At 52.5% G+C, this 71,252-nt stretch overlaps 1 protein-coding gene and 1 pseudogene across 1 annotated transcript in view; both read right to left on the reverse strand.

Annotated features, from left to right (window-relative positions):
* Positions 1-24,386: 24,386 nt before the first annotated feature.
* On the reverse strand, positions 24,387-43,821 carry LOC141974869 (ultra-long-chain fatty acid omega-hydroxylase-like; annotated as a pseudogene).
* A 23,151-nt stretch (positions 43,822-66,972) lies between these two features.
* Positions 66,973-71,252, reverse strand: part of LOC141975076 (C-type lectin domain family 4 member G-like) — an 11,244-nt gene continuing 6,964 nt past the window's right edge. The window contains exons 7-9 of the mRNA XM_074935243.1: positions 70,319-70,470; positions 68,638-68,744; positions 66,973-67,744 (exon numbers count right to left, since the gene is read on the reverse strand). Of these exons, the coding sequence (XP_074791344.1) occupies positions 67,606-67,744; positions 68,638-68,744; positions 70,319-70,470 (398 nt within the window). The 3' untranslated portion in view covers positions 66,973-67,605. The remainder of the gene's footprint in view (positions 67,745-68,637; positions 68,745-70,318; positions 70,471-71,252) is intronic.

Here is a 71,252-nt window from a genome sequence, read left to right on the forward strand (position 1 = left end):
ATCTAAAGTGATCACTCTCCTTACAATGTGCATGATAATCAAGGTGGGCCATTTCCAGCACAAATCCAGGTTTTCTCCCCCCTCCCCCCCCAAAAAAAGAAAAGAAAAACCCACTCTCCTGTTGGTAATAGCTTATCTAAAGTGATCACTTACATTGTAAGGAAACCTGGATTTGTGCTGGAAATGGTCCACCTTGGTTATCATACACATTGTAAGGAGAGTGATCACTTTAGATAAGCTATTACCAGCAGGAGAGTAGGGTGGGGGGGAGAGAAAACCTTTTGTAGTGATAAACACCCATTTTTCCATGGTTTGTGTGTACAAAAACATCTTCTGTATTTTCCACAGTATGCATCCGATGAAGTGAGCTGTAGCTCACGAAAGCTTATGCTCAAATAAATTGGTTAGTCTCTAAGGTGCCACAAGTACTCCTCTTCTTTTTGCAAATACAGACTAACACGGCTGTTACTCTGAAACCTGTCTTTAAAACACAGTTTGCAACAAAATACTTTTCAATAAACCCACATGCATTTAAAAGCCAATTGCAGAAAGTTACGCCCCCCCGCCCCGTGTGTGTTTGGGCCTTTGGATTAAAGAACAAGCAAAAATGTTAGTTAGTATTACCCCCAAATCCCTATCCAACCTGTGTAATACCTGAAGTTATTAAGCAAAACTACAGTTAAAATGGTTCTTACCTTGGCCCGGTGATGAAATGCAATTTAAAGTTACTGGTTCCATGCTAAACAGATCACTCTGCAATAAACATAGGCACCATTATTTACTAAGACAGCATGGCCAACGAGTGATATAATAGAATATATATTTTCAGAGTTAAAAACAGGGCGCATGGGACCCTTTGCAGATCTCAGTAAATGTCTTTGGGGCTTGTTTTTTTAAACATGTTTCTTTCATGCTTAAAGTTTGGGGTGGGGGGTTGAAATAAAATGGTTGTATCACAACCATAATAAGCACCCACAGCTTTTAAATGTTTGTTTGTCTTTCGAGCAAATGCTTGTTCTAAAGCATGGTGAAGGTTTGTGAACCCTTCAAACATTTCAGTTTTGGGTTAGACCCGTGTGTGTGTGTGTGTGTGTGTGGTGGGGTTTTTTGGTTGGGGTTTTTTGGTAAATATAGTATTTTAAACTTTTAATGGCTTTGAATTGCTAGAAAGAGTGACCCATAGCATTCAAACAACTCCTGGGTCATATTTAAACTGTCCAATAGAGTTCTGCCAGTTCCTGGGTCCTTTAAACTGTCCAGTAGTGCTCTACCAACTCCAGGGATTATATTTTAAACTGCCCAATAGCATCTGCGAATTCCTGAGGTTTTATTTCATTTCATATTAATCCGAACTCACCCACCCACCTCCCTTACTATGGGTGCACACCCATCAAATTTATCCCTATAGCAACAAGGGTAAGGAATCACAGTTACCTTCGCTATTCAGTGGGGGTGTGGTTAAAACCATTCAGTTCAACAGGATGAGTCAACTCTGTTGTACTCAAACACATGTCTGAACCATCCCTGTTTTGTTTTCGTGTTGTCAGCAGAGGCAGGATGAGCTCTACCCTGACATCTGGTGGTGAGTTGTGGAAAAGGACTTCAGGAGCTGATCTCGTTTGCACAGGCACACCCACCCCGCCTAGCATGAGCCCACAGGAGCCCAAATGCTCACTTTGGCTGCTGTGGGATCCCCAGTTTCTCTGTTATTGGGGCAGGAAGAATAAAGTGTCGTTATCCTGATTATGTGAATCAAGGACAGTGGAACTGTCCTTGGCCTTTTATGACGGAGGGACTCGCCATCAACTAAGTAGCACTCGCTAGGCAAGGGACAAGGTTTCCAAAACCCAGTGAATTGAGAGAGTTTGAGGATGGAGGTTTGTGCCTAATGGTGTGAGCCCCCTTCTGAGGGCCCCAAACACCAATTGCACTTTCTCTCCATTGTGTAATGTCAGAGATAATTTTGATTCTATTAAGAGTTTGGTTACAGACTGCAGAGCTGAATTCACTTTGGGTTCATGGTGCCCCAGCTCTGAGGCCCCATACTACTTAACACAGTATTCAGTGATTTCAACTTGTCATAGGGGAGCTTCAGTGCCCCACTGGTGGAGGCTTGACCTGGTTTTGCATTGTGTTACTGGAATGGAACTCCTAGATACTGAACCTAGCCCCTGTTGTTGCCAACTCTGGGCAGAAGGGTTACACTGTAAACACATTTTTAGGATTTGTTCCCCTCCCACTTCACAGCTTTTTGCTGTAAATGGGTCTCTTTTACACAAAGACACAAGACCTAGGTTCTCACAAACCATTTTTTTAATTTAAAAGTCATACAGCTTCTTGAAAACAAACCCAGATGCTCCATAAAAACTTTTAGCTCACTTAAGGGCCAGAGACCTTCTAACAGAAACACAGATAATCACAAAGCCCTTTTCATTCAATTTTTTTAAAATGTACAGTGACCAAGTTTTATATTGCATGTTTGTCCCCTCATCATTCTCTAAATTAATCCTTTTAGATTTCTTACAAATAGTCTTTTTCTTAAGCAGGGTTCTGTCACTTTTTGTGTGGACCAGACAGTCAATGTAACGCTGTAAGCAGGCATCTTCTGGTTTGGACATTTTCTTTAAAACACGGTCAGGGTCTCCACTGAATTGCACAGCATTTCTCAAGGTCACCCCTTGCGCTAAATGTTCTTGGGTTAGGCACAGACGTTGCATAACATAACCTATGGCAATAATAGTGTTCAATAAGCTTTCCAAACACAGCTCAGCACACAGGCCCCAGAGCTTGCAGTTTCTAGCCATTGAAGTCCAAGTCACAGTCATGGTGCCATTGGGCTGGGGCATCTATGACACAGACCTCACAATTTTCAAAAAGCTTTTCCCTAAGACAGTGATGAAGAACAGCATAAACAGCAACGCGTACAATAGTCCGCATAACATTTTTACGCTCGTGACGTGGCACTGGCTCAGCGAGTTCCATGCCAAGCCTTCTCCTAAACTCCTCATAGCCATCCCCCTCGGAGTCATCTTCAACAATTTCTAGCGGTGTTGAGCAAACACAAGGTGGGCCTGGTTCACCTTCGCTGCTTGATGCAACGCCATCCAGGGCCTCCGGGTCTTCTAGAAAGGCATCGTCAAGCTGTCGAGAGATTTTCAGACAAGAAACAAGTGTAAGTTCCCACTGTTTGTTTTTAGATTTACACAACCCCTGGTTCCTAACCCCATTACACCCAATCATCGACCGTCGCTTCTTAGTCATTCATTTACCTGAGGTACATCTTTTCCATTCACCTTGTCTGCCAGTGCCTCCCTCGAGCCATGATAGCCTTCCTCCTCCAGGGTGACAGATGACGAGAGGCCACCATGCTCATGGAGGTGTCTCATGAGCAGTTGGGCTTCAGGTTCGGATTCTGGCATATCCATCAATGGCTGGGCCAAAGGAATCCCCTTGGCTTCTCTCTCATCCTCTTCAGAACTGTCGCTGCTGTAGTGCTTTCTCCACACAACTCCAAAGGTCCTCAGGGCTAAAACAAAGTCCTAAGTTCTCACAGGGGTGGTAAAAGAGTCCACATTTCCTCTCAGCCTTTCCAAAATTTCTAAAACACGTCTTCTTGGTAAGAGATGGCCTCCTCTTCCCAGCGCTGGGACTTATGAGGTGATGGTGCTGCACTCTGATTGGCAGAGGGTGTTGGAAGGAGTCCTTAGAGGGGTCACACGCCCCTCTTCTGGGCGGTTGACCCCGTCCCAGAACCCACCCTATTTTGGTCGAATCTCCTTTCGGGGCTGTCCTCTGTGGCCAAAACCCATTGGGATTGGTAGAGGGTGGTGGGAGGAGTTCTTAGAGGGGTCACATGAGCCACTTCCTGACGGGTCACCCCACCCCAGAATTCCCCCCAATTGGACAAATCTCCTCTCGGGGTGGTCCCCAGCGGCTGAAACACCTCCTGATTGGTAGAGGGCAGTGGGAGGAGCTCTTAGAGGGGTCACACAAACCCCGGAACTCCCCCTGATTGGTCAAATCTTCTCTTGAGGTGTTCCTGACGGGGCAAAATCCATCCTGATCAGCAGAGGACAGTGGGAGGAGTTCTTACAGGGGTCACATGACACACCTTGCTTCCAGACATGTGTCCGCCTTGACCCCGGAAGTAATACTCCCATGAGGTGGGACTTCCAGTGACCCGTGTGCAGGGCTTACGGGGCCAAGGGGTGGGGTTAATGTTTGATTGATGGTAGGGCCCTTATACTACTCGCTCCCACTACCCAAAATTGGAACAAAAGAGACTATAATACTGGAGAGAAAGAAAGGAATGTTTTCAATGTTTTAAATTCTTGTACTGTGCTGTAAATTCTTTCCCCCAAATTAATTAAAAACATTAATTTGTATTTTTTATTTTTCTATTTTGTTGTTGTTGTTTTATAACACAATACAGCAACTATAATACTGGCCAGTATTATACTTTTTATAAATATAATACAACTGGCCCGTATTAGCCATTATCCTACTGCTCAGATGCTGTAAGGGAGAGAAGGATCAGGCCCTGTAAAGTAGGCTGGGTTGATTTTTTTTATGACTCAAAGTGTTTTTATTACACATCAGGACATCTAGTCATTCTGATGGACGTGCAGCCTCTGGACAAGCTCAGTGATAAGCATGTACATTACACTGCTTGCTCAGGGGTCATTACTATAGAAACAGCCAAGTACGGGCCCAGATCCTCAAATACACCCGCGCTTTAGACTCTGGGTTGTTCTAAATGATGCTGTCTTGTAACAGCCATTGCTGCACGGGAGATTGCTGTAGTACCGGGGTCGGCAACGTTTGGCACGCAGCCCCCCAGGGTAAGCCCCCTGGCGGGCCGGGCCAGTTTGTTTACCTGCCATGTCCGCAGGTTTGGCTGATCGCGGATCCCACTGGCCGCGGTTCCCCGCTGCAGGCCAATGGGGGCTGCAGAAAGCCGTGGCCAGCACATCCCTCACCCCCGCACCGCTTCCCACAGCCCCCATTGATTTAGGTGCCCTAATCAACACCACTGCAGGTGGCTATAATGGGTATTTAGGCATCTAACTGCAGATTTTAGTGCTTAACTTTAGTCAACCAAAGCCTTTGTATTTGTATTGCCCAATCCTATGAGTTGCTGAGTGTTCTCAAACTCCCACTGATGTTGTTGGGAGATAAGGATGCTCTGCCCTTCAGAGAAGGCACTCAGCAGATATAACTCATCCTCCCAAGTTAGCTACTGTGATCCTCCACCTCCATATAAAAAGGTCACTGAATGGTCAGGTTTCTAGTCTCCATCACCACCTCATTCTCCAGTTTACTGGCCCCCTGGGTTCAGGGCCTGTGAGGATTCCTCAGTTAGCAGAGGAGGGCGAAAGGCAGAGGGAGTCTGGGATGTTATTGCTTGCAGCTCTCAATGGGGAGACAATGTTCCTCTAACAGTTGGATATTGGAAGGAAATCAATAGAGACCCCTGTTGAATTGACACATTCTGCTCATTCAAAAGCCACAATATTAAGTAATATGGGTTCTCCTAATCTTGTAGTCTTTCCTGTTCTGGTGATTGCTTTCTATACCGTATCTAGCAGCTTATTCCCGGTCCATGTCATCATATTATTGTTCCCTAGTATTCTCCACTCTGTTTATGTGTAGTAAGGGGCACTCTACAAAAGACTGATGACTCTTCACATTTCTTTTTCAGGTGCTGGCCATGTATCTCACAAACAAGGTCAGATGTAAATAACCCAGCCCCAGACTTTGTATTTACTGTGCACACATTTCCTACGAAACTGTTTAAAGTATCTGCTTCAATTGCTCAGAGGCCTGATTTCTTCTTTCAGAGAAATTGGGGCTTCCTGCCTGTCCACTGTAACCATGATGTGCGGGCTTCTTCCCTTGCCCGTTCTCCACGGAGATGGAAGAAGACCTCAGTGCCTCTCTGGGGTCTCTAACCACTCTTTCGGGATCCTCACAAAGCTAGATCTAATCTCTATAGTTCGTGATCTGGGGTCTGGTTCTTAATCATATTCTCTTCTTTGTTTTTCTGGGAATTCAGTGTTGCTGATGAATTCTGGCTTGTAAGTGGCACGGACTGTGTTCTGGTGAGTTAGCCTCCCTCCTGTCTAGCCTATTTCTGGGTCAGAAGGCTATCTGTGAACTGCATCTGTTTACTTACAGACTTAGGATAGGTGCCTTTAATAGTGTGTGTGGGAAGGCATCTCTGCTTTTCTAAGCCAAGTCCCTGTTTGTATACTGCAAGACTTTATCAGAGAGGACCCATAGGATTCCCTAACTTCCCCCACTGCACTACAAGGGAACGACTGTCACTGGGTATCTCTGATAGGGTATGTCCTGCTGTGCTGACTGGTCTTGTGACTTCTCCATATCAGGGACCAGCTCATTTTGTTAATAATTCACATTGGACTAGAGCTGGGTGAAGGCTGAAGGGTCAGTTCACTGTAGGGCTCACCAGTTAAACTCCACAGTTCAGAGAATCCTAGAAATGTAGGGCTGGAAGGGTCCTAGAAAGATCATCCCAGTCCAGCACTATACTTAGACTCCCTTACAGTTCTTTGTCTAATGGGTTCTTAAAAACTTCCAATGATGGTGTCATAAATATAAAGGGAAGGCTAACCACCTTTAAATCCCTCCTGGCCAGAGGAAAAAACCCTTTCACCTGTAAAGGGTTAAGAAGCTAAAGATAACCTCGCTGGCACCTGACCAAAATGACCAGTGAGGAGACAAGATACTTTCAAAGCTGGAGGGTGGGGCGGAAAACAAAGGGTTCTCTTGGTCTCTGTGTGGCCTTTGCCCGGACCAGAGCAGGAATGCAGGTCAGAACTCCTGTAAAAAGTCAGTAAGCAATCTAGCTAGATGTGCGTTAGATTCTGTTTTGTTTAAATGGCTGATGAAATAAGTTGTGCTGAATGGAATGTATATTCCTGTTTTTGTGTCTTTTTGTAACTTAAGGTTCTGCCTAGAGGGATTCTCTATGTTTTGAATCTGATTACCCTGTAAGGTATTTACCATCCTGATTTTACAGAGGTGATTCTTTTATTTTTTTCTTCAATTAAAATTCTTCTTTTAAGAACCTGATTGGTTTTACCTTGTTCTTAAGATCCAAGGGTTTGGGTCTGTGTTCACCTATGCAAATTGGTGAGGATTTTTATCAAGCCTTCCCCAGGAAAGGGGCTGTAGGGTTTGGGAGGATTTTGGGGGCAAAGACGTTTCCAAGCAGGCTCTTTCCCTGTTGTATATTTGTTAGACGCATGGTGGTTGCAGCAATAAGGTCCAGGGGCAAAAGGTAAAATAGTTTGTACCTTGGGGAAGTTTTAACCTAAACTGGTGAAAATGAGCTTAGGGGGGTTTTCATGCAGGTTCCCACATCTGTACCCTAGAGTTCAGAGTGGGGAAGGAACCTTGACAGATGGGGATTACACAACCTCCCTTTGAAGCAAGTTCCAGAGATGAACTATCTTTATAGTTAGAAAGTTTTTCCTAATATCTATCCTAAATCTCCCTTGCTGCAGATTAAGCTGATTCCTACTTCCAGTGCACATGGAGAAGAAGTTGATCAGGGTCCTCTTTAGAACAGTCCTTAGCCAAACCTCAAATATGTTAAGATAAAGAGGCATCTGGAGGAGGGAAAGCAGGTGACAGGGGTATGTGTGCAGCTTTCTTGGCTTGCCCAGGGCTCTGAGTCACCTTGTTACCCATCCAGCGAGAGGAAGATTTTCTCAGGGAGCTGATATCTAGTCAAGCATAATATCACCAGTCTGTTAGCCATCCTACCAATCTCCACAGGGCTCTGCCAGCCCTTGCTCTGCCTTGCACGGTAACAGTAGTTGCACCACAGCCCCCAAGCCTCTCTGAAAGTGTCCCCCAGTAGCATCAGGTTACAGTCATAGGACACTCACAGAAATTACCAGGTTAGCTGTCCCCAAGGGAACAGAATCCAAACAGTGTGATTGGTACAGCTCAGGATCAGATCTTTGATAACCTCGCAGCACTGAGATATATGTAGAGTGGAATAATCCTAAAGTTATTATCAAAGGTTAAGAGGGACTGAGTCAGGATAATGGAAACAGAACTGGTTACATACAAAATGAAAATCATAACACACTTCTTAGTCTAAATTTAACATTAACAGGCTAAAATCAACTATTACAGCAGTTTTTCCACCTAAAGTAATCTCCCAGCATCATTAACCACCGTGCCTTGGATCCAACTTTCATGAGGAAGGAAAAAGGCTTTTTGCATGCTGTGACCCCAAAGTAACAGGCACATCTGGTAGGCTCATTGATTAGGGTTACTCTTCTGGGGAGGGAGGGGTTCTGTAATTCTATTACTGTGCTGCTTATGTCACTTGTGTGTTCCTATGGAGCTCTACTCCTTCCTTCTGCAAGTGCCCTCCCAATGGAGCTACCCTGCAGGACCTCGGTTCCCCAGGGCTGGGTCCCTCCAGCCCTAGAACTAGATGAGCGAGCGCGCACGCACGCACACACTAGCAGAGCAAGTCTGAGCGGACCAGGTCCATCAGCCCTCTCCAGCTGATCCTCTCGTATGTCCCTGTGCTCACTGGGCTGGGTTACGCAGCACTTCCAGCTTCCCATCCCCCTTATGTGCCCCAAGTTTAACACATCCCTATCCCACTTTCACGTTACAATTGTACTGGTAGTAACCCACTTCATGAGCAAACCCCACAGTATTTTTGGGCGCTACCGGGATCTTTAGCTTAGGTAAAAGAAGGGTTGCTGCAGAGTAAATGGGGGGAAGGGGAAAACACCAAAGAGTAAAATTCAGAGAGAGAGAGAGAGAGAGAGGCAACCAGCTGAACCATAAAAGTTGTTTATTGAATAATAGTGATAACTACACAAGGAGGGCTAAACAAACATAACAGTTACATTTGAAAGGTTAATACCTGAGGAAGAAAAGAAAACGGAGGGGCGAGGGGGGGGAATCTCACCCACTCCATGAGGCTTGAACTCGGCAGGGTTCCCAGGTGATGGTGGTAGCTCAGGGTCCTGAGTGCTGGAGACAGGCAGAGCCCCCAGCACGATCAGTCAGGAGATGGAATCCCAGTGGAACTGATGCAGAGTTTGGGTCTATACATCAGAACCCTTACTTGGGCATAGGTAGGGGGTTTTGTAGAGAAAATACAATAGTTCAAGGGAGAACACTAGATTTGTTTATGGGTAAACTGATGACTCAAGGGTTTTCTTTTTTGCCTTTGTTTCTGTCTTTCGTGAACAGCACATACCCTTCAATCCCTGTACTCCAGTCATGCCTATTCCACCAGGTTTCTGTTATCCCTAGAGCATCTGGTTTCACTTCCTGTATCAGTCGCTCTAGTTCCTCCGTTTTGTTACCCAGCCTCCTTGCATTGGTGTACAGGCATCTTAATTGCTGCTGCTTGGCTTCACCCACATTCCTCGCCCAATTGGGTACAGTCATTCTGCTTCCAATATCGCCTTCCTGAATGGTATCGGCACTGTCCTTCCTCTAAATGTCCATTCTCCTACCCACTGCTGGTCCTTTCTCCATTGCTGTGTCCGTCCTTCTTGATTTTTTCCTTCTGGTCAATATTAGAATCAGGCATGGAGATTACATGAGCATCTCCCAACCATCTCCTGTGAGTTCCTAGTTTAAAGCTCTTTTAACCAGTTGCACCAACTCCATCCCAAAAGGCTATTTCCTTCCCTACTCAGGTTTCGGTCCATCCCATGAGAACAGTCCTCTGCTCGTGAATGCCTCCCAGCAGTCAAACATCCCAAAGCCCTCCTCCTAGCACCACTGCCTGAGTCCTCTGTTGATCATCTCGTCTTGCCTTCACTCTCCTCCTCTAGGGAGGGGAGAATCCCACGGAAGATCACCGAAGCCTCCATTTCCTTAAGCATCTTCCCTAGCCTGGCACAGTCTCCCTTGATGTGAGAATCTAGTGTCATTTGTTCCCACATGAGGGACAATCAGTGGATTCTTTCCTGCTCCCATTAGGATCCTCTTCAGCCTCAGATCCACATCCTGAATCTTAGCTCCTGGCAGACAGCTCATCCTGTGCTCCGGATCAGCTCTGGTGACAGGCCTGTCTGTTCTTCTTAGTAGGGGAGTCCCCAGTCATGTAGACCTGCCTCCTCGTGGTGGTGGTGTGATTCTCAGGCCTAGCTCTTGAGCAGCTTTCTCCCCAAGAGGACAGAGCTCCTGCATCACCACAACTTGCCCCCACCCCGGCCTGCCCTTGCCTGGACAGCAGCACCCACAGCGTGGCCAGCTGAGGCATGGGGATGGGCTGTTCCCATCCCTCCCTGCAGGAAGTATCTGCACTTAATATTGTTCAGGGTGCCCTCGGGCAGCTTGGCCAGCTCTATGTCTCTCTCGGCATGGAGGGTGGTGGCTCGGGTTTGCCGGGTCAGGGCTTCCACCTAGAGAAGAACACACAGGCCACAGTAGAGACCAGGTAGGGGAGTCCTTTGCCCTCCCAGCCAAGGGCTGCCTGGCATCCAAGAGAGAGGCACCTGGAGAGGTACAGAACCCAGGCATCCTGGCTCTCTGTTTTAACCCACAAGCCCTCTCCGAGCTTGGAAGAGAACCCAGGAGTCCTGATGCCCAGTCCCACCCTCCTCACTCTAGCCAGGAGACTTATTGAAACATCTCTGAGGGTGAGATTTTATCTGTATTTAGTTGTATTACTGTATTAGAGATAGATTTGCATGTTTTATTTTATTTTACTTGGTAATTCACTTTGTTCTGTCTGCTACGACTTGGAACCACTTAAATCCTACTTTCTGTATTTAATAAAATCACTTTTTACTTTATTAATAAACCTGGAGTATGTATTAGTATGTGGGGGGGCAAACAGCTGTGCGTATCTCTCTATCCGTGTTATAGAGGGCGGACAATTAATGAGTTTACCTTGTATGAGCTTTATACAGGGTAAAATGGATTTATTTGGGGTTTGGACCCCGTTGGGAGTTGAGCATCTGAGTGTTAAAGACAGGAACACTTCCTAACCTGTTTTCAATTGAACCTACAGCTGTTAGGGGACGTGGTTCAGACCTGGGTCTGGGTTTGCAGCAGGCTAGTAGGTCTGGCTCAAACCGGGTAGGGCACTGAAGTCCCAAGCTGCCAGGGCAGGAAAGCAGGGGCAGAAGTAGTCTTGGCACATCAATTGGCAACCCCAAGGGGGTTTCTGTGATCCAACCCGTCACTCTGGCTCAGCCAAATTTCCTGCAGACAGGCAGGGCTGGCACCCAAGGACCACGTTTTGGGCCTACCCTGTGTAACTGTGTGGTCCTTGGGACCCATCACACTGAAGGGGTCAGTCCCAAGGGACTGGGTCCAGGGGGGTAGGCATAGGCTAGACCCTGTAGCTCTGTGACAGGGAGGATGACTCAGGGAGAGAGAAGCAGGGAAGCCTTGGCATTTAACCTCCTGCAGTTGTGTGGGCACGTGTGTGCGCCGGGGCTGCACCAACACCAGTGTCCAACCTCACGGAGTCCATCCCGGAGCCAGGAATAGAGCATGGGGATCTGGATCCCACGGCCAAAGGCCAGGCAGGACCAGGAGCCTGCGGCCAAAGGTGGGGCTGGCAGAGGAGGGTGGGCGGGGGGCAGGCAGGAGCTGGTTCTGAGCTGGGAAGTGGCCCTGCATGGCACTGAAGAAGGCACAGTGAGTGACTGGGAGGCCGTGCTGCAGCCCACAGGGCATATGGCATGATACCCCCACATGTCACCTCTGCTGCCAAGGTTCCTCCAGGGCAGGCCACGGAGCCTCACCCCCTCCTGAGGCCGAACTGCTGCGGTGCTGGCAGCACTCCGGCTTCACCCCTTGAGATCTGCTCAGCGAGTCCAATGGAGAGATTCCTGGTAGAGTCCACTCCGCAGGGACCAATGCACCAGAGACACTCACCCAGGCGGGTTGATTCGGCAGCTGGAACCCAGCATGGGAAGTGCTCGCTTCACCATAAGCGTTAAAGCACAGGCAGTTCCCGCTAGCCCAGAGCAATGCCATGCCAGCTGTCTCTGACTTCCTTCCTTGGGCCAAGCAGTGAGAGCTCCCAGCCTCTTCCAGAAGCGTACTCTTTTCCCCCCACCTCCTACCACCCAGTCCTTTGGTCTCGAGCCAGGGTCTCTGCTCAGCTTCCCTGCTCAGAGGCGGTGGGGCACTGGTTGCCAGTTATCCATGTCCTGGTGACCGGAGTTTTCCACTGATATGGGTCGGCCTCAGCCAGTCCTGTCTAATGACCACTTCGGTCCCTTCAGACAGCAAGGACACACACACACACCCCTCCCCCTCCCCCTCATGTCTCTCAGTCTGCCCTGAGAGCAAACAATCCTTTTCCCCCACTGGGTAGCCATGCAAAATATAAGGGAAACTGAGGCAAGCGGGACTCCAAAATATTACCAAAAATTCCCATTTTGTCACACCTGCCCTGTGGTGTAGGATCCCAAAGAGACCACAGAGCCCCAAGGACTGGGCCGTTCACAGTTAAGCTGAGGCAGGCTGGGCATGGGCATTCAGCCTGGCCGGAGACCAAGGGAACAGATGGCTGCAGGGTGCTTCTGGGAGCAGAGACTCCAAATGGGGAGACCACGAGGATGGAGCTCAAAGGATCAGGATGTGGCACAGCCCTGGCTCCCACCAAGACAAACTGTCCCATGCTCACCTGTCTCATGCTAACCTAAGGGTCCCCAACACCCTATTGCAGGGGATTAGTAACTACCCCCGCTCTGGAAAGGCCGCACAGTGTCACTGCAGGTACTAGCTTATGCAGCAATCCCTGACAGGGAAAATGTCCCCAAACATGAGCTCACTGTGAGCAGCAGGGGACGCTGGAGCCCAGAGGCCCAGGCTCAGAGGTGCTGAGGCTGTGTGGCTTGCCCTGCGGAGACAATGTGACCCCTGGGATCTGACGCATTACAGGGCTCACCCCAGGATGCTCTGCAAAGGGCGCGGCACAGACCCCAGACCCTGTGAATTAGGAACAACCGGTCCCAGCACATAGTGCAGCACCACAAGCCAAGCACCTGACCTGCACAGGCTGCGACTGCATGGGCCACACCACAGGGAGGGAGGCTGCACTGCAGGGTGCCCGGGCTGTACAGTAGCTGGGTTGGCTGCTCCATCAGCAAGGCTGCCCCTGGCCAGGTCTTGGGAGAGGAGGGAGAACCCCCCGCAGCCTGCCCTTCGGCTAGTGACTACTCCCGCCTGCCACACACCCCACCCCTGCTGGCGGAGGGACCAATGTGAGCGGGGCAGGGCAGCCACACGCAGCACTAGAGGAACTGAAAGCCAGCAGGCTCCCCACAGCTCAAACCAGGGGGAAATTCTTTCCCAGCCCCTCCCCCAGTCCAAGAACAGTGTCTGACCCCATCAGCCCCTCCACCCACCTCCTGGGCAAGTACCAGAGCCTCCCATCCCACCAGGAGCTGTGCTGCCTTGGGCCCGGGACCGTCTGCTATGACAGCGGGCCAGCACTTCCACTGCCCACGAGAGGGACCACTACACTGCTCCATATCCCCCAGGAACACAATCCCTCCAGGAGACACCACACCTGGCCCCAACTCCAAGGCATAACTCCCCCAGCCCCCCTCCTCACCATGCTGGTCTGGAGCTGATCTTCCACAAAGAGCTTAAGATTGGGCAGCACGGCTGTAAACGCTGCATCCTGTGTGGAGAGAGATGCAGACAGAGCCTCAGCGCCAGCAGGCAGGCTGATGCTGCCATCAAAGCCCATGGGCCCAGCCCAATGGCTGCTCCCCACAACATCTGGGCATAAAGGTCTCTCTATAGCACCTTCCATCCCAACACGCTTTGCTGAGTGTGCAGTGTGTGCGGGGACCACTGGCCCACCACTGAAATGCAGCCACCACTGCAGTGAGGCTGACAGATGTTCAAGGGGCACATAACAGTGCAGAAGTAGAAAGGACGTTGAAGTGGAGGGCAAGTCTCCAGCAATCCTGGGACACTGTGTCCTGGGCAGGCCCCAGGAGGCCACACCTTCCCAGACACACCCCAAAGGGCCGCTGGGCTCTGGAGAGGCTTCTGCCAAACCCAGGACCACATCTGGGAAGAAGGTACCCATGGGAGATGGGGGATCCTTGGAGCTGGAACATGACCTGGATGCTGGATTTAACATTCCCAAGTCAGAGGGGAGGGGCACCCTGCTGGGGCAAGTGGGGGTCCTGGGGAGGACTCTGACTGGGATGCCAGCCAAGGTGCCCTGCACTAGGGAAGTGTCCCCAGCCCCCAGGAAATGGTGCTGGTGGGGAGGGTCTCTTCAGGTCCTTGTCCAGTCAGTGGTCAGCACCAGAAGGGGGAGCTCTCTGAACGTGGGTGGCAGGGGTAGCACGATGGGTTGAGAGGCTGGGAACTTGCTCGCTCCAGCGACTGCCAGGCTGCGGAGGACAAACTGCCAGGGGCCCCAGCAAGGAACTAGACCTCCTGCTCATCCTGGGGCTCGGACTCACTCTGCCCCTTGTCTGCTCCCAGCCCTGGTCCCAGGCCGTCCCAGAAAGGTGCCTGAGAACAAGCAGAGACCTTTATGCTGTGCCCTTTGGGGGAAGCCAGGGTCCACCATGCCCAGCTCCCATGACCCCCCAGCACCACAGATCTCCTTCCTCACCCTCCCAATAGTTTCCCTCCCTCACAGAGGGCCCCATTCCCCCCACCCCACCTCCCCAAGACAGCACCCTCCCAGCCACCCTGTTACCTCCTGGCTGGGAGCACAGGTCACGGGGAACATGGGGCTGGCCCTTCCCTCACTGATCCTCACCCTACTGCCCTTGACCTGAACTGCAGACACACCTGGGGAGCAGCTGGTCCTGTGCGGCTCCCCACCAGTGCTAGTCCCACTGTTTGGGGCAGGAGTGTTGCTGCTTGACATCTGCCAAGGAGAAAGGTCCCAGGCAGAGTCCAGACCCTGCCCACTCACCTCCTGAGCCAGGGGTGTCCCTGCCCCATTCCAGGGCAGATGGGCCCTCTGCACCTGCCCTCCAAGTCACCTCCTTGTCTATCACCAGACACAGACCGGAGATGCTTTGCCCAAGAACACAGGCACCATGACTCAGACCCCAAGCCCCTGCCAGCCGTGCAGAGTGTGGGGTGTGGAGGAGAGAGTCCCAGTTCGCACTGTGGAAGTGGGCAATTTCCAGCTCAGGACAGGGCTGGGCACTGGGGGTCAGGCCTGTACTGAGATGCAGGGGCTGCCTCCCAGCATGGGCAGACAGGTACACAGGAGTTCTCCTGCTTCCAATGGCAGCCCGGCCACGGCAGCCGGTTGACTCCCACCTGAGTATGTTCCCTGGGGGTGAGCGGGATTGTACTCTGGCGGCCACCCGCACACTGGGGCCACACTGCTATTGTTCGCGTGCCAGCTTGCGTAAAACTGTGCCTCTCTCCACCTGGCTAGGGAGCAATCTCCTCGCTCCTGTGCAGATAGACCGGGGTGACCAGCCTGAGAAGGAGCCAGAATTTACTAATGTGCCTTGCCAAAGAGCCACAGTAACACGTCAGCAGTCCCCCGTCAGCTCCCCCCCCCGCCCCCCAGTGTCTCCCAGCCGCCAGCAGCACCGCCGATCAGCGCCTAACTCTCCATCCCTGTGCCTCCCGCCCGCCGCGATCCACTGTTCTGTGGCGTGCAGAAGGCTCGCGGGGGAGGGGGGAGGAGGAGCAAGGGCGCGGCAGACTCCGGGGAAGGGGCGGGGGCCTTGGGGGAAGGAGTGGAGTGGGGCTGGGGGCTGGGGGCTGGGGGCTGGGGGCTGGGACAGAGCCCGGAGTTGAGCAGTGAGCACCCTGTAGCACACTGGAAAGTTGGCGCCAGTAGCTCCAGCCCTGGAGTTGGTGCCGATACAACGAGCCACATATTAACCTCTGACGAGCCGCATGTGGATCTGGAGCCACAGGGTGGCCACCCCTGAGATAGATCATAGGCAGGGAGAGGCCAGTTAAGGCCACCCAGGCCGTGTGTTGCCTGGGGCAGATGAGGAAGGATGTCCAAGAAGGGTGCCAGTCCCTAGAGAGGAGGGGGTGATAAGACAGACTCACTCATTCCCTCCAAGAGGGACAACCCCCCCCCCCGCACCCCTACCCCCCCCCCAATTCCATCAGAGTAGCAAAAGCCAGTGCTGCCCCTGCAACCTCTCCTGCCAATGCTGTCCTGCCCCAGCACCCCATGCGGGCGCAGACCCTGGGCTGAAATGGCTCCAGCAGGACATTCTCGCTGCACACCAGGACCTCACCAGGAACTCGCTTGCTGCAGCTTGGAAAAACAGGCAGGGCAGGCAAAGTGGTAATACACAGGGGCAGCTTAACCTTCTCTGGCCAAGGCAGAGCTCTGTGGTCTCAGGGAAAGGGGACGCCAACAGAGCCCTGGCCGGCCAGGGAACACATGGGAAAGGCTGTTGGAGGGCCAGGGCCAGCACCAGTCCCCTAGGGAGGGCCGTTCACCCAGGAGTAACCTGGCTCCAATGCTGGATGCGTGTGCTCAGGCCAGCTACTATTCAGGGTGAGAGAAGAATGAGGGGGGATTTGATAGCTGCTTTCAACTACCTGAAAGGGGGTTCCAAAGAGGATGGCTCTAGACTGTTCTCAATGGTAGCAGATGACAGAACGAGGAGTAATGGTCTCAAGTTGCAATGGGGGAGGTTTAGATTGGATATTAGGAAAAACTTTTTCACTAAGAGGGTGGTGAAACACTGGAATGCGTTACCTAGGGAGGTGGTAGAATCTCCTTCCTTAGAGGTTTTTAAGGTCAGGCTTGACAAAGCCCTGGCTGGGATGATTTAACTGGGAATTGGTCCTGCTTCGAGCAGGGGGTTGGACTAGATGACCTTCTGGGGTCCCTTCCAACCCTGATATTCTATGATTCTATGATTCTATGATAAGGAGTTCTCCCAGAGGCTGTTGCAAAGCTGGGCTCATAGCTCCGGTCCTGTGGATTGGTGACAGAGACCTGTGCCATATGCTCTGCAATAGGCAGCAGAAAACCAAATGGAGGAATTGCAAAATGGTGTAAGGTCAAGATCATTGAATGGGCTGCCCCAGTTGTGTGTACCCCAAAGAGTGATGGCAGCAGAAGAATTTGTGGGGACTATAACATCACCATAAACTCCGGGCTGAAAGTGGCCCAATATCCAATTGCTAAACTACAAGATTTATTTGCAGAACTGGCAGCAGGAGTGATGTTTCCCAGGCTAGACTTGTCTCAAGCCTACCAGCAGGGCGTGCTGGAACCCGATCAAAAAATATCTGACCTTGAAGCCACATAAGGGGCCATTGGGTGTGAAAGCTGACCTTATGATCCCCTTGCGGGGAGCTAGTGCACCTGCTGTGTATCGAAGAGTAACGGTCAGGCACGGCAGGGGGTGAATGGTGAGGACGGTTATTTTGATGACCTATTGATAACAGAGGAATTCAGAAGGGATAGAGGAGGTTCTACAGAGATTGTTAACTCTAATGCTATATTTTTGCAAAGATAAGTGTTTCAAAATCAGGTTACTCACTTGGAGCATTGTGGAGGTGGCGAAGGGTAAACCCGTTAAAAGAGAAGCCACTGAGAATGCACCAGTAGCACAGAATGTCTTGGACCTTAGATTGTTTCTGGCCCCGTTAAACTGCTATGGAAGGCTACTTCCAAATGGAGCCACATTAAGCAGTCCGATGTCCGCGCTGTTATGGACAAATATGAAGCCAGTTTGGACAGAAAAGGAAAACAAGGGTTTTGAGGCCGCAAAAAAGAATCGGAGTCATTCCAGGCTCCTGGAACATTTCAGTCCGGGATCCCCTAGCACTGGTCTGTGAGTGAGGCCTCGTCTGTAGGCGCTGGGGCTGCCACTGCACACACTGGTGAAGATGGGAGTGAAAACCCCAGAGCATTCACTCCAGAATGTTCTCAAAGGCTGAGAGAAACTATTCACAGATAGAAAAAGAGGCTTTCGGCACCATTTTGGGGGTAATGAAACTCCATGAGGACCTGTTTCGACAAATGTTTGCCCTCATCACTGATCATAAACCCTAGGCCCAGAGGCAGGGGTTCCACTGATAGAGGCAGCTGAGCGTCAGAGATGGGCTGAGGTCTCGGCTGCCTATCGTAGGGTGTGCATCATACCCCATCAGAGGCGCTGTCCCATGTGTGTCTTTACACAGGGAAGCAGAGAGGAAAACCCTGTGTGTACAGTCTCTTGGCTCACCGCCCTATTACAGCTAAGGAAATTGCTCTGGAAACAACCCCAGACCCCGCTTTAGTTAAGGTGATGCACTAAGCACTTTCAGGGTGGCCAAATCACACAATCAAAGAGCAACCTGGCCCTTGCTATTTCAGGAAAGTGGAGTTATCCATGGACAATGGTCGTTTGCCATGGCGCCCATTAGTGATAATACCCGAAAGCTTACAGAAAAGGCTGCTAGTGGAATTACATGAGCAGCACCAAGGGGTGGTAATAACGAAAGGGGAGGTGTGACATAGAGACTCCTTGGCAAAGGGTCCCCTGTTCTTTGCACACATCTCTCACCTCTGACCTGACAAACTCTCTACGCCAACCAGGACTTGCAGGATATTGCTCCATAAACAGTAACGTATAAGGTATCTACAGAAAGCTCAGAACTTGTCAAGATTCATACTCATTACAAGACATACATATGTACAGGTAATATTTAAGGAATAATGTATTAATATTGACAGCATGCTTTATAAACGTGGAGTAAAAGTCAGTCACCAGGGGATAATATGTCTCAGTGACGGCCTGTTTAAGCAGGAGAGAGTTGTACCTGCCCTGGTTGGCCAGTGATGTAATGCAAGGCTCAGTTGTCCAGCCTTGCTCCATCCCAAGACTATCCATGGAAAACCATCAGAGAGAACTGCAAGTAATCAAAACCTCTTGGAGGTAAAGAAAGGAACTTTACAACAGACAGGGGATCACCCAGACTAGGAATAGAGACTGTGAAGCTGGCAGACCAGGTGCCAGCTCATGTCAAGGCCCCTAGGCCTCAACTGAACCCTAACAAAGACATAGCTGGAACCAGTCTGGCTCGCCTGGGTGTTAGTGTTGTTAAACCAGGTATTAGGTTTGTGACACAGGGCCAGAAAGGGTTACACAACTAGCAGGCTGGTTGACCCAGATTCAACCTTTAAAGACATAGTAGTAGATAATGATTGTGTTTTTTGTCTGTTTACATATTGTTAGAGTTTGACAATGTAAGCAAATGGTTCCTGTCTATCGCTGGATTCTGTTAATTCAGAGATCAAAAGGAAATGTTAACATTTAGATGAATTGTGAATGTAGTAATATCATCGTCCTTATTTCTCTTTGAAGGTTGTGGTAAACTACCTGTAAATGGCTGAAGATGGGCAGTTGCCTTATGTTAATCCATGTAGCTAATTATCGGTGATGCTTAGGAAATAGGAGGTCTCCTTCAAAGCTGGGATAATTGCCTATTGTTCACCCAAGGACTGCACGCTGTCAAGAGGCTGCTAGAAAACTATAAAAAGAACTCTAGGGCCCTGATCCTATCATCTCTGATCTGCTTAAGCTTCATCAGGGGAAGTTTGAGTCACAAGAATGAGGTCTCCAGTCCCACCTGAATCACCCTGATATTGGACATTGGACTGCCACACATGGACTAATTCTGAAAGTACTTTTTTCAACTCTAAAGCTCACCATCTCTACTATGAAACTGATCTAAGAACTCTATTCATATCTGTATGTGTAATGATCTCTACCCGATACTCTCTCCTTTCTTTTTTAATAAATTTTAGTTTAGTTGATAAGAATCGGCTGTAAGCGTGGATTTAGGTAAGATCTGAAATATTCATTAACTTGGTGGGTAATGTGTCCGATCCTTTGGGACTGGTAGAACTTTTTATATAATTAACTAAGATTTTCAGTAATCCTCATCATATTTGACTTGGCTGTCTGGGTGGGAGCTGAAGGCTGGGTTGCTATAAGGGAACTGTATTTCTGGCTTCTGGGTAACCAGTAAGGTATTGGGGAAGCTGTTTTGTTGCTGGCTTGGTGAATCTAAGTATTAGAATAACTGCCACTTTAATGTATTCTGAGAAGGTCTCTGTCTAAAAGATCTCTGGCTGTGCTATGCAGGACAGACTGACTGAGCACAGTGGTTCCTTCTGGCCTTGAAATCTATGACTCTATAACCCATTAGATCCCATTCCCCTCCCAGAGCCAGAAATAGAACCCAGGAGTCCTGCCGCCCAGCCATTGGCTGTGACCACTGTCTCTCCTCCCCAAGACAGAGGCAAAACCCAAGACTCCTGAGCCCCAATATCCTGCTGCTGTCTAGTAAATAGCTGTGTAACCCATCATCAAAGTGAGTGCCACCCCACACCCCAGTAGGCTCACATGGGCGGGGCCAGGGGCTAATCCCTGGCCCTTTTGCCCAGGCAGCATAGCTGGGGCTGGGCTCCTACCCACATGGTTTAGAAGCAGCTACACACAGGATTTCTGTTATTCTGGTTTTATTTTTCAGCCACTGGGTTATTTTAGCACCACCCCATTGGCCGGTTCAAATGCCTGGAGCTGCCGGTCCTGGTGCGCTGGGCAACCAGGACCAAGGTTCCCTGCTGCAGATGGCGTTACTCCATATGGATGCTGCTGTCACACCCAGCAGGCAGAGAAGACGAGGGGTGTGACGTTATTGACATGAACTGTGACAGTATAGATCATTGTTGCAACCAAGGTCCTATAGTTGCACCAAATCTTGTACAGAGGTCTAGTAAGGTGTCTATGAAAGGGTTGTAAGTTGCTGGTTATGATTATGCTGTCTGTATGTGTGTATCATTTTTGTATTTGAAGTTATGAATATTGGCTATGTACTTGTATCTCAATGTGTTTGATTCTAAGTAGCATCAGTGAAGCATTCAGTTGGCTTCTTGAGAAAGGACTGTTCTGCGTAAGTGTCCAATCAGGAAACACTTAACTGACAATGGACCTTGGGAGACTCCAATCCACATCTGAGGAGCCTTCCTGGGAACGTTCAAGGTAGCATGTGAGCAATGGCTGCTGGCGGCAAACTGAGTCATGCATGGACATGTACTTGCCCACATGACTCCAAACTCCATCTTGTTGCTGTGATTTTCCACAGAAAGAACAAATGGGTCCTTCCACATGGCAGAGGATATAAAAGGCCCTGGAAACCCCTCCATTTTGTCTTCAGTCCTGCTTCTGACCTCTGGAGGAACTGTGCTTGAACCTGAAGCTCTGAACAAAGGACCGAACAACCCATCCAAGCTGGGATGTTTGTAGTCCAGAGACTTGATTGGTTTAAATCAGCAGTAATCCCATCAAGCCTGAACTAAGAACTTTGCAATTGTTGTATGTATTTGATTCCATTTGACCAATTTTAACTCTCATCTATATTTCTTTCTTTTTATGAATAAACCTTTAGATTTTAGATTCTAAAGGATTGGCAACAGTGTGATTTGTGGGTAAGATCTGACTGGTACATTGACCTGGGTCCGGGGCTTGGCCCTTTGGGATCGGGAGAACCTTTTTCCTGTTACTGGGGTATTGGTTTTTATAACCATTCATCCCCATAAGGAGCGGTGCTGGTGGTAATACTGGGAAACTGGAGTGTCTGACTTCTGGTTAGCCAGTGGGATAAAACTGAAGTCCTCTCCGTTTGGCTGGTTTCGTGGGCCTTAGTAGTAAAGGACCCCCAGCCTTGGGCTGTGACTGCCCTGCTCTAAGCAATTTGTCCTGAATTGATACTCTCTGTAGTGTCCCGTCAAAGGCTGCTTTCTTACAAGGGGGTGGTGATAACACACAGAACTGGGCACTGAGACCTGGGCCCTTGCTGCCCCTCGCCCCGCTCAGTTGCCCAGAGTTTCCCTGCCAGTGACTGGGCGCTAGCCTAGGGGTCACAGCAGGCAGAGGTGGGTTAAAATTTATTGAGGCCCTGGGCACAAAGAACATTTGGGCCCCCACCCCATTAAAACACAAATGTATCAAAATGTATTAATACAAAGACTCCATTCACTCTTTACACAACGCATTATTAATGAAGCAAACCAGTCCATGATGTCTAAATAAACTACTCAATTTTTCCACATAGAAAATGAATACGGCTAGATATCACTACACAAAGGTGTTCACTGCGACTTTGGACAACACCGATGTTACAAGAATCAGTCGTTCACAGGTCAACAAGCAGTTCTTTCATCTCCCCCAATTTTCTTAAGCCTGACCGTTACGCAGGGGCCCCTCGCCAGCGGCAGTGACTCTTGCTGGTGGCCACTCTGACACTTGTTCCTAAAATACTTACTTAATTAACTTTAAGAAAAAAACAAACAAATATGCACATACACACACGTCCAAATCAGTGTAATTTATTTACGTAGGGTTTGGGGTTTTTTTGCAGACTGAATAATAAAAATAAAGTACAGTTTTCTCTATTCTTTACTGGCCCTAAACAGAATAGAAACGCAAACAAACGTGCTTTGCATGTTCTTGTCTTTTTTGTTGTAGTTTCTTTTGCTTTTTTGGTTGCTTTCGTTATTTTTAGCCTTGCGAGCTAGTAAATCTGCTGCCGTGAAAAGTGATACTTGTATGTTAATATCACTTTTCACAGCCTCCCAGCTAGCTACTAAGTCTGCTGTGAAAAGTGACATTACCAAACATACAAATATCACTTTTCACAGCACTTACACAGCCCTGGCAAGCCCGGAGACAAATTAAACCCTGGATGGGGAGATGGATATGGAAGCAGTGGGGGCCCAGGGCACTGGGTGGAATGAATAGGGAGCTGGTGGAGGCAATGTGGGACTGTGGGGGTGGGAGTGGCAGCAGGGGCCAGAGTTGATGGTGGAGAGGGGGGAGCTGGGGGCCTGCACCTGCTGCTGCATGGCCAGGAGCCAGAGCCAGAGAGCCCAAAAACCCGGGGCTGGAGGAGGCAGAGTGGGCTTGGGCAAAGGGGGGGTTGGTGAGCCTGGGGCTGGCGCTTGCTGCCTCACAGCTGGGGACCAGAGCCAGAAGACCCATGGCCAGATCCTGGGGCCTGAAGCCCTGTGGCCAAGGAATGGAGCACGCGGTTGAAGTCTGGGGCTCGAGGAGGCAGCAGGGACTGGGGAGATGGCGGGGGGGGGGGGGGGTGGGCCTGGGGCTGGAGCCTGCCGCCATGTGGCCGGGGGACAGAACCCAAAGCTCAGTGGCCAGATCCTGAAACCCCGAGGCCAGATCCCAAAGCCTCGTGGCCTCGACCCTGCAGCAGGGGCCTTGGACTTCGCCATGCTCCGGAACCAACTTAGAAATATCATGAAACCAACTGTCCCCCAGCTCCAGGTCCATCTGCCCCAGCGGCCACATATGGCCCCCTGCTCGCTCTCTCAACCATTGTTTGTCTCTGAGCCATGAGTTCCCTGTGGGAGGGAGTGGGTCCCTGCTGGGTCTGCAGCCAGCCCTCCCGGGCACGGTCTGGCGATAAACACACACACAATGGGGAATTGTATGTGTGTGTGAGTAACAAAGGCTTCCCTGCCCCAACTCCCCCAGGTGACTGCAGGCAGCAGGTTGCGATTGCTGGGCAGCTGCCCCCTGGATCGCTAGCCCACCCCAAAGCCACCTACAGCAGAGTGAGAAATGGCCTTTGCCAGCGCTCACCTGGGCCACTGGGGGCCCCTCAGGAAGATCGGCCAGAGCACTGAGCCACCTGCCCGCAGGCCTCTCAGCTGTTCATGCCCCAGGCCAGGCAGGTGGATTGATGAGTGCAGGAGTCGGGGGAGCAGGACAGAGCAGGAGGGAAGATGCCTACCCTCCGGGGAAGAGGAGTGAGAGACAGACCAGACCCTCAGCTCCAGACAGCAGCATCGGGGCACAGGTGGGCTGGCGAGAAAGCAGGGGCTGATCCACTAACAAGCCCATAGCATTTAGGGTTATTGACCACGTCTTCTTAGATGCCCCACCATAAGTATGTGGCACTTCACCCCCCAACTGCATTTACCCTCATCCCCTGTGGGCAGGGCCATTAGCCCCATTGCACTGATGGGAGTTGAGGGCCAGAGGCTGAGTGACTTTCCCAAGGCCACACAGGGAGCCTGTGGTAGAGCGGGGAATTGAACATGGGTCTCCCACATCCTAGACTAGTGGCCAGACAGCTTGGCACCCTGCCTCTGGCCAGTGGGAGCAGGGAACGCAGGCCAAGTGGTCGCCCAGGCTGTGAGCGGGCAGGGCCGGGAGCCAGGCTGCTTGGCTCCATTTCTAGCTCTGACATTGAGTCACCAGGTGGCCGTGGGCATCCAGCGGGGCTGGGGAGAGGCACTTGTCACCCTGCCTCCCAGGGGCAGGTAGGGGAGGGCTAAGCAGCTGGTGTCTGAAAGGAGCCTGCAGCACCTGAGGGGCCCCATGCCTGGACCCACAGCGCCTCCTTTGGTACAGAGGGCTGGTCTAGATTAGAGGAGAGAGCTGGCCCCACCATGATCCCCACCTGGTCCTCCACTCAGCAGGCCCCTGAGCTGTGCGGAGCAGGCTGGATCCCCGCAGCGGGCCGGAGTGCACGGCCCTAGGAGCGCGGTGCGGGGGGCCGGCTCTCACGGCTGGGCCCCAGCGGCTCCAGGTGCAGCCACAGCCCATTCTCGCTGCGCAGGATCAGCTCGGGCTTGCGCCGCACAGGCCTGCTCTCGTCCAGCCGCAGGGCGAAGCGCAGCAGGGTCAGCGCCAGCACCACCTTCATCTCTGCCATGGCGAAGTTCTGCCCGATGCAGTTCCTGCGAGAAAGCCAGGGGTGTCAGCCGGTGCTCTTCGCCTGGAAACCACACCCCATGTGAGGGCAGGGATGGGGGAGCAGGGACAGACAGACACCCCAAAGCCCACTGCCTGCAGGGACAGACAGATGCTGAGGGGAGCCCACCCCCCTGTGGGAGAAGGGACAGATCCTCAGCAATAACAGCTGACCCCAACACTGACCAGAGGCCACCTCCTGCGTATCCCACAATTCTTCACTGCAGCCAGGGAGCCGCTTGCTGGTGGGCAGCTGGGGTTGGGGGAGGGGGCAGTTCGTGCGGCGAGGGGCTCTGAGCCCGGCAGGCAGGTTACCTGGGTCCAGCAGAGAAGGGCATGAAGGCCAGTGGGGGCTGGTTCTTGGAGTTCTCTGGGTCGAAGCGGTGTGGGTTATAGACCTGGAGCAGCAACCACAAGGCACGGTGAGGGGAGCGAGGGTGAAGGGTGGGGTGTGGGGCTGGTCCCTGAGCCAAGGGGGAGCAAAGGCAGCCCCTCTCCGGGTGCAGCTTGGGCACCAGGCTCCCCAGGAGTGAGCTTCCGACTGGGGCCATGTGCTGGCAGCGGGGATGGTTCTGCCTCCACCCAGCACTCAGTGACCCAGCCCCACCCAGTGTGAACGGGGGTGCAACCCTCACTCCCCTCTAGGCGAGCTGGGGGGGGGAGGAGGAGCTTCCTCTCTGGGGAGGGTCACTGGGAATAGGAAGCTGCTACTTTGATGGCACTTCAGCACCCCCTAGTGCCACGCTGGGGCATTGGGTCAGCAATGACTCCGAGGGGACAGTGCCCCTACCAAGCCCCGCAATCCCACTCTCTGCAGCACAGCGCCCCCTGGTGCCACGCTGAAGGTGGCCGTGGGGTGGAGTAGAGCCAAAGGGGCAGAACAGAGTGACCAGTGGTACCTAGGGCTCCGGCCAGACAGCAGGATTGTGATGTGTCCCATAGATACTGATCAGACAGACGTTCCCTGCCAGAGAGGAAACTGCCTCATTAGAGAGAGGAAAGGGAGAAGGAGGGGAGGGGTTGTGCGCCACAGGGGTTATGGGCCCAGTTCCGGTGCCATGCCCCTGGCTGGGGGGCAGGGAAGAAGGCTGGTACCTTTGGGTAGGACACGTCCGTCAGGCAGTTTGATGTCCTCGGTGCAGCGCCGGGACACAGCCGTGACGGGCGGGTGCAGGCGCAGACTCTCCTTGATGCACATGGTGGAGAAGGGCATCTGGGACAGGTCCTCCCTGCAGAGAGCAGAGCTTAGCGCTGGCCCCAGAGGTGGATGCATGAGGGGCCCAGTGTGAGCCCATGAGCCAGACAATGGGGCTGGGACAGACTCGCATAGGCATGTAGCTGGCACTGTGGGGACAAACAACACTGTGATGAGGGGGGGGAGCATGCACATCTGAGTGGCAGGGTCCTTGGGCATCCAGGGCGGGACATGCAAAACCCAGAGCAGCAGGGCCCTCGGGCACTGGGGAGCAGCCTAGGCCCATCTTGCAGGGGAAGCCCTCCAGCTTGTGGGGCTGGCAGAAGTGAAGGGACCCCAGTGCTAGGCATAGACTGGTGGGGAGGGGAGGGCAGCAGCTGGGCTAACCCTCACAGGTGGGGTGGGGGCTGTGCTGGAACTAAAGGGTGTGGAAGTGGGGGTACTGGGGGTCAGCACTGCACTGGACAGTGCCAGCACTGCAGCTGAAGCAGCCATCTCACCATTCAACCTCCTCCGATTCCTTGTCCCGCATTAAGTCCTTGATCTCCTCCCGGCAGCGCTCCTGGTACTCGGGGTGACAGGCCAGGTTATACAGCACCCAGGAGAGGCCGCTGGCTGTGGTGTCGTGGCCTGCAGAGAGAGGCCAGCGCAGCGTGAGAGCCGCGGGGGCAGAGAGGGACCGTGGAGAGTCCGGGGCTGGAGGGACCCTCCCCCTGCCAGCACCTCCTCCGGGGCCTTCCTCACCATGACTCTCTGGCAGCGCCAGCTGGGAACTCCAGGCCCCTCGTGCCTGCGGGGCAAATGGGGTGACTCTGAGCATCTGTCTCCACTACCACCACCTCCTCCGTTGCTGGGACTGTCTGGCAGTGCCCAGGGGCAGATCTGTCTTAGCCCCATTTCACAGAAAGGCACACCCAGGTCACTCAGAGCCAGGGACTGAACCCAGCTCTCCTGCCCTCCCCCCAGAGCCATGTCATCTGCGGAGGCCCCATCCTCCCACATGAGGCTGTGAGGTCAGCAGGAGAGCCCCCCACCTCCTCTCCAGGGGGGCTCCTCACCCTCAAACATGAAGGTGTCGGCCTCAGCTGCAATGTCCTCGTCTGACAGGTCCTGGCCGTCCTCATCCTGCACAAAGCACACACTGCTGGACGGGTAACCTGGCTCCCCGTGACTCAGGGACCCCAGCCCCACCGGCCCACGCCTCCCCCATTTCAGATCCTGGGAGGATGGGACATCTTGGGGTGGAGTGAGCTTGGCCATCTTCCCTCCACCCAGCCCGGGGAAAGAGGCAGTCCCTGCCCTACCCCACAGCCCCAGGCCCCAAGGTGGGCTCCCCCCTTCCCCCATGCCCAGCCTGGCTCTGGTGTTAGAGCTCCCCAGAGGTGCCAGCCCCATGTCGCCAAGTGCAGTTCATATCGCTCCACGCTGAGCATGCTGGGAAGGCAGCTCTGGCTGGGCCGCCCCAGAGAGCTGGGCCGGGGGGCAAGTCCTGGTGTGACAGACATCACACAGCACCTTCCACCTGGCTCCCCAGGACTCTCTGGCAGTGCCAAATGGGAACTCCAGGCCCTGCCCTGGACGTCAACGAACCCCCATGCTCCCGAGGGCATGATCTCCTGCTGTGTCCCCTTGGCCAATCGCAGGACATCCGTGACCTCCCCCCACCCCCATGGGGCAGGCCCCCCCATGTCCCCTTGGCCAATCGCAGGACATCCGTGACTTCCCCCCACCCCCATGGGGCAGGCCCCCCCACCATGTTACGTTGGCCAGGAGCAGGATGTCAATGAAGTCCACCGTCCTGCCCTGCTTGGATTTGAGCCAGGCCTCCCTGCCCAGGCGGCTCAGGGCCTGGTGGCGCCGCTGCACCACGTCGGCCGTGAAGCGGTGCACGGTGTCGCAGGCGCGCCGGAAGCGCCGCCCGTCGGGTGACAGGCGGTACAGGAAGTCGCAGTGCAGGAGCAGGCGGTGCTGGCGTCGCACCACCAGGGAGCTGAGCTCCAGGATGGCTGCAATGTAGTCACTGGGTGTCCTGCAACACAACAGGCCAGCATGTTCCTGACAGGCCGGGGCGGGGGCGCCCTGATCAGAGCTGGGGGATCCCCGTGGGCTGGGCCTCGCCACAGAGCGATGGCGTGATCTCCCAGCCACGGGATCTCCGGGCCAGCCGGCGGGGAAGGGACCAAGCTTGGGTGCCTCTGACTGCTGCTGCGGCTCAGCCAATGTGGGACGGTGACAAATGACCAGAAAGGGTTAAGCATCCTGCAGGACAAATGACTCAGATTGAACCCTTAAAAACATATGGGGAGATTACGTTTGTGGTTTTGGGTATTTACGTACATATTAGTAGAGGTCAACAATGTAATCAAACAGTCCTTGTCCATGCTGTATTCGGTTAATTCAGAGATCAAAAGAACATCAATGAACTGTAAACGCAGGATATCGTCGCTGTATTCCTCTCTCTTTGAAATGTATAGCCAATCATCTGCGACTGGTGGAAAAACCGGCAACTGCCTTGTGTTACTTCGTGTAGCTAATTACCGGTGATGGACCTACTTCAAAGTCGCCCCGATTGCCTTTTGTTGGCCTAAGGACTCCGGCCTGTCAAAGAAGGCCTGGAGTTGTATAAAAGACCCTTGGGTCCTGATCCTGTTTATCTCAGATCTGCTTGAGGCTTCACACAGGGGAAGCCTAAGCCACAAGGACTGAGATCCCAGTTCTGACTGGACCGCCCTGAATATAAACACTTGACTATAACCAATGGACTATTTCTGAAAGAACTCTTTGCCTCTACAAAGCTCTCCATCTCGGCTATAAATCTGAACCTCAAGAATTATACTCATGTCTGTAAGTGCACCAGTGCAGTAAAACAGGTACAAGCTGCCGACGAGGGCCCTGCAGTACATGTATAAACTGGGGGCAGGAGGGTTCTGGGGTGATGGGACTGAGGTGAGGAGCTTCCTGGCAGCGAGAGGCATGCAACAGCAGGATCATCCCCCAAGAGAGTCACAGCACAGCCATGCCGACCCCACAGGCGTTAGCAGACAGACCTGCGAGTGCAAGCACCAAGCACCAGCCTCCGCGCAGTGAGCTGAAGGAGCTCCACCCCCAGTGCTGACCAGGGCCTGGCGCAGCCACTATAGCAACCCCCCAATGCCTCCAGACACCCCACTGGAGAGCCCCTGCCCAGGCCTGCAGTAACACCCTCCCCTCCCTGGGATCTCCAGTTCAGGGACCCATTCCGTGAATCTGGCCAGGCTCACTGGGGCCAGGCCAGGAAGGGAGGGAGGGAGGGACCCTGCAGCCCATTCTCCCCACTCTGACCTCCCCCAGTGAGGGGGCTCCCACCCTCGGGTCAGCGCGGGGCCCTGCTGGGGGAGCTGCTCCCGCGTCACTCACTCCTGGCAGTTGCTGTTGTAGCCGAAGACGCATTTCTGCAAACTGTCCAGGGCCATGAGGCTGATCTGACCAAACATGTCCAGGGAGGTGGAGCCTGACGCCACCAGCCGGCGCCACTTGGCCTGTGGGGGAACAGTGCCCGTGAGAGCCGCCCCCGAGCAGCTGCCTGCAGGGACAGCACTGCGGAGCCCAGTGCCCATGCAATGCGGGTCAGCCAGCGTCAGAGACAGGCAAACAGACAGGGGAGGAGGCTAGTGGACTGGTGCAGTGACAGGGCTGGGCATGTGGTGGGGGCAGGTGAAAGAGCAGTGGGCAGGCGGGTGGGTGGGCAGGGTATTGGTGCAGTATATGCTTGGGGGGCGGTGCAGGGCCAGAGGCACAGTGTAGTGATGGTACAGCATATTGCATAGGGTGTGGGGGAGGCATGGGGAGGGCAGGCTGCTGGTTCCACATATGCCAAGGGAGGAAGGCACTAGTGCAGTGTGTGCCAAGGGGGGAGGGTCACGGGCAGGCTGGGGGTGGCAGGGTGCCAGGGCAGTGTGTGCCATGGGGGCAGGGTCATGGGCAGGCTGGGGTTTGCAGGGTGCCAGGGCAGTGTGTGCCGTGGGGGGGAGGGTCCCAGGCAGGCTGGCAGGTGCCAGGGTAGCATGTGCCATGGGGGGGAGGGTCCCAGGCAGGCTGGCAGGTGCCAGGGCACTGTGTGCTATTGGGGGGAGAGTACACGGGCAGGCTGGGGGGTGGCATGGTGCCAGGGCAGTGTGTGCCATGGGGGGAGGGTCACGGGCAGGCTGGGGGTGGCAGGGCAGCATGTGCCATTGGGGGGAGGGTCACGGGCAGGCTGTTGAAGGGTGCCAGGGCAGTGTGTGCCGTGGGGGGGAGGGTCCCAGGCAGGCTGGCAGATGCCAAGGTAGCATATGCCTTGGGGGGGAGGGTCCCAGGCAGGCTGGCAGGTGCCAGGGCAGTGTGTGCCATTGGGGGGAGGGTACACGGGCAGGCTGGGGGGTGGCATGGTGCCAGGGCACTGTGTGCCGTGGGGGGGGAGGGTCCCGGGCAGGCTGGGATTTGAAGGGTGCCAGGGCAGTGTGTGCCGTGGGGGGGGGAGGGTCCCGGGCAGGCTGGCGGGTGCCAGGGCAGTGTGTGCCGTGGGGGGGGGAGGGTCCCGGGCAGGCTGGCGGGTGCCAGGGCAGTGTGTGCCGTGGGCGGGGGAGGGTCCTGGGCAGGCTGGCGGGTGCCAGGGCAGTGTGCGCCGTGGGAGGGGCCAGAGGCACAGGCATGGATTTGGTGCCATGACAGGAGGGGGTTACTCACATGCATGATGTCAGTGCTCTGGCTGAAGATCTTCACGTAGGGCTTCAGGATGTCGAAGTGGAAGGCTGGCGTCAGCATGCGCCGGTGCCGCACCCATTTCGGACCATTGCTCAGCAGCAAACCGTCCCCTGAGATGACAGGCACTCAGCTCAGAGCCCTGGCAGAGATCCCGCAGTCCAGGCCCCCTCCAGCCTGCTGGGTCTCAGCCAGCTGGGGTGCTCAGCGAGAATCAACCTCCCTGGTGCATGTTGGGCAGGCACGAGAGTGCGTGCACGTGTGCAATGCATGCATGGGTGGGGGTGTGAGTGAAGCATATGTGTGTGTGTTTGTGGGGGCACATGTGGGCATGAACATGCAGGTGCATGCGTGTGTGTACGTGCAGGTGCATGGTGGTATGTGCATAGAGGTACGTGCGCACGTGAAGGCGTGTGTGTGTGATCCTGGGCACACCCATGTGCTGGTGCTCACGGCTATGGCACGAGTAGCTCCAGCTCCACACTGACATAAGAATGGACAGACTGGATCAGCCCAATGGTCCATCCAGCCCAGTGTCCTGTCTGCCAACAGTGGCCATATCCCTCCTTTGTCGTCTCTTTTCCAAGCTGAAAAATCTTTCCTCATATGGAACCTGTTCCATACCCCTAATCATTTTTGTTGCCCTTTTATGAACCTTTTCCACGTCCAATATATCTTTTTTGAGATGGCGCAACCACACTTGCATGCAGTATTCAAGATGTGGGGGTACCATGCATTTATATAGAGACAATATGATATTTTTCTGCATTAGTATCTCTCCCTTTTCTAATGGTTCCCAACATTCAGTTCGCTTCTCTGACTGCCGCAGCACATTGTGTGAATGTTTTCAGATAACTATCCACAATGACTCCAAGATCTCTTTCTTGAGTGGTAACAGCTGATTCAGGCCCCATCATTATTTATGTATAGTTGGGATTATGTTTTCCAATGTGCGTTACTTTGCATTTATCAAGCATTGAATTTCATCTGCCATTTTGTTGCCCAGTCACCCAGTTTGGAGAGATCCTTTTGAAACTCTTTGCAGTCTGCTTTGGACTTATCCTGAGTGGTTTTGTATCATCTGTAAATTCTGTCACCTGTTTACCCACTTTTCCAGATCATTTATGAATATGTTGAATGGGACTGGTCCCAGTACAGATCCCTGGGGGACACCACTATTACCTCTCTCCATTCTGAAAACTGACCATTTATTCCCACCCTTTGTTTCCAGTCTTTTAACCAGTTACTGATCCAGAAAGGACCTTCCCTCTTATCCCACGATAGCTTACTTTGCTTAAGAGCCTTTGGTGTAGGAACTTGGTGAGCCATCCCCCTTCCCTTGGTCAGTCAGGGACTGCGATGAGGTAATGCTCACCTGACGCTGAAGGGTCAGGGTGGGGGGGCATAGCCAAGAGGGAAGAAAGAACATGATAAAAGGGAGAGATGTTTGCCATGGTCTTCTTCTCTCTTCCACCTCCATCTACAGACCTCACCAAGCCACTGAAGCGCTGATCAAAGGGGAGAGCCTGGCTGAAGGACAACCAGCTAGCCTGTGGTGAGAAGCATCTAAATTTGTAAGGACACTAAAAGTGTTAAGATCAGCTTAGAATGAGTTTTGCTTTCATTTCATTTGACCAAATCCGACTTGTTTTGCTTTGACTTATAAATCACTTAAATCTATCTTTGTAGTCAATAAATCTCTTTGTTTATTCTACCTGACGCAGTGCATTTGGTTTGAAGTGTGTCAGAGACTCCCCTTGGGAGAACAAGCCTGGTAAATATCAATTTCTTTGTTAAATTGATGAAGTCTCATAAGCTTGCAGCGGACATAACTGGACACTGCAAGACGGAGGTTCCTAGGGTTGTGTCTGGAACCAGAGATATTGGCTAGTGTCACTCGGTTGCACAGACCAAGGAGCAGCTTACATGCCAGGGGCTGTGCGTGAACAGCCCCGGAGTGGGGGTTGTCACAGCAGAGCAGGGTAAGGCTGGCTCCCAGAGTCAAGGATTGGAGTGACCTAGCTGATCATCGGTCCAGATAACACCAGAGGGGAACATCACACCCTCCATTCCCCACAAGCCCCTCCCCTGGGGTTCGGGCCCCATGACACCAAGCACAGCAGATCCAAGCCCAGAAGAAAGGGCACTCACCCAGCCAGGGCTTCAGGAAGCCGTAGAACAGGTAGTCCTTGGGTGCGATGGCAACTGTGGGGGAGACCAGAGACGGGCAGGCCCAGGGGTTAGTGCCGAGACACACATGGCTCGGGGGTGCAGAGATGCGGCACATCTGGGGTTTAGTGCTGAGACACACACACACGGCAGAGTGGAACAGAGATGGGCGCAGCCCGGTGTTAGTGCTCAGACACACACGGCACGGGGGGCGGTAATGGGGTGCACCCTGGCGTTAGCGCTCACACACACATACACGGCATAGGACACAGGGAAGGAGTGCAGGACTACTGTTATCGGAGCCCCGGCTGGAGCTGCAGCACCTACGGGCCCCCTTTTGGTCTGGAAAGGGGCAGCTGCAGGAATGTGGGTCTGTCCAGTGCCCGCCTGCTCCACAGGCTGTTTCCTAAGGAGCCTTGGCGCATCGCCCTGTGAAAGCAGCCCCCATCAGACAAGGCAGAACCCTGCTGGACACCCTGCTCCAGGCTCCACCCTAGCAGCCAGGAGGGCGGCTGCTGGGGCAACAGGACAGGCTCAGTGAACAGCGTGAAGGAGCCACACGACAGGGACCAGGCGCTGAGCCACCAGGCCCCTCACACAGAGCAGGCTCTGCTCTGAGCGAGTGGAGGACACGGGGGGCAAGCAGCATCCGCAGCCTGGGCCGGGCCTGCAGCGCGACAGAGACTCCTCCTGGGGCAGTGCCTGTGACCCACGGACCGCGTGAGCTTGGCAGTCACGTGGGGCCTTCACAATAGAGAGCTTGGCATCTTTAAAACTCCCTTATTAGCTGTATTCCCTGGCTCTGTGAGCAGAGTGGGGATCCTGTGGCTACAGCAGGGTCTGGAGGGGGCTGGGAGCCAGGACTCCTGGGTTCTATTCCTGTCTCTTACATGGACATGCTGTGTGAGTCCCCTGCCCCCTCTGTACCTCAGTGACTCCCTACCTCGCAGGGCTGTGCGAATGGCTGGCACTCGCGTGGGTGGCACGGGAGACGGGCAAAGGTGGCTTGGCAGGCCCAGCTCCCTGAGACTGAGCTGGCCACAGCTGCTCCTCTCCCTGGGTCAGCCAGAGAGAACAGGGGCAGAAACTGCCCCCTCTGCACCACTAGCCCCAGGACCACCCCCTCTCTGCACCATTCTCCAGATTCCCCCACCCCCAACATCCCACTAGCCTCACGGCCATGCACCCCCACAACAGTATCAGCCTCACACTCTCTGCTGCTCCCCATAGGCCCCCCCAAGAACATCGGCCATTTGGTCCTTATGACTCCCCCTGACCTGTTTCTCCCCCGGACCACCTCCCTCATTGTCCCCTTCATCCCACAACCCTGCCGTGCCCCCTTTGGGACCATGGACTGAGCTGATGAAGGGCGTAAGATGTCCCTGAGCCAGCTGTTTGCTATCAGATCCCCCACTCGCCTATCACCAGCCAGGGATGCCGGCAGGGCTTCAATGAACCTTTGCTCCCATGGGTCACTGGCCCAGAGGCTGACAGCAGCTCCTGCTGGGCTTCAGCCAGCGGGATGTGCTCCTCTCAGGATGCTAAGGGATGGCTACAGCCTCTGCCCTAACTCCTCTGGGGCCAGGGGGACTCACTAAGGACCCTGGGTTGGCAGCACCCAGCCAGACAAGCAGCCCAATGAACAGCCACCTGCCGAGCTGAGCTTGGCCCAAGACCCGATACCTTCCCCCAGCCCCGACAGCCAAACAGCTTCCTCCTCAGCCACGTGGAGGAGGGCTGGTCTCAGCAGCCAGTCCTCCTGGCCGGGGGCTTTTCTAGGGAGCAGCTGCCCTCTCACCACTGGGCCCATGTCCCCAGAGGTCCCGTCATGGCGGGTGCAGCACACGTAACATCGAGAGCTCCAGGCGCCTGCTGGGAATCCAACCCTCCTGAGCCCCAGGACAGACAGAGAGACAGACAGGCACACAAACTCCTGGCGCTGGGGCCACCCTCACTACCTGACTCCAGCAACACAGGTTTAACGGCCTCTGGGTGGAAGAGCCGGAGAATGGGAAACCAGGGCCCAAACCACCAAAGGCAGGAGTGGCTGTAGCGCCCGACGAGCTCATCTACGCACTGCATCCCCTCCTCCGTGTTCTGACCCTACAACGAGGAGCCATGGGTTAGCCACGGGCCAGCTGGGACTCCGGCCACGTCTCCGGCCAGGGTGACATGCTGGGCCCAGCGCCCGACTCAACCCACTGCAGGAGCGGCAGCTCCCCAACAGAATCACTGCTGCCTGCTCTCAGAGCGCCTCTGGCTTCATTTCTAATGGGGGAGGGGGGGCTGCCCTCACCTGGCAGTCGGTTGGATGGGGCCACTTGGGGCTCCCTGTGTTATTGCAAACACGGCTCCCAGCCATTCTCCGTGCAGAGGTGAACCCGGGGGCTCAGTGGGCAGCGAGCATGAGCCCTCAGCCCCGGCATGAACTGGCTACATGCATTCACACAGCCCCAGCACTGCATCCCCGCCCTGCGCTTCTCTGCTATCCAGCTGAGCTGAGCAGGAGACTGAGGGCTCCTGAGCCCCGAAGCACCTCTGTCCTGGCCCCGTGACATCCAACTCTGCTCCAGGGAGCAACGCTCATTGCTCAGACCCAGCTGCTGGCTTTGAGGACTAAAGCCAGACCTCCCCTCTCTGTGTCCTGCCAAGCCCGCCTGGCACTGGGGGAGGGAGCTGGACTCTGTTCCCGCTGCTGCATCAGCAACGGGATTGTTTACATAGTTCCCGCACACTGCACTGGGTTCCTGGGCACAGCGAGTCATGCAAAGGGCTGGCGGGGTGGGGCTGGATGCTAGGCTGGCGGGGAGGGGCAGCATTTCTATTTGTTGCTTTAGCTCTGGACTCAGGGCCCTGGTGAAACTTCCAGAGTCACTTCTCAACCACCCTGCAGGGCAGCAGTTCAGGGATGAGCAAACAAGCCCCAGCGTAGCTCCACGTGCCCTTGGCCCTGCGGGCCCAGCCGCCACTTGGAGCAGGGCTAATTGGGAAGAGTGGCAGCAGTACGTTAACGGGGACAGAGATGTCCCCTCCGCAAGGGGGCAGAAGAGGCTGGAGCAGGAGCCCCCAGGCCAGGGAGCACCGACCAGGCTGGGGGCTGGATTCCTTCGGAGTCTGGCTTCAGCTCATCGCTCGTCCCCCTGCAGCGCACAGCTCTAGCAACTCGCTCACCAGAGAGGGGCCTGCGCTGGCGGTGCTGGGGGGCCCAGCTGCACAGAACCCTCACCCTCTGCTGCACCCACTGGCTCCTCTCAGCCCCGGGGGTGACTGGCGCTACAAGAGACACCAGAGCACTGGGCAACTGGCCCTGGCCGGGGCCACTCTCCCTGGCCGGCAGGGAGGGGACAGGGCCAGCACGAGCTCCCCACGTCACTGATCATTGCTGGCCTTCACTCCCTTGCCTCTGGAGTGTGTGCATGTCTCCCCTCTCCCCCGCAGGGGCCCCAGCTGCTCCTGCAAGACCACTGATGACACAGGTCCCCAGTGGGGAGGTGGCTCTGCTTGCTGCCCCTGAGGAATTCAGCCAGGCAGTGCCCCTTGGCCCTGCTGCCCAGTCTGTCCCGAGCCATCACCCTGCCCGGGCTGGAGGGGTCTTGGCTGTGCAGCAGCTCCTGCTGGGTGCTGCCTTAGGCCTGCCCTGCATGGCTGGGTCTCTCCTGCTGCTGTTCCCAGGAGCCACAGGCACTGTGCTGCTGGAGCCGAGAGCCTCAGTCCCCCCTATGGACCTTTGGCTCTCCATGCCGGAGACAGCCAGTCCGCGTGCCCTGTGCCCAGGAGAGGAGCCGATCGTGCTCAGTGGCCTGGATGGGGTGAGGGACAGTCCATGGCTCTCCGGCAGCACCAGGGGCGGCTATGCTGCAGGGGCGCCACTCCCCCGCTTGCAAAGGTGCCAGGGAATAGCTCGCAGGCTGCAGCACCTGGAGCCGTTCTGCCTGCTCCTGCACTCCTCGCCCACACCCCAGTGGGACTCTGCCCATCCCCTTATGGCAGCCTTCTGGGTGCCCCTGGATCCAGAGAGTGGCAGGGGCTGGGCTGGACTCCCCAAAGCAGCAAATGACACAATCTCTCAAGAGCCAGACAGGAACTGGTACAAACTAGGACACAAGGTAGACCCCCCCCCCCCAAACACCTGGCCCCCGCAGCTACATGGCCCCATTTTATTCCCCTGCCTCCCTGCACAGAGCACGTTGACGGCCTTTGCCCAGGGTGAGCTGGTGCAGACAGTGGCCTGCAGCAAGAGCAGTCACATCAAGGGAGCTGGAGGAGCTGGACTAAGTCAGCCTATACTCCAGGGCGGATCCAGAACCGCCCGGGGGGAAAAAGGGGATTCTGTAGAGCTGCGCAGCCCAGCCTGTCCGACAGGGTTTCCATTGCAGCACGGCCCCAGAGACAGGCTGAAGCTTCCTGGGGCTGCCTGGGCAGAGCTGTCCCACAACGGAGCAGGGAGGCAATAGCCCCTCCCTCCAATGTGCCCCCACCTCAAATAGCACAGCGACAGCTGGGGAGGGGTCTGGGAGGAGCCACCAGAACACCTCAAGCTCTGGGAAACCTGCCTCTCTGGGGGAGGCTACAGGAGCCCAATGGATTTAATTTCTTCAAGAGCAGGAAAAGAGGTGCCTAGATCCCAGCTACCAGCCCCTCCATGGGCAGGGATGCCTGGCAGCAGACGGCTCTGCCATCCAGCAGACAGCGGCAGAGTCAGATCCAGCAGGAACGAACTCAGACTGGCAACACAGTGCAAGTGTTTAACAGGGAGGGGATCGAGCCCTGGGAACAGCTGGCCCAGGGACACAGGGGCTTTGCCATCCCTGGGAGTCTTTACACGGAGATGGGCTGTCATAGAATCATAGAATATCAGGGTTGGAAGGGACCTCAGGAGGTCATCTAGTCCAACCCCCTGCTCAAAGCAGGACCAATCCCCAATCAAATCATCCCAGCCAAGGCTTTGTCAAGCCTGACCTTAAAAACTTCCAAGGAAGGAGATTCTACCACCTCCCTAGGTAACGCATTCCAGTGTTTCACCACCCTCCTAGTGAAAAAGTTTTTCCTAATATCCAACCTAAACCTCCCCCACTGCAACTTGAGACCATTACTCCTTGTCCTGTCATCTTCTACCACTGAGAATAGTCTAGAACCATCCTCTCTGGAACCACCTCTCAGGTAGTTGAAAGCAGCTATCAAATCCCCCCTCATTCTTCTCTTCTGCAGACTAAACAATCCCAGTTCCCTCAGCCTCTCCTCATAAGTCATGTGTTCCAGACCCCTAATCATTTTTGTTGCCCTTCGCTGGACTCTCTCCAATTTATCCACATCCTTCTTGTAGTGTGGGGCCCAAAACTGGACACAGTACTCCAGATGAGGCCTCACCAATGTCGAATAGAGGGGAACGATCACGTCCCTCGATCTGCTCGCTATGTCCCTACTTATACATCCCAAAATGCCATTGGCCTTCTTGGCAACAAGGGCACACTGCTGACTCATATCCAGCTTCTCGTCCACTGTCACCCCTAGGTCCTTTTCCACAGAACTGCTGCCTAGCCATTCGGTCCCTAGTCTGTAGCTGTGCATTGGGTTCTTCCGTCCTAAGTGCAGGACCCTGCACTTATCCTTATTGAACCTCATCAGGTTTCTTTTGGCCCAATCCTCCAATTTGTCTAGGTCCCTCTGTATCGTATCTACCAGTCCTCCCAGTTTAGTATCATCCGCAAATTTGCTGAGAGGGCAATCCACACCATCCTCCAGATCATTTATGAAGATATTGAACAAAACCGGCCCCAGGACCGACCCCTGGGGCACTCCACTTGACACCGGCTGCCAACTAGACATGGAGCCATTGATCACTACCCGTTGAGCCCGACAATCTAGCCAACTTGCTACCCACCTTATAGTACATTCATCCAGCCCATACTTCTTTAACTTGCTGACAAGAATACTGTGGGAGACCGTGTCAAAAGCTTTGCTAAAGTCAAGAAACAATACATCCACTGCTTTCCCTTCATCCACAGAATCAGTAATCTCATCATAGAAGGCGATTAGATTAGTCAGGTATGACCTTCCCTTGGTGAATCCATGCTGACTGTTCCTGATCACTTTCCTCTCGTGTAAGTGCTTCAGGATTGATTCCTTGAGGACCTGCTCCATGATTTTTCCGGGGACTGAGGTGAGGCTAACTGGCCTGTAGTTCCCAGAATCCTCCTTCTTCCCTTTTTTAAAGATTGGCACTACATTAGCCTTTTTCCAGTCATTTGGGACTTCCCCCGTTCGCCACGAGTTTTCAAAGATAATGTCCCTTTGCAACGCTCCCTCCAGCACAGCCAGGAGCTCGGGGCTGGCTGAAGGGAGCTCTGGGGAGGGTCTCTGCCTTGTGTGAAACTGGCAGTCAGATTAGAGGAGCAGAATGGTCCCTCCTGGCCTGACCCACCCTGCATTCAGCTCTGGGCCCCCTGGACAGTAACTCAATCCCAGGGGTCAAGGCCAGAAGAGGCTGCTGGGCCCACACAGTGCAGAACGCAGGGGAGAGCAGCCAAGGTGGCAGGGAAGGATTGGTTCACCCGGGCAGAGGAGCGAGTCAGTTGAGCCAAGGGGCCTGCACTGATTATGTATGAGAACACGAGGGTTGTAACCCATGGGGCTGGGGGGTTGACCTGGAGCAGAGGGAAACCCAGGCTGGACAGTGCGGACCCTGGGGAGCTATTGCAGGGAGACGGCCATTAGCTCCCCAGGCGGATTGTCCCCTCTGGTGCCTTCCCCAGGGCTCTGGTCGGGCTGCTCTGCAGGGTCTCAGGTGACTGGCTCCCAGCCCTGCCCTGGGGAAGTCAGGAAAGCCTTCATACCACCATGATGTCACACTGGGGGTAAGGGCCTGGCTGGGAGCCCTGTCCCTTGGGATGTTCACAGCTAGCCTGGCCAGGGCCCTGGAGAACAGATTGCTGGGGCCAGTCCTGCTTAGGTTCCGAGGTCACGGGCTAGAGGGGCCCAGCTGGTGTTTCCCATCTCTGGCCCCACAAGTTGTGTCTATAGTGCATGTAGACACCCGTGACCTGCCCATGTCAGCTGACTCGGACTCAGGGCTGTAAATCTGAGATATAGACATTTGGGCTCAACTGGAGCCCAAGATCTGGGACCCCACAGGGAGGAGGTCCCAGAGGCCAGGCTCCAGCTGGAATATCTACACTGCAGGGTAACAGCCCCACAGTCTGAGCCCGAGCCAGCTACAGGTGTCTATGTGCTGTACGGACATACCCTCAGAGCCTCACCACCACCCCCAGAAGTCAGCGTACCTGAGGCTGTTGTGATCGGCTTGAGGAAATCAGGGTGCACCAGGCACAGGACTGGCAGGAAGGGCCCCATCCATGTCACAAAGGCCTGGGAGAATGTAGCCACTGTTTGGGACACCAGGCTCAGCCCCTCCTCACCAGGTATGAACTGCAGGAGGGACGGGGCAGAGTTAATATAGGAGGGACCCAATCTTACCCGGGACTCCTGAGCAAGTCAGTGCATGCCAGGCAGGGGCAGAATCGGATCCTGTGATCAGAGGCAGGACTGCCGTGGGCAATGCCTCACCAAGTGTATCTGTCAAGACCCTCACTCCTGCCCAGTGCTCACATCCCATCCATCTTGGGGGATGCTCCCCGGAGCAGGCAATACATTTCCGAGACTGCCCCTCTCCCCAGGGACCTACACACTGACCCGACCCCTAGTGTCAGGGACCCTCTGACACCAACCCTATCTCCCCTCACTGCGCTGGTGGCTGCTCTGAGGCCAAACATGCCTCACTCCAAGCAGCCAGTTGGGTCCCCTAGGTCCCTCTGTGCTCTGAGGGGCAGAGTTCCTGCAATGCCCGATGTCACAGCACATGGTGATTGGCTATGCCCTTGCCAAAGCTACCCCAGGTGGGGCCATCCTGCCAGGGGCTTTATAACCCTCCCTGCTCCACAGCAAAGGCGGCCGAACAGGCCCAGGGGCCACTTACCACCAATGCAGGCAGAGCCATTGGGGTGCAGCTGGCTGGCAGGGGTGTCACGGGGCTGGGCCAGGGAGCATGGCAGGGGCCAGTGGTGAGCAGAGATGCTTCTATGGATTGGTTCCCTTAGAGCCCCTGCCACTGGGCAAGTGTCTGGGCACCAGCACCCAGAGACACCCACCAGGGCACATCCCACGCTGAGCCTGGGGCCCTGCCTGGAGAATGTGGCATTTGAGTGCAGGGCACTGAGTGGTTAGGGGGCCATTTGCACCCCTGTCTCACTCTGCATGTGGGCCGGCATCCCACCTGCCCCATCCAGTGCCAGAGATGGATCCCAGGGCCCTGCCGTATCGGGGGTGCATCAGAGCCAGCAACCATAGGAAGGGCCCCACCCACAGCAGGATGGGGAGCAGCAGTGTGGCCAATGCCTCTGCCTCCAGCTCAGGCCCGCCTTGTTGGGTCAGGAAGTCTGACTGAGTTCAGACGCTGCTCACTCTGGTGCCAGACAGGGCGTGTGCTGAGAACCTGGTGGAGCTGTCCCAGGACCCTCGTCTCCTACCCCTGCTCGGTCCCAACCCCATTCCCATGTGTCATGCAGCTGCAGTGAGCACGGCGCCCTGAGCAACCTGCCATGCCATGCTCCCCTTGCCAGCACCAGCTGGGGCCAAAGCCCTTCACCTGGGAGAGAGGGAGAGGCTTGAACCAGCAGGGTCACCTGCCCCCAGCCCTCTCAGGGGCTATTCTACCAGCCCCTCCCTTGGGGTGGGCAAGGGTGGCTCCTCCCAGCAGGGGTCAAGCCACGTGTCAGTGGCAACAAGGAGTAAGAGGGGAGAGAAGACACTCACCCCCTTCTCGCCCCCACGGGACATGACACCTACCGTCCCCAAGTGTCCCAGCAGCCAGTTGAGACGTGGGGGCTCCGGGAAGCAGCGCAGCCGCTGGCAGGTCACATAGTAGCGGTGCCAGGATCTCCCAAGTTGCAGGAGGGTGCGGAAGAGCAGGGCCAGCAGAGCAAGGAGCAGGGCGGAGACGGTGTAGGCGCAGAAGGGGGTCCGCTCCATGCTCAGCAGCTCCAGCACCCAGTCCGTGAGCAGTAGCATCCTGTGGGGAAAGACCGGGCTGTAACCGCGGGTGAACTGCCACTGGGTTCCTTTGTTACAAGCTGTATGTACGTTACTGAGCTGCTGAGAGGTAGATACGCTGGAGGGTAGGGAAGGGTCCAGAGTGACCTAGACAAATTGGAGGATTGGGCCAAAGGAAATCTGATGAGGTTCAACAAGGACAAGTGCAGAGTCCTGCACTTAGGAAGGAGGAATCCCATGCATCGCTACAGGCTAGGGAACCAACTGGCTAAGCAGCAGTTCTGCAGAAAAGGACCTGGGGATTACAGTGGATGAGAAGCTGGATATGAGTCAGCAGTGTGCCCTTGTTGCCAAGAAGGCCAACGGCATATTGGTAGGAGCACTGCCAGCAGGTGCATTAGTAGAAGCACTGCCAGCAGATCGAGGGAAGTGATTATTCCCCTCTATTCGGCACTGGTGAGGCCACACCTGGAGTACTGCATCCAGTTTTGGGCCCCCCACCTCAGAAAGGATGTGGACAAATTTGAGAGAGTCCAGCGGCGGGCAATGAAAATGATTAGAGGGCTGGGGCACCTGACTTACGTGGAGAGGCTGAGGGAACTGGGCTTGTTTAGTCTGCAGAAGAGAAGAGTGAGGGGGGTTTTGATAGCAGCCTTCAACTACCCGAAGGGGGATTCCAAAGAGGATGGAGCTCGGCTGTTCTCAGTGGTAGCAGATGACAGAACAAGAAGCAATGGTCTCAAGTTGCAGTGGGGGAGGTCTAGGTTGGATATTAAGAAACACTATTTCACTAAGGGGGGTGGTAAAGCACTGGAATGGGTTCTCTAGGGAGATGGTGGAATCTCCATCCTTCAAGGTTTTTAAGGCCCAGCTTGACAAAGCCTTGGCTGGGATGATTTAGTTGGGGTTGGTCCTGCTTTGAGCAGGGGGTTGGACTAGATGACCTCCTGAGGTCTCTTCCAACCCTAATCTTCTATGATTTTGTGTGTGAGCCAGGAGAGAACCCAGCCCCCTTAGCCAGCCAATAACCCTTCCTGCTCCTAACCCCCCACGCTCCCCCACACAGCCAATAGCTCTTTCTGCTCCCCAGAGGCAGCGTGTGTGTGTGTGTGTGGGGGGTCACACAGGGTCACATGTCCCCCTCTCCCCCAAGACTTCTACCAGGGCTTATATCCACCGGAGCCAACTGGCTCTTCCCCAGGGCACAGGCTGGGGCTGGCTGGTGTATGAGACTCGCTGCCAACTTCTCCCCCTCCTCACACAGGCCTGGGCTCTGCAAAACTGCCGTGAGCTTCCCCTGGGCGGGCAGGGCAAGGTACTTGGCAGCAGGGCGCTGGCTCCCTCGACCATGCTGCAGAGTGGCTAGTGCTTGCACCTCTTCCCGGCTCCTGCTCCCTCCGCATACAGCTGGCTCTAGCCCTCCGTGCCCAGCACCTCCCTGGCACAGCTAGCTCCTTTCCTGCCCTTCCCCCTGCACAGAGATGGCTCAGGGCTGCCGCACAGAGCTGGACCTTGCCCCAGCTGCCTGCAGGCTCAGGGCGGTTCCCGCCCAGCTAGAGCCTCTCCCGGACCCTCCTGCACACAGCTGGCTCCAAGCTTTTACTCCCGGCGCCTCCAGCTCCTGCCCGTCTCCCCCCATCACACAGCTGGGGCTGGGCTCTCCTGGGGGGCACAACGGCCACTCCCCACCTGTCTACCTACCACAAAGCCGGTCTTCCCCAGGCCCTGGCTTCCTTACCTGCCAGAGCTCCCTGGACACCAGCTGCAGCAGCCTTTCCCTTGGGTCCTACAGCCTGACAAGTCTGGTGCAGCCAAGGAGGGACTTCCCCGTCGCGGTGGGCTGTAACCTCAAGCAGCTGCCTGCAAGACCGGTCCCCAGCTGAGACTCCATAGCACGGCGTGCAAAGCCGCTCCGGAAACCAAAACGCCTTTGTCTCCGGCGCGCCTGCCCCGAGCCCCGCTGCGTGCCCCAGAGCCTTTGCATCGCTCCGCGCCCTCAACAGTTATGGGGCACCTCTGCTGCCGCCCCGCCAACAGGCCCCTGCCCCCCACCCCCGGCTCCCGGCTCCCGGCTCCCCCTCACAGCCCGGGGCATTCGCTGCTGCCAGGATCCCGGCTCATGGGAAGCCCCGCTGACACCGAGCGGGGGTCTGGACCATGCAGAGCCCGGCCCGGGCAGGGGACGAACCAGGCGCTCCGCTCACCTGGGCCGGGCACGGACGCTGGGACTCACGGGCTAAGCTCCGGGAGCGGCCTTCATAGCCAGGCGGGGCCAGAGGAGGGGCTCGGCTCGGCTCGGCTCGGCTCCGTGGGTGATGGGCTCCAGGCTGGGACACGATCGCCCCCTATCGGGGGTCCGCGCGGGTCGGGGTGTGGCTCCGAGCGGCCGCAGCCCGGGGCCGTCGCTTGGCTCCAGCACCGGCAGAGCCCAGCCCGCCAGCTCCAGAGAGCGGGGACCGCAGCTCACACCCCAGCCCGCAGGGCCCGGGAACCACCTCTGCTCTTGTATCAGCAGCTGATTTGTCTGCCCGGTTCCACCCGGGGGGCACCTGTGCCGCTGCCCCTCCCCAGCTCTCCCCATAGCGACTCCAGAGGCCGCAGCGCTATGCTGGTGCCAGCCAGGGGCCCTTGTCCCTCTGGCGAGGGGGCAGGGAGCCCAGCCTGGTGCTCAGGGCCTCTGCAGCTGGCCGGAAGCGGGAGGGGAAAGCCCACCCTCCCCCCACCAGCCAGCGTGAATTGGCTCTGCACTGGATGAACCCGGCCCCATCGCACGAAGCCACTGCACAGACCCAAACACACACCCAGGGAGCCCATCCAGAACAGTGTCATTTTCAGAAAAAGCCCAGCTAACCCGCCACTTTACACCCCGTGAACATCTGACACCCACAGCCTGGGACTGCTCCATTGTGTGTGTCTGAAAGCGAAGTTAGGGAGCGTAAACAAACAGTAATCCAGGTTGCTTTGAGACCTCATTCAAAGTTAAACATGCAGGAAGTTAACACACTGTTAATCTTTCATCAATTTACCTCTACTAGCAAATTGACACCAGTTACGGTACAGAATAAAAAACTAGCTTGGAACGCAGTCATAACTCCATATTAATAATGGTGCTCGCTGGTCACTGGCGGTGAGTGACCCTGGGCCTCAGCACATACAAGTGTGAGTCTCTTCAGGGGCCAAAGGAGCAGCTCTGGAGCTTCAGTAGACCTCTAGGGCTATGGCGTCACTGCAAAACCAGATGTGTTTTTACATGGGCATAGGACTGATCAAGTACAACCCTAGTGGAGACAAGGCTCTGGAATTTCTACTTCCATCTAGCTAGGTGAGCTCAAGCTTAAGTGTGTGCGTGCGGGGGTCTAGTGTTGACCTCAGCAAGTTGCATGTAGGTAAAAACTACTTGTTCCTCGTCTCCACTAGGGCTGTATATTGAGATGCAGAGAATTTAAGGCCAGAAGAGACCATTAGATCAGCGTTTCCCAAGCTGTGCTCCGCGGAACACTGGTGTTCCACACGACGTGAAGAGGTGTTCAGTGAAAGAATCGAGAGTTTAATTTTGACTCTTGCCCTTGATTTTTGTACTACTTTATACGCGCTTTCCAGTTCGAAATTGTTAGTTCAAGTTATTTTAAATTTATATTTTTGCTTTGTTTTATAAAATAAAATATATTTGAGCATAAATAACGCAATTTTTTATTTGAAAACCAAACAACTACAGAATAATATTATAAGTATTCGGTAATAGACTAAAAAGTGCTCCGTGGCCAAAACAGTTTGGGAGACGCTGCATTAGATCATCCAGTCTGACCTCCACAGGCCCTTCCACGTCACTCAGCTACCCCTGCATTGAGCCCAGTAACTTGCGTTGGACTAAAGCATCTCCCAGAAAGGCCTCCAGCCTGGATCTGTAAACATCAAGAAATGGAGAATCCACCACTTCCCCTGGGAGTTTATTCCAATGGCTAATCCCCCTTTACAGAGCTATCACCCCTGTATAGGGTGACCACATGTTCCGATTTTTGGTTCTCTCTCTCATATAGGCTCCTATTACCCCTCACCCCCCTGTCCCAATTTTTCACATTTGCTGTCTGGTCACCCTACCCCTGTAGAAACAACTGTTTTGTCAGTGAAGATGTAGCCGACGTATGTCAAAGCTCACGTCCGTGTGACAAGGCTGAATCCCCACTCTGTCACTCCGAGTGCAGAAGGTGGGGGCCTGCAAGGCTTCTAAAAATTAATACTGGCCACTCCAAGCTTGTATTACACTCCCAAGGTTACAGCTTTTCTCTGACCTTGACTTGGTAAACTGTGCCTCCACCCAAAAGCAAAAAAAAAAACCCAAAACCAACCCTTGGGAATTCCTCCCTGTGGGGTACCCTCAAGCCCTTTCACGCCCCTCCGGGGAAGAGCTGAGAAAGAAAACAAAGGAAATTAGCTGTTGCCACCAGCTAATCAAACAACATGCACAAACCTCTTAGGACACCAAAAACCCAACCCTGTTCTTAAAAAAGGTAAAAAAAAATTAAAAAGAAAAAAATATATCTAGAGCTTAGGCTTTTGCTAGATTTTAAAAGCTCAATTCCAAATATTAAGCACCCAACTAGCTTTTGGGGGGGTTCAGCTTAAAGGTTACAAGCAAACAATAGCATCGGGGTTAGCACAGAGGAGATCCCCAAGCCAAAATAAAAAAATAAACCTGATTGTGTCTAACGAAACATTCCCTGTCCAAATAATTTCTTCTAGATATGGAAGATGAAATTTCATACCTGGTTCAAGCCTTACACAGCACTGCTGCTCCATGTCTCCTTCTCCGGAGAACAGACAAAGGGAAAGTTTCTTTCTCAATTTTAAAAAGTTCTACCTTCCCATTGGCTCTTGTGGTCAGATGCCCACTCCTTTCCTTTTACCTGCGGGCTTGTTAACCTATTACAGGTAAAGCAAGCAGAGAACAGACAAAGAGAGATGTTACAGCTAACTGGATGGATGGCTCTTCATAAACGGGGGCTACCCCCCACCCTTCATTTATCACACCTTGTTCACTTACTCCTGGTCTCATTGGGTTCTGAGGATGTCTGAAAGCAACCTTAACTTCCAGCAAACTAAGTGTGGGGCTGGATTTGCTTCCAGGGCTTTTACAGAAAATAACTGAAAACAGCACACAGTAGCTGAAGACAACTGAAATAAGGATAAGAGATAAGGAGCTTTTCTGAGAGGGGATGCTCCCCAGGAAGGTAGTTTTTTAAACTTATTTCTTGTCTTCATGGTTATGAGCTATATAACAACAACACCTAGCTCTTATGTAAGCCGTGTCAGGATGAGCTCCACCCTGACATCTGGTGGTGAGGTGTGGCAAGTTGTGGAAAAAAACTTCAGGGGCTGATCTCATTTGCATAGGCACACCCACCCCGCCTAGACTGAGGCCATAGCTGCTCAAATGGTCACTTTGGCTGCTGTGGGATCCCCAGTGTCTCTGTTATTGGGGCAGGAAGAATAAATTGTTATTACCCTGATTATGGGAACTGTGCTTGGAACTGTACTTGGCCTTTTGTTATGATGGAGGGACTCACCATCAACTAAGTAGCACTCGCTAGGCAAGGGTCATGGGTTCCAAAACTCTGTGACTTGAGAGAGGCTGGGGGCAAGTATTAATACTTGGTGGCATGGGCCCCTTGGGGAGGGCCTTACATGCTAATTGCACTCCCTTCTCTCCCCACTGTGGAATATCAGAGCTAATTTTGATTTCATTAGAAGTCTAGTTACAGGTTGTTGAGCTCACTTTGAGCTAATGGTGCACCAGCACTGAGGGTCCCCTACTACAAGCTGAATTCACCAAAGAGCTGAGCTGAAATCACTGAGCATTGTGTTAAGTAGTGGGGGAGCCTGAAGATATATTATGGACCAGTTTGCGGGACGGCTGGAGTGCCTTGTGGACAGGCTGGTGGAGCAGTTTGTAGGATGGTGGGATGCGGAGCAGTTTGTGGGACGGCGGGAGCTGCTTGTGGGCCGCGGAGCTGAGCGAAGGAGTTCGTGAGGCGGCTGGTGGAGCGAAGGCCTATGGAGCTGTGGGGCGGTTAGCTTCAGATCAAGTAAGGTGCCTCTTACCCCAGTCCCATCTCCACCCAGGGTGGGAGGTAAAGCTCCGCAGATAAACTTTCGAACTCTGGGGCTGCCCTGACCAGGGACAGAGACTTTTGGGTCATTGGACTTTTGGGACTTTGGGTGATTTGGGGTTGCTGGACTCAAGAACCAAAGGGAAAGGGGCATGCCCCAATTTGCTTGGGGTGGGTTTTTTTGCTCATGGGTTGTGTTATGAATCCTGTGGGTGGTGTTTCCCCAACATTATGCCACATTGTTTCTCTCTGTTATTAAAAGGCTTTTTGCTACACTCAGACTATGTGCTTGCGAGAGGGGAAGTATTGCCTCTTGGAGGCGCCCAGCGGGGGTCGTATATATTTGTCCCAGGTCACTAGGTGGGGGCTCGAGCCGGTTTGCATTGTGTTATTGGAATGGATCCCCTAGATATTGAACCCAGCCCTTGTTGCTGCCAACTCTGACGGGCAGAAGGGTTACACTTATATAGCACTTTCCACCAGCAGGTCTCAAAGCGCTTTACAAAGGAGGTCAGTCAGTGTCATTATTGCCATTTTACAGATGGGGAAACTGAGGCATAGGGTAAGGAAGGTCCTTGCCCAACATCATCTGAGAATCCACATCTCCTGAGTTCATTCCTCCAAGTTCACTTCCTCCAAACCAAGACCCCCATCCTGCAGCAACTGCAGCGCCAGGGGATGCACAATCTGGTGCAGGATCAGGTCCTACAGTTTTTGTCTGGATAATATTGTTCTATAGAGTCCTGTGGAAAAGAAAACCCAGCCGCCACCTGAACTCTGGGTCGCTCCAGCCCCACCAAACCAACATGGGTTCCCTTGGTCCTTCAGGGCACTGGTGACTGAATCCTGGGCTGTCCTATGCAAGGTAGATCTGAGCTAGAAGAGTGAGTCAGGTTTCCTTTCAGTCACACGACTCTATGTTTAAATGTTTGTTCTATTGAGGTAAAAGGTTAGCAAAATATACATGTAAGTACACAGGCCCTGCATTATCCCTACTGCAACCCAACAAACATTACTTTGCTTTTTCATTATCAAGGATACAATGTTTATGAGAGAGTTGTAAATACTGTTATATTAACCTCACGTTTCATGATTCTGTCGAGTGATAAGGCAGCATATACTGACCTTGGGGCATGCCACCTTTACCCCATTTCATACTCCAGCCTTGGGATATAAACACCTATGAGCCATCACTGGATTTTTTTTCTCCCTGAGAAATTCAAGCACTTTGCAAACCAATTAAATCAGATATATATTTAATTAATAGATGTTAAGGTCAGATTTAAAGACTCCAAGTGATGGAGACCCCACTATGTCCCTAGATCCATTGTTCTGATGGTTCCTCACTGATAAAAATTTCTAGTCTGATTTTTGTCTCACTTCAGCATCTCATTCAGCCATTGTCTCTTAGATTAAAGAGCCCTAGATCATCAGCAATCTCCTCCATAGGGACAGGATAACAGCAAGCGGCTAAGGGCCGAGTTTCCATGGGAGTTTGTAGAAGAGCGTTTGAAGCCTTTATCGGCACATTACAAGAGTGAACAGCTATTGTGACCTGCGCCGGATGTGCCACGCTCACTTCCTGCCTGAAGAGACTCCATCTGCATGAGGTGTGAGGATGGAGGAGAAGGTTTGTGGTCCGGAGGAACAGCTGATCATGTTGCAAAACACCACGGCTATGGCGAAATTCCTGGGTACTCAGATCCAGCCAGCACGACAGCAGATACCACACTGGGAGGCTGTGGAGTCCAGTGACCAAGGGAGACAAGAAAACAGAAAAGATGACTGGAAATTTGTTATCTCCAGAGGTAGGAGAACCCCAAGGATCTGCTCACAGCTGGAAGTATCAAAGCGCTGCCAGGTGCAGAGTAAGGCATCTGAAGAGAGCAACCTCCAAGAACGAACCAGAGGGAAGGACCTACAGACATTAGAGGAAAGAACTGAGAACTGCTGCCAGCTCAGGCTAGACAGACCCAGACAAGCCCAAGAGAACATCCACAACTGGCCAAAGGAGACAGCCAGTCCTTAGTGGGGACTGTATGCTAAGAAGAATGGACAGGGCATTCTGCAATGGGTAGAAGCACGGCAGGACAGCTTGCTGCCTTCCGTGAGTGAAGATGAAGAACACTACCACCAGAATAAACTAGATTCTGAGGTCAGCAGGAGAGACCCCTTCTGCAGTGACCTACAAAGACGCCAATTCAGACACGCTTCTGCAGATCCTGGAATGTGCCTGCACAGGCTGGAGGCAGGGCTTAAAAGGGGAAGCAGAGCATCTCAGAAGGGGGCAGGCAGCGGAAGGGAGCAGACCTGTGCTCTGAACTCTTGGGAAGGGGCATCCCAGGAACTCTTGCAGCCTGAGGCTTGGAGATACAGACCTAACCAAGAGGGACGGGGGACTTTTGAAGCTCAGAGACTTTAATTTGCCCTGCAGGAAGAGATGCTGGTAGGAAGCGATCCAGGGAGGCAGTTGCATCGCACTCCAAAGTGCCTATCTCAACAGCCTACCACTGGGCCCTGGATCAGAGTCCTGTGGAGAGGGTGGGCCTGAGCTCCTCTACCAACCCCTGAAAAGGTGACAATGACAGAAGTCTATCCCTTGGTGGGAACCTAACTGGGGATGATCCTGAAGGTGCAAGGGTCCAGAATCCCAAACCCCAACCCAAATGGGAAGCCTGGGAAGAAGACAACTCAGCACACCTGGCCTGATCACTAGGTGGAGCTGCCAGCGAGTGTTCCCCTTCACATGGTACAAACCCCCAGATATGTAAACCAGCATCAGTGTTATGCATCTGACAAATCCAAGCACAAAGGGGCATGTAAGGAGCACATGTTTAATTATCTCTATATTAATGCCCGGAGCCTGGGGAATAAACAAGAGGCGTTGGAGACACTCAGGTAAGAGAGAGGACACATGACACGGCTGGTATTACTGAAACTTGCTGGCTTGGATTTGTGACTGGAACATTAAAAATCAATAGTTAAAACTTGTTCCGTCAGGGCAGAATGGGAAAAAGGGGAGAGGTGGTACTTTACCTCAAAGGCGCCGTTACCTGTCCCAGACCATGCAGAATCACAGGACCACAAAGGCTAGTGGATTAAAGTTCTCACTGGTAAAAGTAAAACTGAGGATATGGGGGGGGGCACTGGTGGGCATCTGTTACAGACCACCTAATCTCACTAGGAAACAGAACAAACTGCTTCTTAAGCATCTGTCAATAACGTGTAGGAAGAAACACTGTTATTATGGGGGACTTCAACCTGGGAAACACTTGCTACACATTTCCTTTGGCTGGTAACAAAACTTCCTTGGGGTGTATAAAAACAATAGATGATAATTTCCTAACACAGAGAATCCTGCTCGCAATGCAAAGGAACTCAGTATGGAACCTCGTTCTGAGGGACAAAGAACAGTTAATCACTGAGCTGAACATTAGCAGTTGCCGAGGTACCAGTGATCATGATCCGGTTGCATTTACTTTGTGCGAACAGAATACGGCACCAACTAGGGTCATGTGTACTTGGAGTTCTAGAGGGCCAATTTCCCAAAGCTTAAAGCAGCAGCTGGCTTAAGTGAGTGGGACCATGAATATATAGTGGGAAACGGTAATGAAAACTGGGAGGTGTTTGGGGAGAACTTACTTGATGACCAAAAAGTTACAATTCTGCAGACACAGAAAAAGTGAGAGTGGGCCAAAACCCAGCCTGGGTCAAAGGAGATGTGGGTTCAGCGATAAAACACACAAAAATCAGTATATAAGGGGCGGGGGAAAGGGGAAGTAACTGGCAATGAATGTAAGTTACAGTTAAACAATGTCGGTATCCTGGATTTCCAGGATGGTCTGTGCCCCCTGGCCTTTACACAGCCATGCTTCATTGTGCTGGGTCTGAGGCCTCCATTTTTTGCCCCATGGCTCTGCTAGTCAGAGATGGAGCCCTTGGGCTCCAGCCCCCCTGTTTTCAGAGGTGCCACCACTTGTTGGAGGTGATTTAATTATGTTGACAGAAGAGTTCCTCCCACCAGTAGAGAGCGGCTACAAAAGTGGTTGTACAGCGGCACAGCTGTATCGGTACAGCTGTGTCACTGGAAACTCGCTAGTGTAGACATGGCCTAAGTTCTGCTTCCAGCCAATGGAGCATGTTAAGATTTTTTCTGCTAGATTGAAGAGCTGATTGTTAAATATTTGTTCCCCATGAAGGTAACTATAGCGTGTAATCAAGGCATCCTTTAACCTTCTTTTTTGTAAGCTAAATAGATTGAGCTCCTTGGATCTATCATTGTAGGCATGTTTTCTAATCCTTTAATCATTCTTGTGGCTCTTCTGAACCCTTTCCAGTTTATCAACCTCCTTCTTGAAATGGGGGCAGCAGAACTGGATATGGTGTTCCAGCAGCTGTCAGACCAGCGTCAAATCCAGAGGTAAAATAACCTCTCTACTCCTGCTCAAGAGTTTTCTGTTTATGTGTTTAGCTCTTTTGGTAACAGCATCACACTGGTAGCTCATGTTCACTTCATTATCCACCTCTGCACCCAGCGAATCCCCGTCCTGTAAGTGTGGCCTACATTCTTTGCTCCTAGATGTATACATTTACATGTAACCATATTAAAACGCATCTTGTTTGCTTGTGCCCAGTTTACCAAGAGATCCATATCGCTCTGTATCAGTGACTTGTCCTCTTTGTTTTTTACTAGTCCCCTTATGTCAGGGTTCCCTCCCCACTCTGAACTCTAGGGTACAGATGTGGGGACCCGCATGAAAGACCCCCTAAGCTTATTTCTACCAGCTTAGGTTAAAACTTCCCCAAGACACAAATTCTGCCACCACCAAGTGATTTAACAAAGAATTAGGGAAAGGACCACTTGGAGTTCCTATTCCCCCAAAATATCACCCCAAGCCCTTACACCCCTTTTCCTGGGGAGGCTTGAAGATAATATCCTAACCAATTGGTTACAAAGTGATCACAGACCCAAACCCCTGGGTCTTAGGACAATAGAGAAATCAGTCAGGTTCTTTAAAAAAAAAAAAAGGTAAAAATCACCTCTGTAAAATCAGGATGGAAAATAACTTTACAGGGTAACAAAAGATTCAAAAACACAGCAGAACTTCCTCTAGGCTTCGTTTCAAAGTTACAAAAAACAGGAAAAAACCTCCCTCCTGCAAAGGAAAAATTCACAAGCAAAACAAAAGATAATCTAACACGCCTTGCTTGGCTTTTACTTACAACTTTTGTAATATGGGAGACTGTTAGGATGGTTTGTAGGAGAAGGAGTTTTCTGACCTTATGCTTCTCTGCTTCCCAAGAGAACACACAAAACCAAAGCCTTCCCCACCCCAAGATTTGAAAGGATCTTCTTTCTCCATTGGTCCTTTTGGTCAGGTGCCAACCAGGTTATTTCAGCTTCTTAACCCCTTACAGGTAAGGAGGAATTTTAGGCTACCCTTAGCTGTATGACACCTTAGTTTTGTGATTTTATGTTTCTTCTAGGTCATTGATAAAAATGCTAACTAACGTAGGGTCAAGAACCGATTCCCTGTTTACTGTTACATTTTGTGACCTATTAGTTAGCCAGTTTTTAATCCATTTAATCTATGGCATGTTAATTTTATACTGTTTTAGTTTTTGAATCAAAATGTCACACAGTACCAAATCAAATGCTTTACAGAAGTCTAAGTATATTACATCAACACTATTATCTTTATCAACCAAACTTGTAATCTTGTCAGAAAAAGCTATCAAGTTAGTTTGACAGGATCTATTTGCCATAACCCCATTTTGATTTGTGTGACAAAGTGGTAATTTTTTGTAATATTTATATAAAGCCTATGTGTGCCTCAGTTTCCCCTATATGCTGCATTGTTACCTAGTGGGTGGAAAGGGACTGTTTGCTCTCTGGGCAGGCTAAACCAGAGGTGTGAGTGTTGTCTAGCTGTCTGGGCCATGCTTCCCATATCAGTGGAGCATCTGAGAAGAAAATGCCAAATCCAATCGTCAGGACACTGATGCCTAGCAACCAAAAGGCAGGGGGATAAGGATGTGACTGGTTCCCCCCAGCTCTTTGAGGTGCTGCCTGGAACTGGGGTACCACTGACTCTGCCTGACCCATCAGCCTTGACTCCCTTTCACCCTGTAGTGCTGTGACAAGCTGCAGACATGCTCCCGGCCTCACACTTTCACCAGCACACAAGTAGGGACACACCTAGCTGCAGAAACACACAGACACTGAAATCAGCTTTGCATGGGAAGGCTCAGCTAAGGAATTGCCCAGTACTCAAGTGCACACATCCCTCTAGAGGGTAAACCCAAAATTGTTCCGTCTTGCACTGCAGAGATAACTGTACAGCATAAGCTCGTGAAATTCACCCCCTCCCTCAGTGTGGAGAGGGCTATACACAGCTTTCTGCCCCAAGTTATGATTTCCACACACTACTTTTAGACAAAACAAGCTTATTAACTACAAAAGATAGATTTTAAGTGATTATAAGGGATAGCAAACAGATCAAAGCAGATTATCTAGCAAATAAAACAAAAACGCAATCTAAGTTCAATATATTAACATAATTGGATATGAGCAGCAAATTCTCACCCTAAAGGCAGTTTACAGAGAGTCTTGAAGACATGCTGCCATTGCTTGCAGCTTAAAATTAATAGAATCATAGAAGATTAGGGTTGGAAGAGACCTCAGGATTTCATCTAGTCTAATCCCCTGCTCAAAGCAGGACCAACACCAACTAAATCCAACTAAATTCCAGATATTCCAGTCACAGGCAAGGCAACACTCTAGCCTGGGTTCAGCCCTTCCCCCTAGTTCAGTCCTTTTGTTTCTCAGGTGTTTCCAGCAGTCTTCTTTCTTGGGTGGGGAGTCAGTGAAGAACGAATGACGATGATGTCACCCCCCTGCCTTAAATAGTTTTTGCATATGGCAGGGACCCTTTGTCTCCCAGTTTGATTCCCACTCCTGGTCAGTGGAAAAACACTAGTATTATCATGAAGTCCATTACCAAGTGACTTGGTCACATGTCCCTGCAGCCATAACTCAGAGACTGTTTGCAGCGTCCCCAGGAAGGCTTCTCAGGAAGGCTCCCTGGCGGGTGACTAGCATCTTCTAAGACGTATTGTTCTCCCTAATGGACCTTCCCAGCCATCCATCTAGACTGATTGCATTCTGTCTAGTGGGTGTTCCCCAGGTGTAAACACATTTGTAATAGATGCATAGACAATATTCCAAACTTCAGATACAAAAAAGATACATGCATACTAGTACGATAATCATATTCAGTAAATCATAACCTTTCCAATGATCTCTCACATGCCTTATCTTGCACAAAATACATCATAATTATGCCATACTCACATCACAGTAATATTACTATAAGGAATATGGGGCATCATGCCACAATGAACTTCTCCACCTCTTCTTAGGGAGGCTGAACAGCTTCTCCCCAGCTCAAAAACATAGGACCGGAGAGGTAAGAGGTGTAGGTTAAGGGTGGGCTGCGGGAAGCAGTCGGGACACACATCTGGGAGTCGAACAAAGGGGGTCAGACAGACATAAGAACATCCATACTGGGCCAGACCAAAGGTCCATCTAGCCCACTATCCTGTCTTCTGACAGTGGCCAATGCAGGTGCCCCAGAGGGACTGAACAGAACAGGTAATAATCAAGTGATCCATCCCGTCACCCATTCCCAGCTCCTGGCAAACAGAGGCTAGGAACACCATTCCATAATAGCCATTGATGGACCCATCCTCCATGAATTTATCTAGTTTTTTTTTTTTAATCCTGTTGTAGTTTTGGCCTTCACAACATCCTCTGGCAAAGAGTTCCACAGGTTGACTGTGCGTTCTGTTAAGAAATACTTCCTTTTGTTTCTTTTAAACCTGCTGCCTATTAATTTCATTTGGTGACCCTAGTTCTCGTGTTATGAGAAGGAGTAAATAACACTTCCTTATTGATTTTCTCCAAGCCAGTCATGATTTTATAGACCTCTATCATATCCCCCCTTAATCGTCTCTTTTCCAAGCTGAATAATTCAAGTCTTATTAATCTCTCCTCATACGGCAGCTCTTCCATGTCTCTAATCATTTTTGTTGCCCTTCTCTGAACCTTTTCCAAGTCCAAAATATATCTTTTTTGAGATGGGGAGACCACATCTGCACGCAGTATTCAAGATGTGGGCGTACCATGGATTTATATAGAGGCAATAGGATATTTTCGGTCTTATTATCTGTCCATTTCCTAATAATTCCCAACATTCTATTCTCTTTTTTGACTGCCGCTGCACATTGAGTATCCACTTTTCAGAGAACTCTCCACAATGACTCCAAGGTCTCTTTCTTGAGTGGTAACAGCTAATTTAGACCCCATCATTTTATATGTATAGTGGGATTCTGCTTTCTACCTTTTCTGTATTAGGATTGATTATTCTACTATTTCCCTGTAGTAATGGTCTGGATCAGGGTTCACTTCCCAATGTTTAGTCCTCTCTGCACAGCTCTATAATATGCCTCTCAAGGAACTGGTTACATGCCACCTCCCCCACTGTTTTCTGGAACTAAGCTTGCTTCTACTGTTGCGGTCACTTCTTGCAAAACTTTGCTGTTGCATTCAGCATCTCAGCTCTCCCGCCAGCTGTCGTGGATTTACAGGTTGCTCTGACCCAGCTCTGGGACTGCTCCCTTCGTTGTTCTAGGCCTGAGGCCTCCACATTTTGCAAGGGGGAGTGCCATGGCCCCACAACTCTGAGATGGAGGCCTTGGCCTCCAGCCCCTCTGCTTCTCGCCGGGGCTCCCCAGTGAGTCCAGCTGAGTGTAGACCCCTGTGAGAGACTCGACCCCTTTGGCAACGATGCAGCCAGCAGGGATTAGCAGTGACACCACATGGCCTGTTCAGACCACGCCCTCTTCATTGGTCACCTGGACTTCAGAACCAAGGGGGGCAGGTTTGTCTGGGAAAGCCAAACTGAGCTCAGAGCCCGTGTTGGCAGCATCCCCTGCCCCTCTGCTCCAAAATCCCTGGATTTCAGCTCTCTCTGCTGCACAGCAGTCATCTTAACACCCCACACATCCACTTGGTCCCTTTCTCTCAGGTGCCGTCCTGCTGAGCACACACATTCTCCTCTCCTTGACAGTTCATTCAAACCAACCCAGACCTGCCTGCTTATGACCCACACCCCTTGTCTCACCTTGTCCCAGAGGAAATATTAACCCCTTTACACCCAGGCTGTGGCAATACACTGTGAGTGGGGAAACGGAGTCATGCATATTGTTCATAAAAATATTACAAAAATGTCCACATTCTCCACAACAGGTGACTGAGAAGGGAAGTCAAAGGAACCACTGAAATATCAATGGCCAATACGGTTAATGACAATAACATCAAGGAAAAAAAAACACACCTTGTGATGGTACAAGTCCTTTGCTAGACATAGACAGTTCAGTGTCAGGACCCCTGAGCTCTGCTGCTGACTGGCTGGGTGACCTGGGGTAAATCCCACAGTGCCTCTGAACCCCACTTCAAAATAACCAGAGTTAAAGACACAACTCCTATCAGAGCCTTGCCAAACAGATTTTACGGGACCAAATCACAGCCAGTTCTCTTCTCCACTTCCCAGCCCTCCAGAGACTGATGGGCTGTGGCCACAGACAGAGCAGGAGGGACCGAGATGCCACCAAGGCCTCAGGCACCTGCAGTGGCAGAGAATTGTTTGGGTGAGACAGGTTCAGATGATCCTAGCAGGATCCCTGTTCCATGCTGGAGAGGAAGCCGAACCCCAACTTTCCCTGCCCCCCAAGGTCCCTGCCAGACTTATATAATACCTTCCTGACCCCAAAACTGGCAATCAGTGTGACCCTGAGCCTGGGAGCAAGAATCACCAACTGGGCATCTAGGAACAAAGCACTTACTGTAACAACTCAGGGCCCTGGCCCATATCATCCTGTGTCCTTCCTCCAGCTGTGGCCAATCCCTGATGCTTCAGCCGAAGGCGAGAGAAAACCAAAATGCACCAGGCCAATTGTGCATCTGCGGGGAAAGTATTCCTCCCTGACCCCTGCAGGTGACAAATTGAAGCCCTGAAGCATGAGCATGGATTGTAGAAATTGTCTAAGTGCAAAGCTGTGAGTGTTCTCAGCATGGTGAGGGCCATGCAGCGCTTCCTCTGCTCTCCAAGACAGAGCAAAGAGTATGGTATTTTATCCTGGTGCTGGAGCCAGAGATACAGGACAGGGGTGGGGTTATTATAAATGATGTGAACAGTGCCTTGAATGTGCTCTGCGCTTACACCACACAAATCGGACAAGGCCTTGCCCAAAGAGCTCGCAGACTGAATGAGGCAAGAGAGATAAGCAGGACAAATCCATCCCACCTTCTTCTCTGCATTGGGTGAGAGCACAACACGCTCCCTGCACTGGCCCTGTGGGGCTGCCAGGCTTGGTTGCCGGGCTCCCATCTCTTTCTCTTGCCCTCTCTGGCTGCATGTGGAAGCAGGATGCTTGTGCACTAGGAGACCTGTGGGAACAGATTTCCTTCTGAGAGCAGTAATGCTAATCCCCGCTAGGATGTTGCTCTGCCACCCGAGTCTGTCCCCTAGCAACAGGAGAGACAGCAGTGGACATTGGGACAATCCCCAACATCATGCCATCACCATGGCAGTCCCCACCCCTCCAATTGCTTCTGCCTGCAGGCATTGCTGAATTTCAGCGGCTCTCTCTCCCTAAACCATGCTATGGGTCTGTTTGCCCCGAGCCCTGTTAGGAGCCAGTCCGTCTCCTCCCCTCTACAATGAGTCTGTTCTGATTCCATTACAGAGCCACTGACCTTGGGGCCTGAACGCCCCGCCCGGGTTGGGATTTTACACTTGGCAGAAAAGCTTTGAGCCAGGATGTTCCAGTTACTTCAAAGGCAAAAGTGGCTCCAGAGTGGCAGGGTCAATGGAACAAGGTCTCTCCTGCTCTGAGCACATTCTAGGGTCACTCGTCACATCTCTCCTTTATCTTTATCCCCAACCTCCTAACCCTTATCACCTCAGACCTCTTGGGCCCAAACAACAGAGCCCTGGGCCCCAAAGCCCCACATCTATCAGAGATTTCAAACCCAGACTGGGATCTGGGTCCCAATTGACGCCATCTTCACTATGAGGTGAACCACAGCCCCAGACCCCGGCAATTTGGGCTGTTAGAGATGGAGCCCAGATCTGAATTCGGTATCTTGGCCCATCTCTTACAGTGACCCATAGCACAGGGTGGGACTAAGGGGACCTTATGGCCTCTTCTTTCATGCACACACACACACACACACACAGAGGGAGCCAGGGAGAGCTGGAGAATGGCCAGTCACCTCAATTTACCCCATCACGCTGTGTGGAGAGGCTCACAACTGTGAGTGGTGACCTCCAGGCAGCCTGTCAATAACAGGGCAGACACCCCATGCTGGTGCTGTGTTCTATCATTAGATTTCACCAAGCCAGTAACAACTGTGAACTCCTGGATCACTGTACCAGCCTTACCATGGAGTCACAGCCAGTCCCCTTAGACTCTCCAGTCTATCCTGCCACCCAGACAAACTGGACTTAGTGATAAATGGTCACCTACACCAAAAATCGCACCACATTCAGGTTGCTTCCAGTCCCAAGGCACCAGTCACTTATCCCAGATCAGTTGATACCTTCAATCTTCTACCAAACACAACACCCGCAGCCAGTCCTATCTGAAAGTTTATTAACTAGGAAAAAGAAATAAATAAACAAATGAGTTGCAATCTAGATCCTAAGAGTGACAGAGTTGTAGTGATCTGTCAATTCAAAGTGTCTTTGAGGGCGGACTCAAAAGGCAGCCCCTGGTGATCTCTGGCTTCAGTTTGGTGTCTCCAGCCCTGTCAGAGTTCAAACAGTGAATTAGGAACTGTTTAAGAACACTTTACTAGATGCTCCAAAAGCCACAATAATGACAGATGAACATATTGGTTAAAAAAAAAAAAAAAAAGGCCTGGTTTAGAGGGGAAGTGAAGGCAACTATATACATATATATCTCAAATAAATGGAATAAATGGGGAAGTTGGTAGTAGTGAATATAAATCAGAAGCTAGGAATTGTAGAAAATTGATAAGGGAAGCAAAGGGACACAAGGAGAAATCTTGTGGCCAGAAGAGTTAAGGACAATAAGGAGTTTTTTAAGTCTATTAGGAACAAAGAGAATCCTAACAATGGTATTGGTCTATTACTAGGTGGAAATGGTAGAATTATCAATAATAACAGAGAAAAGGTAGAAGTGTTCGATAAATATTTCTGTTCTATATTTAGGAAAAACACAAATGATGATTCATTTCATATGATAACACTCTTTCCATTCTACTAGTATCTCAGGAGGATGTTAACCAGTAGGGACTCATGTTTAATCAGTAGGTCTGGATAACTTGCAAACAAGAGTATTAAAAAAGCCTGCTGAAGAGCTTGCTTTAATGTTCATTTTCAATAAGTCATGGAACATGGAGAAAGTTCCAGAAGAGTCAAAGAAAGCTAACACTGTGCCAATATTTTAAAAAAGCAAACAGGATGACCCAGGTAATTGTATACCTGTCAGTCTGAGATTGATCCCAGGCAAGATAACAGAGAAGCTGATACTGGAATTAAAGAACAGTAATATAATTAACATCAATCAACATGGGTTTATGGAAAACAGCTCCTGTCAAAGTAACTTGATATCTTTTTTGTTGAGTATATAAGTTTGCTTGATAACAGCAGTAGTGTTGATTTAATATACTTTAATATTCTGAAAGGCATTTGACTTGGTACCGCATTCAAACTAGAACGATATAAAATTAACATGATGATACACATTAAATGGACTAAAGCTGGCTAACTGAAAGTTACATTTTGAGACTACATATGGTGAATCATCATCAAACAGGTGTTTCCAGCAGTGCACCACAGGGGTCCGGTTTTGGCCCCACATTATTTAACGTTTTTTTCAATGACTTGGAAGAAAACATAAAGTCACTGACGAAGTTTGCAGACGACCCAATGAGTAGGGGATATTTATAACGAACTACATTCAAAAAGCGACATAAAAAGAATTAGCTGCAAATGCGAGCACCAAACAGGCAATGGTTAATTAAGGTTACCCCCGCAACTTTAATTTGGCCCTTGTGCATATGCTTTATGACATGGCTTTTAATGCCATGATCGCTCACTATTACCCACAGGACCCTGGCCCCAATACTGGCATTTCCACACTTTTGAGTACATGGCTTTGCAACCTGAAAAAAACAAAATACCACCAAGTGGAGCCAAAATAACCCTCCTCGTGGGACCACAGGAGAGTTGACGCATTTCAATATACAGCATGGACCTCTGCCACTGGAGCTAACGGAGGAACTGGTAGAAGTGGTCGACTCTTATCCTCTCGCTGCACCAGCCTCTAGAGAGGGATGGGACACACGCTTTGCCAGTGGGTTCACAGCTATTTGCTTGACAGCGGAGGAATGCTGAGAGGCAGGGCTTGTCTACGACAGCGGTTTAGTCCACCCTAATGAGAATGAGTGTGGCTTGAAAATGCCTGCGTACACACGACACAAACCCTTAAAGGGCTCTAACTCAGGAATCCTGGGCTCTGTGCCAGCTTTGGAAAGGGCATCTGTTCCGGTGGCTATTGACTCTGCTACCCCCTCCCCTACCCCGCCCCTTCTGCCCCTGCCCCTAACATCTCCCTCCTCTTCCCCCTCTCCCCTCTGCGCCTATGCACCTAGCCCTTATCCTTTTCCCTGACTACTCTCCCCTACTTCTCAGCCCCCCAAACAGCCAGCCCCGCTGTGCTCCCTTCTCCCCTCTTTCTCACCCCAATGGTTAGGCTGTTTCCTCCGTCTCTGGGGGAGCATTGAGTGCACAGGAGGGACAGTCTGGGGCCCGGCACCACAGCATCCCCCAGCAGCCAGGAGGAGCCATTATAGGAAAAGCCCTGCTCATCCCTGTAGCCTGTTTCTGGTGATTTCTGGGCCCGTTTTGCTGTGATGTCCTGCCCTGCTCTTTGCACATCTGAAGAGGTAAATTATTGCAGCTAACTCCATAGCTTCACCCCACTGCTTCTCTCCCTCGCTTTGGGCCAAACAAAGTCCATGCTGCAGTGCTGGTCATTTTCGGGAACCGCCAAGGTCAGCACCGCCTGGCTGGAACCCGCACCCACTCCCACACTCAAACTCCCTCCCAGAGCCCGCACCCTTTATCCCCTCCTGCACCCCAAACACCTGATGCCCCAGCCCTGAGCCTGCACCCCACACCCTAACTCCCTCCCAGAGCTCTCACCCCTCATCCCCTCCCGCACCCCAAACCTCTGCTGCCTCTGCCCTGAGTCCCCACCCCACAACCAAACTCCCTCCCAGAGCCCACAGCCCCTCCCACACCCAAACTCCCTCCCAGATCCCGCACCCCCTCCTGCAGCCAAAACTCCCTCCCAGAACCTGCACCCCGCACCCCTCCTGCACCCAAACTCCATCTTAGAGCCTGCACCCCCTCCCACACCAAAACTCCCTCCCAGAGCCTGCTCCCCCTCCTGCACCCCAACCCCCTGCCCCAGCCTGGTGAAAGTGAGTGGGGTGGGGGATGGTATCAAGGCCTGCATCTCAGACAGCCTTCCCGGGCCCTGATACCATCCCCCACCCCACACACTTTCCCTCTCTGCCCCGATCCCATCTCCCGACCCCACACACTTTCCCTCCCCATCCCTGATCCCATCCTGCACCCCACACACATGCCCTCTCCACCCCTGAACCCATCCCCCACCCACACATTTGCCCTTCCCCCAAATCCTATCCATGTGACCCCAGGGACCTCTTGGTGCCAACTGGTAGAGGGGACAAAGTGGATGCACAGGGTTAACATGGATCCCCTGGGTCAGGAATAAGTATAATAATTCACCAAAGGTGACATGAAAGGTCTCTACCGAAAGCCAGTAGCTCACTGGTCATCACAGTCACTGTGAAACGTATGTACGGATAATAGTTAAGAAGTTATGTATAGATGCTGAAAAATATGTGGTTTAAGTTGGGGGCTTCTTACCAGAAGGTGATTGTGACAGGGCGCTTGCCCGCACTGGCCCTAAGAGGGTTAAAATCCACCTAGGGAGGCTGAGGGGAAGACAGCCAAAGGAGGGGCTGCTGGGGAAACAACCAATTAGGGCAGCGGCTGCAGAAAATTAGGGGTGGCAGCTGGAGCAGCCAATCAGGGCCCAGCCGGCCTACATAAAAGGAAGCTGCAGACCAGCGCACATAGTCTGCTGCAGGGAGTCCCAGGGAGAAGACTGGCTTCCTAGAGGGCTACAGAGAGACCAGCACTGGGGGAAGGGCAGGTGCTAACAGGGACCGGGAGAGCTCCTGACAGGCTGCCAGGACTTACAGGCTTGAGGCCCTGGGAAAAGGAGCTGGAGCCAGAGGCAGGAGCAGAAGGAACCGAGGCTGCGGGGAAGTGGCCCAGGGAACAGAGACAGTGAGCTGGAAGGAAGGAGCAGCCTGGCTGTGGACTGCCAAGCTGCTGAGAGGAGTGGCTGGACGCTTGTTGGAGGAGTCCCCCGGAAGTGGGGAACCGGATGGTGACATGGCTGGAGGGCTGTGCCACAAAGCAGATGAGAGAAAGGAGCTGTAATGGGTCTGCAGGCAGAGGTGAGAACGGGAGAGCCACCACCCGAGTACGCACCTGCTGGACTGAGCTAATTCCTGAAATGACCAGCAGGTGGTGCCAGTGTGGTGAGTGATGCCGTGACAGGGATAAGCAGGTTCCTTTCAAGCAGGAGGTGAGAGATGCTTCTCTCTCTGTCTGAGCCGGTGTGTGCTGTAAGACTCACACTGGATGCCTATTTGCTTTACGGAGCCTGAGCCTAATCAAAAGTTTGCAAAGTCTACAAGAAAGATGCAGACAGGAGAAAGCATCCAGCAGGGGGCATCCTGTTTATGAGCAAAGACAATGGATGTGGGAGGAGGGGTATAACTGGGAGTACTGGGGTACACATGTGAGCCTAAAACTAGGACGGGTTACCAGCATGCATGTCTTATGAAAGGAGGGTCCCAACTGTTAAGTGCTGAGAGAAAGACTTTGGGTGAGCTAAGCTTCGTTAGACGGGGAAGTATCTCTGGTTAGTTAAGTTTAGGCTCTAGAAACCATGTTATGATTTTATTTGACAGGTAACCATTTGTTTCCAATATTTGTTACTTGCTGCTTCTCAAACCTCTATTCTTAATTAAACTTATACTTGGTTTCACTTTATAAACATGTCTAAGCACTGTGTTTCAAGTGGAGCTGTGTTCTGAGGTGTAGCTGCTAAACTGCAGTGTCTGGCTCCTTTGGGAGCAGTGTAGCCAAAGGCATGGTGAGTGTCCCATGGCACAGGGGCTGGCCTCTCCAGGGGGATGCTCACAGGGCTTGGGTTGGAGTGCATCTATTGCTAACCCTCACAATTACTCTGTCCCCTTTTCCCGCCCCAACATCCCTGTCCCTCCCTCCCTCTCCCCCCCCCCCCACAATTCCACTGTGTCCCTCCTCCTCCCCACTAGTAGGGTTGCCAACTTTCTAATCCCTGAAAACCAAACACCCCTGCCCCACCTCTCCCCCACTCCATCACTTGCTCTCCACCCCAGCCCCCATGACTCATGCCCCCAGGACTCACCTGCTTTGTCACCATGCCTCAGTGGGTCACAACTGAATACCAAATTCAGACCAAACGGCTGAGAAATAGGGCAGATACGCCCCAAAACTGGTGGCTATTCTTCCATAAAATATACCAAATCAGCAACAAAAGTAAACTTCTGTCTCACCACACTGGCTAACAAGAAGTCAGAAATTTAGCCTCCTTAGATATTCCAGTCCTGGATTCAACATCCAGACACTAGACTTAATGATGAGTGATTATTTAAAACCAATTTCATCAAACAAAGGGTTCTTCTGATCCCAAAGGAGCGGCCACATACCCAGGTCCATATATAACTCAGATCTTACCCAATAATCACGCTGTTGTCAATCCTTTAGTATCTCATATCTAAAGGTTTATTTACAGAAAGAGGTGAGAGTTAAAATTGGTTAAAGGAATCAAATACATATAATAATTGTGAAGTTCTTGGTTCAGGCTTGAAGCAGGGATGCACTAAACTGCTGGCTTGTTAAATCTCTGGTTGCTTCCAAATGACTTGGAAGGTCCTCAGTCCTTTGGTTAGAATGCTTCCATAGCCCAGACATTACAGCAGTGACGAGGCAAAATGGAGATGTTTCTTGGGCCTGTTATAGCTTCTGCTGTGTGGAGGGAAACCCATTGTTCTAAGCAAAGCCCTCAGCACAGTTTGTGGAAAAGTACAGGCACACAAGATGGAGTTTAGTATCCCATGATCTAGTCACATGCCCATGCATGCTTCGATGAGTCATATCAGAGGCCATGACCCATATTCTAGCTGGAAAGTCCATCAGGTAGGGATAAGACTTTTCTATGGTCCAGTGTGAGTTAAGTGTTCTTTGATGGGCCATTCCACTTGTATAATCCCTTCACAATGTGCTGGCCAGACTAGAAGTAAGATGTCTTGTGGGTGTTACCACAGGAGCAAACACATTTGCAGGTATACAATCAATATTCATAAGGTTAGATATGAAAAGATAGGATAATCATATTCAGCAAACCATAACTTTTTGGGGGCACAGTGGGGTGGGGGGGTCCCTGGAGCAAGGGGCTGGGGAGGGGAAATCAGGACAGAGCAGAGTGAGGGAGGTCGGCCCCTGGAGTGAGGGGCTGGGGAAATCGGGGCGGGAGGCAGACAGGTTACCCCCCGCCCCCCCGGACGGCACTGGTATCTACTTTGGAGACCAATCCAGGAGCCAATCAGTTCTGTCTGTCAGGCCTGGAGGGGCGGGAAGAGCAGCAGCTGCTGAGCAGAGCCGCTTCTCCAGCAACAGCTGCTGCTCTCCCCGGTGGCAGAGGCGGGTTACTGCACGTAACTGGACTTTTAGTGTCCGGTCAGCTGTGCTGACTGGACCCTGCTAGTTTCCCTTTTCGACCGGACATTCTAGTCAAAAACTGGACACCTGGCAACCCTACCCACTAGTCCCTGAGCTCCCCACATCGCTGGGGCGCCCCCAGGGGTGAAAGTAAGTTAGAGGACTTACCGGTACGCCGGAGTCCTGAGCAGGGGGTGTGGCCTCAACTGGAAGAGGCAGGGCCTTAACTCCCCAGGCCAGGGCTCCAGCTGCGGTAGTGGCGGCTGGGAGCCCGGGGCCCTTTAAATCACACCCGAGCTACCAGCTGCAGAGGCGGCTGGGAGGCTCGGGGGCGATTTAAAGGGCCCAGGGCTCCAGCTACCGCAGCTGAGCCCTGGGCCTTTTAAATCACTGAGGAGCCCTGGGGGCTCCCGGCTGTCACTGCTACCCCGGGGCTCTGGGCTCTGGCAGAGCTTTAAAGGGCCTGGGGCTTCGCTGTGGTAGCAGCTGCCAGAGCCCCGAGCCCTTTAAATCCCCACCTGAGCCCTGCTGCCCGAGCCCTGGGGTAGCGGTGGCCAGGCTCCATTGGGGATTTAAGGGGCTCCAGCCGCCGCTACCGCCCCGGCCCTTTAAATGCCCGCCGGAGCCCCACCGCCGCTACCCCAGGGCTTCGGCAGCAGGGCTCCGGCGGGGATTTAAAGGGCCGGGGCAGTAGCGGTGACTGGAGCTCCGGGGCTCTTTAAATCCCCGCCAGAGCCCCCCCCACCCCTACCCCAGGGCTCGGGCAGCAGGGCTCAGGTGGGGATTTAAAGGGCTTGGGACTCTAGCCGCCTCTACTGCCCCGACCCTTTAAATCCCCTCCGGAGCCCCGCCGCTGCTACCCCAGGGCTTCGGCAGCAGGGCTCAGGCGGGGATTTAAAGGGCCCCGGGGCAGTAGCGGCGGCTGGAGCTGTGTAAATTTTAGCCCTAGTTAGCAGGGGAGGAAAATTTGCACTAAACCAGGAAGTTGGTCACATCCTTTACTATAGAGAAATGACCAGATCTATACCATGTTGATGGGATTGACTGGCGGGTTCTAAAATTTGACTTCTTGTGCAGTAAGGATTCTGCCCCCTTTCCCCATAAGTGCTGATAATGGATTAATATAGTTCAGGGGGCTAGCTGGGTTTTCCACCCAATAAATTGCCACATTGTGAAAGAGTCTGTTTTGTCTAATAGTTAGAGCAGGGGCTGGAATTCAGGGCACTTAGGATCTATTCCCAGCTCTGGGAGTTGAATGGGGTCTAGGGATTAGAGTCAGGGGGGTTGAGAGTCAGGATTCCTGGATTCTATCCCTGGCTCTTGGAGGGGAGGATGGTTTAGTGGTTAGAGCAGTAGTGGTCAGGACTCCTGTTTCCAGCCATGTGAAATACTGTGGTGTAATAAGAGCAGGGGACTGGGAGTCAGGACTCCTGGGTACTAATCCAGTCTCTTCCACTGATTCACTGCTGTGACCTGGGTAAGTCTTTGTGCTTCAGTTTCGCCAGCTATAAAGCTGGGGTGATAGTACCTTGCTCCCAAGAGTGGAAGGGGTGAGGTCTGTGAGGTTTAATGCACTGAAGTTTGCAAAGAGCTGGCAGACATTGCATGGATGGGGCAGAGGCCAGCGGGGTGGCTCTGTGGTTATTAAGATGCACTGGCTGTGTTGTGTTCCTCCTGGCCACTGTTTAACAAGTCCACTTCTTTTCACAGATCCAGCCATCCCCATTCATCGTACACGCAGCGTCGTTCCACTTCCCATCTTTGAGCATCATCACGCAGTCCTCGCCACTGCCAAAATTGTTGGGCTCCCCTCGATCCCAGTTGCTGGGGATCAAAGACAGTAGCAAACTCAGCCAGGCATTCGAGGGAAGCCCTGGTGAAATGCACTCCCTGAAATCCCACTTAAGCCCCCAGAGAGGGTGATCCGGCCTCACCCTCTGGAAGGTGGTTTGGGGCTGACTGTTACAGAGCACTGGATAAGAGCCAAGTGTAATGATATAGGGCCTGACTGACCTCTGTTACTCCAGTTTTAAACTGGTCTAGCTATTAACTTCAATGGAATTTACACTGGTGTAAACCTGGGGTAATACAGTGGTGGATCAGGGCCGTACTGTTACAGTGAGAGTTATCCACAGTCTTACAAGTGCTTTTTCTGAGTGGGTGAGCACTGACCAGGCTTGGAGGACACCCTGCGTGGTTAGTGCTGTGATCCATGTTCTCTTTGGTCAGTCCTCGCTTCCAGCCTGACTCTCTATGTGGAGTTAATTCTCAGGATAGAGTCACTTCCTGGGAACACTGGGCTATTTGGGCTGAGGTTTATGCAAGAGGGGACTGACCTGGGTGCTGTTGGTGATACCTCTGCCCCAGGTCTAGTGTAAGTAAACAAGTTACACTAAGAAGGAGCCAGATTCCACCGATTTCTTCTCAAAGGGGAACCTGCCCCGTAAGACCCTGAAAACTGCTACTGCTCAGCTGAAGGTGACAATTTAAAGCTGAGCATCATCCACCACTTTGTTCTCTACCCCACTAGCTCAGGTTCCCTGTGGGGAAACTCTGGACAGTTTAAAGAGCAGAGCAGATGGAAGATGAATCAAGAAAGGGCAGCTCCACCCACTCAGCCAATGACTCAATGTGTTTGAAACGTACTGATTGGCCAGTTGCACCGGAGCCAACCCCCCACCCTGCGCTCATGTACCAGTGAGCGGGATTGGGCTGACCTGTATGACACAGAACTGTCGTCGACCCATATAAATGTCCCTTCATTGCTAATGTCGTGCAGGCCAATCCAGTACTGCTTGCTGTTAGCGTTCTTTGTCAAAAACTCCTGAAAAAAGAAAAATGATTGATTGCAATTAAATATGGCCCAAATCTAAGGCACCACCCCAATCCCACCTCACACAGCCCGTACTCCTCTCTGGCTCTCTGTTGTTCTCCTTGAGCCGAGATGTGGCCCATTGGGTTAGGCAGCGACTGAGATCGAGGCCCCATTGTGCCAGGTGCTTCTCAGACACCTAGTGAAAGACGCTCCCTGCCCCAAAGAGCTTACAATCCAACAGACAAAACCAAGGGTGAGAGGGGAAACTAAGGCATGGTGATTTGTGCCAGGTCACACAGAAGGTCAGTGGCAGAGCAGCGAGTAGGACCCAGCTGTCCTGGCTCCCAGGCTTGTCCTGCACCACTAGACCAGGCTGGCTCCCCTCCCAAAGGACCTGCTGAGGGAGCTGCGGCTCTGGATGGATGTGGAAGCACCATGTGGACATGGAGGCTAGGCAGGAAACATCAGGGAGCTCCCAAGTGACCATGATCTCATGGATCCCAGTCCTCCACCAGACGCTGTGTCTCCAAACCCTTTCCCCATCACTCCTTACAATCAGGGCTCTCTCTCCGACTCCCTCAAAGGTTCCCTTCCCAGGGAGCTTCCCTGGAGCTGTCAGGCTGACTTGCCTGAGGGTCCCCAGCAGCCTGACTGGCGCTCGGGATGAATTGTGCAGTAACTCTTGGGAGCTGGGGGAGTGCCCGAAGTCTGTGTTCTGGGAAGCGGTTTGCTACTCGGTCCTGTGCCAATAGATGGTGCTCAAGTATATGTAGCATGGTCCCTGGGTTTTGTAGAGCCAAGACAATTTCTTGTGCACTGCAAATGGCTACCTCAGAGCGGCCATACTGGGTCAGGCCAATGGCCCATCTAGCCCAGTGTCCTGTCTTGCGACAGTGGCCAGGGCCAGGTGCTTCAGAGGGCATGAACAGAACAGGGCAATTATTGAGTAATCCATCCCTTGTTATCCAATCCCAGCTTCTGGCAGTCAGAGGCTTAGGGACACCCAGAGCATGGGGTTACGTCCCTGACCATCTTGGCTAATAGCCATTGTTGGACCTGTCCTCCAGGATCTCATCTCATTCTTTTTTGACCCTAGTTATACTTTTGGCCTCCACAACATCCCCTGGCAGTGAGTTCCTCAGACTGACTGTGTGCTGTGTGAAGAAATACCTCCTTAGGTTTGGTTTAAACCTGCTGCCTATCAATTTCATCAGGTGACGCCTAGTTCTTGTGTTCTGTGAAGGGTCAATAACACTTCTTTATTCACTGTCTCCGCACCCGTCCTGGTTTTATAGCCTCTGTCACATCCCCCCTTAGCCGTCTCTTTTCCAAGCTGAACAGTCCCACTCTTTTTAATTTCTCCTCATCTGGAAGCTGTTCCAGCCCCCTGATCATTTTTGTTGCCCTTCTTGTGCACATCTTTATACCAGTGCATAATGTATTTCCTAGGCACTGAGCAGAGAAATGTCAGCTACTATCCTGTCCCCAGGCTTCTCTCTCATGCCAGGAGCCTCCCAATTGCTGGGAGACCATCTCCACGCCCTGTCCGAGCTGTTTGGCTGGACTCAGTGAGCCTGACTTACCTGCTTTTGTGGGTTATCAAGAATAATCAGCTCGGCACCTTGGTCTTTGCAGGCTTGCTTGGCATAGGACCAGTGTTTACGCACTGTGGAGAAGTAGTAGCAGGTCCCTGAATTCAGCAGCCAGCCAGCTGGACAAATGCTGCAGGCAGAGTCTGCAATGCGAGACAAGCAGAGGTCACTCTCAGCGCTGGACTGCAATGGACAATAATAGCGTCTGCCCAGTGCCCTTTAGCCAATGACCTCAACGCGCTTAGCCAAGGTGGGGAAGCGTCACCCTTAATTTGCAGAGGGGGGGGAAACTGAGACAGAAAGAGGTGCAGTAACTTGCTCAAGACCATTCCCAAGCTGGGAAGAGAACTCAGGCATCCTGATTTCCGGCCTCACCTGCTCTAACCACTAGCCCAGTGGTTTTCAACCTTTTTTCGTTTACGGCCCTTTAAAACATTTCTAATGGTGGTGCAGACTCCTTTGGAAATCTTAGACATAGTCTGCAGACCCCCAGGGGTCTGCGTACCACAGGTTGAAAGCCACTGCACTGCACAACATTGGCCTCAAGGAGCTGGGAATAGAAGCCAGGAGTCCCAGTGGCCAGCCCTCTGCTCTAACCACTAGACTTCATATACCTCCCAGAGATGGGAATAGAACCCAGATGTCCTGCATTCCAGTCCCCTGCTCTAACTATTAGACAAAACTGACTCCTTGACAAACTAGGGGAAATCCCAGCTAGCCCCCTGAACATTATCACTGCTTGTGGGGAAAGGAGCAGGAATCCTAACTGCACGAGGTGCCATGGCCCAGGCCCCCATTTGCTGGGTGCTGTACATTATTTATTACATGTATTATGGCAGTGCTTAGATGCCGCAGTCATAGATCAGGCCCCGTTGTGTCAGGCATGGTACAAACACAGAACAGAAAGACGGTCCCTGCCGTGAAG

This window comes from Natator depressus, chromosome 20 (genome assembly GCF_965152275.1).
Source record: "Natator depressus isolate rNatDep1 chromosome 20, rNatDep2.hap1, whole genome shotgun sequence".
Lineage (NCBI taxonomy): Eukaryota > Metazoa > Chordata > Testudines > Cheloniidae > Natator > Natator depressus.